The 71,101-nt window shown below is 42.8% G+C and overlaps 3 protein-coding genes and 1 long non-coding RNA gene across 5 annotated transcripts; 1 reads left to right on the top strand and 3 right to left on the bottom strand.

The window, feature by feature from the left end:
• Positions 1-20,253: 20,253 nt before the first annotated feature.
• RAB7B (RAB7B, member RAS oncogene family) lies at positions 20,254-34,762 on the bottom strand. Of its 2 annotated transcripts, none has more exons than XR_014512944.1 (6): positions 34,419-34,762; positions 26,971-27,032; positions 25,371-25,497; positions 23,679-23,894; positions 21,784-22,337; positions 20,254-21,415 (listed from the first exon to the last, which is right to left on the bottom strand). XR_014512944.1 is itself a non-coding variant. In XM_083447764.1 (6 exons), the coding sequence occupies exons 2-6, from the start codon at positions 27,021-27,023 to the stop codon at positions 20,947-20,949; spliced, it is 603 nt and encodes a 200-aa protein (XP_083303890.1). In that variant the 5' UTR covers positions 27,024-27,032; positions 34,419-34,646; the 3' UTR covers positions 20,254-20,946. The 2 variants fall into 2 exon arrangements, 1 of the variants encoding a protein (XP_083303890.1); XM_083447764.1 differs by having other exon boundaries at positions 20,254-21,027; positions 22,212-22,337; positions 34,419-34,646.
• Positions 34,763-39,778: 5,016 nt separating this feature from the next.
• Positions 39,779-49,904, bottom strand: CTSE (cathepsin E). The gene is made up of 9 exons (XM_083447204.1): positions 49,811-49,904; positions 49,106-49,262; positions 47,944-48,061; positions 46,023-46,141; positions 45,042-45,241; positions 44,692-44,814; positions 43,867-44,008; positions 42,285-42,383; positions 39,779-41,212 (listed from the first exon to the last, which is right to left on the bottom strand). The coding sequence occupies exons 1-9, from the start codon at positions 49,864-49,866 to the stop codon at positions 41,048-41,050; spliced, it is 1,179 nt and encodes a 392-aa protein (XP_083303330.1). The 5' UTR covers positions 49,867-49,904; the 3' UTR covers positions 39,779-41,047.
• Positions 49,905-52,458: 2,554 nt separating this feature from the next.
• On the top strand, positions 52,459-62,301 carry LOC310679464. The gene is made up of 4 exons (XR_014512280.1): positions 52,459-52,592; positions 58,414-58,488; positions 60,327-60,427; positions 62,119-62,301. It is a non-coding gene; the product is annotated as an uncharacterized lncRNA (long non-coding RNA).
• A 4,783-nt stretch (positions 62,302-67,084) lies between these two features.
• AVPR1B (arginine vasopressin receptor 1B) lies at positions 67,085-70,255 on the bottom strand. The gene is made up of 2 exons (XM_083444673.1): positions 69,244-70,255; positions 67,085-67,827 (listed from the first exon to the last, which is right to left on the bottom strand). The coding sequence occupies exons 1-2, from the start codon at positions 70,214-70,216 to the stop codon at positions 67,505-67,507; spliced, it is 1,296 nt and encodes a 431-aa protein (XP_083300799.1). The 5' UTR covers positions 70,217-70,255; the 3' UTR covers positions 67,085-67,504.
• Between the last annotated feature and the right edge of the window lie 846 nt (positions 70,256-71,101).

Genomic DNA, 71,101 nt, shown 5'->3' with positions numbered 1-71,101 from the left:
TAGTCTAGTTAGAGGTATTTTAGCCACATCACGATATACTGTGGCTTATCAGTCATGATGGGAATGAGATTAAACTCCCCCTGCGACTTACCCACTCTCGCTTCCCACCTCCTCCTCTTGGTGGATGTGAGGCGGAGAAGGGAAGCATTTTTGTAAATGTTTCACAAACCACAACAATATAACAATATAAAAAGTCATTAGAATCCTTCTCACAGGGCAGTTGGTGGTAGAATGGCTTTGCCAGGTCGGGGCACAGGAGAAAGGGAGAAGAAGAAGAAGAAGAAGAAGAAGAAGAAGAAGAAGAAGAAGAAGGAGGAGAAGAGTTTGGATTTGATATCCCGCCTTTCACTCCCTTTAAGGAGTCTCAAAGCGGCTAACATTCTCCTTTCCCTTCCTCCCCCACAACAAACACTCTGTGAGGTGAGTGGGGCTGAGAGACTTCAAGGAAGTGTGACTGGCCCAAGGTCACCCAGCAGCTGCATGTGGAGGAGCGGAGACACGAACCTGGTTCCCCAGATTACAAGACTACCGCTCTCAACCACTACACCACACTGGTGAGGGGTAGCCCAGTCCAGAGATATGTTTGGAGGTGATGTCCACCTGATTCCTTCTCTCTCTCTCCTGGTATCTCCCGTATTACAGCACACTTTTGCTCTTTCTCTTTTAATATGGCATTTGCAAACAATTGTCTTGTTGGGGCAATAGATGCATTTACCTAGAATTCATTTCAAGCATTTGTCTTAGCATAAGGAAATTGTACTTTCTCAGCACTCAGACTGCAAACGATCGATCAATCTTTATTACACTCAAAGACCAGACAACATTTGAACTGCAAACCGATTCTCACTGTAAAAATGTGCTGGGGTTACATGGAGACTCTCTGTGCTATTTAGAAGTCTCCCTACTGCAGAAGTTCCTCTTCAGCACATAAGAGGTGCGTAAAACTGAGGACACACCGTACATTTAAGGCACACTTAAAGAACACCCCACCCCCCAAGAATCTTGGGAAGTGTAGCTTGTTAAAGGTGTTGGGAGTTGCATCCCTGTGAGGGGTAAACCCCAGTTCCCAGGATTACTGAGGGGAAAGCAAGGTGCTCTGAATATAGTGTGTGTACACAGGAGACAAGTCCAAAAAGTGTAGCCTTGCTCTTCCCCCTCACAACACTGTAACTGTGTGTATGTGTGTATGGAATGCCTAAATACAGCTCTTTTCTATCTAAAATGCAGCGAACAGACTAGCCTTTCTCCCCTCTGCAACAGGACAAGCCCCTTTCAACATTGTACATTATATCATAAAACTAAGCTTCACCCCTTAACCCTCCTACCTTGTTTTTGTTAGCAACCCAAGACACCACAAAAAATGAAGCTTGTTTTGACCTGTCAAGAAATCATAGGAAAAGCTTCACATATTAAATTTCTGTGTTGTCAAGCTGCTATGCTAATAGACAAGGCTGGGCTAAGACTTTTTTTCCCCCCACCTGAGGCAAAAGACAAGATGGCACCCCTCCTCCCCGCCTTGACACTGCGCCCCACCTCCCAGCTTCTGCCTCATTCTGCCTAATGGCAGGGCCAGCCTTGAGCCAGTTTTGAAAAATGGCAACTCTACATTTAGCTCCTTTCATCTGGCTCCCACACCCAGGAGAAGGACAGAGCTGTGTTTATTTCCCTCAGAACAGGAATTAATCTCTGGGCAAAGAAAAGACTTAAGTGGTGATTTTAAAGCAATGTACAGAGAGATACTTATTTCTAGATCTGGGAACAAAAAAAAAAAAACAAAAAAAAAACATGAGAAAGAGGAAATGGGGTTAGCCTGATCTGGACCCACAGTGTTCCCTACATGGGCTTACAATATAACTGTTTTATCTCTTGCCATGATAACACCATGATAACAGAAAGCTTATTTCCAGGCACTTAATATTACCGGATTGATTGCTCTTGACTGGACAATAATTTAGGACGAATTTATTGCCCTGAGGCCATTGAACTGAACCTTGGAGAGCTCCAGATGGCAGCTTGTGTGATCTGAAGTGGTCTTTTGGATCAAGGGCCAAAATGGGCTCTTGGACCAACAGATATGCTCTCTTGGCAGTGGTGGTGGTGCATTTGCTGAGATGGGGATGGAATAGGGCAGAGAGTGGTGAGATTGGGGGAGCTATGGGTTGGCCATAGTGGCCTCCCACAGGTACACACTACTGTCTCACACCACCCTGCCCTGGCAAGTGCAGCACTGGTGGCAGGATGGCACCGCTGCCACTGTCCCCCTGCCCAGACACCACGGCAGTCGGAGACTTGCAGCCCAGTCCTAAGCATGGGCTATTCAGACCATTGGGGTTTGCTTCCTAGTTCTTAGGGTTGCATGCTGATATAAATATTTATCAGTTTACTTACACAATGAGAACAACCAGCTGGAATGATATTCAATTTCAGTTCAGGTTCACTGGCTTTGATCCAATGAAAGAAAAAGCAGAGATTTAAAAGTTGTTGCTGTTCCTGACGTATTTAAATCAATGCTAAGAAAAGCTTTACCTGTTACATTAATACCTTCTATGTTCCTTTTATAGGCACAGAAGCAGTAAATTTTCTGGTTTGTGTGTGTGTTGTTGTTGCAGTTCTAGTGGTTTGTTAAACAAGGTTTAGGGTTGCCAACTTTTTAACTGCTTCCTGTAGCTGTGCCTTAACAGCAGCTTGAATATGGCCTATTTCATGGCAGTCGCCTACTAAGTGCTGCCTGTCGAAGCACCTGTAAAGGATACAGATACAGGCTAGGTGAAAAGTTGACAGCCTTACTTTTTTTCTTGGAAATGTTTGTTGCTACTTTGTGTTTTGGTTATTGTTTGTCTGTTTCCCCAAATGGATTTCTGGAGTTAATACCTAAGATTGCGTCAAGTGAGTGTCAAATGAGTATTTGCAGGATTAAGATGCTCCTCAAGAGAGAAACTACTGCATTTTTTCCCTTTGCAACCTCAGCATTGTCAAAGTTTCAGCCACCAAGTGGCCTCATGTTATATTTTTAGCCCAGATAAATCCCCTTGTGTTCACTCGAATGCCATATGCTTGTCTGAGCTGGCGCAGGAAGGGGGAGCTTTATCCATGCAGGAATGAGGAACCGAAATTAGAGAGAGAAGGGGGGAGTGGGGAGGAAAAGAGAAGGGTTTGGGAGGAGAACTGGAAAAAAAAACAAGCCAGGAAGTTTAAAGAACCAAAGGAAGAAATACAGATTTGGAAGTTTCGCTTGTGTTTCTACTTGCATTACGACAGGGGTGGGAAACTTAATCTAGCCCATAGGCCTAATCAGGCCCCGAACAAGGTACATTTTTTGTTTTCCTGGGCTGTGTTCCCCAACCCATGGCCACCTGCCCACACATCTGAGGTCATATGTGACATCAAATGTGGACAAAAGAGCAATTTAGAGTTTAAAGTGAGCCCTTAATTGCTCAATCGCAAGTGGAGCTCATTGGGAACTCCCTGGTACAGTCAGTGGGACTCACTGTTGCTTGTCAATGAGTTCCATTTACAGTTTGCTGTAACTGCAGAGGGAGACTTTTGGATCCAGCCCAAAATCTGGTTCCCTACCCCTTCTTTATAACATTAGGAAAGTTTTATGAAGGCTATAGCTGGGCTGCCATGTCTTAGCACAAAGTTCAAATGTATATGTTACAAATAAATCTCAGGTGAATCAGGAGAAAAGCTACAGGCATGTCATTAGGGAGGCTGGATTCTAAAGAGAGAATGGCTTTTGCCCTTTTGATTGTTATGTAGAAGAGCATGTGGTGTAGCTTGCCATACACCTTGGGAGAGCATCTGAACAAATACCCTCAGAAATTACTGCAATGTGTTATACATAGGGCAGCTTCTGAAGAAAGTTTGGAAACTGGTGCAGAATTTGGTGCAAGGTAAGGTAAAAAGGTAAAGGACCCCTGGACAGTTAAGTCCAGTCAAAGGTGACTATGGGGTGCGGCGCTCAACTCGCTTTCAGGCTGAGGGAGGCGGCATTTGTCTGCAGACAGCTTTCCGGGTCATGTGGCCAGCATGACTAAACCACTTCTGGTGCAAAGGAACACTGTGACAGAAATCAGAGCGCACGGAAACACTGTTTACCTTCCCGCCACAACAGTACCTATCTATCTACTTGCACTGGCATGCTTTCGAACTGCTAGGTTGGCAGGAGCTGGGACAGAACAACGAGAGCTCACCCCGTCATGGGGGGATTCGAACCACCGACCTTCTGATCGGCAAGCCCAAAAGGCTCAGTGGTTTAGACCACAGCGCCACCCTTTATGTTGCACAAGGACAAGGAGGCCAAGAATGGATCTCACCTTTAGAATTTAGTTCATTGGTTAATTGACAGATCACTTTACAGTGGTACCTCGGGTTACAACGCTTCAGGTTACAGACGCTTCAGGTTACAGACTCCGCTAACCCAGAAATAGTACCTCAGGTTAAGAACTTTGCTTCAGGATGAGAACAGAAATCGTGCTCTGGTGGCGCAGCGGCAGTTGGAGGCCCCATTAGCTAAAGTGGTACCTCAGGTTAAGAACAGTTTCAGGTTAAGAATGGACCTCCAGAACGAATTAAGTTCTTAACCTGAGGTACCACTGTAATCCTATTGAATCTACCCCTAATGGATCGCTCATAATAACCATGTTAACTTAGGAGTAGTTTTACCCAGAACATAAGTGAATGACAGTTTGATTTGTATTGAGACCACAATGGGAGGCAAAGGGCTTTCCTTCCCTCCTCAGAGACTCACACATCATGGTCCTGACCTGGGTTAAAATGAAGGGGACCTTCAGTTATAATCTAGGGCAGGGGTGTCCAAACCTTTTTCAAAGAGGGCCAGATTTGATGAAGTGGACATGCATGAGGGCTGACCAAAGTTGTTGACCTTTTTTTAAGATTGAAGTTATTGAGCTTTTTTTACAAGTCAGAAATGCAGAGTTTATGGAAGCAATCTGCCTTATGCTATTTTGGTTCTTGAATATTTCAGGAAATGCATAATTATATGGCACTAAGAGATGCTTTATGATGTCATTTTTACACACCATGATTAGCCAGCTTCTGTGCAGGCTACAGATAAAAATGTGCTCATGATAAGATAAGGCAGGTTTCAGGCAAAGGGATTTTATACTGCAGAACCTGAGGCTGGTACGAATGGTTTCTCACGCAAATCCCTTTCTCACACATTGCTATTTGTATACATCAACACGAAGTCTTCCCTGTATGTTGCACAAGGACAAGGAGGCCAATAATGAATCTCACATTACAAGGAGATCTGAGAAGCCTGGTGGCCCTTAATTCCTTTGTGGTCAGCTCACCTCCCCAAACACAATACTCCAATGTGATGGCAAACTAGAGATAGAGGGATTTTGATTTTCTCCCCCAGGAATGCTCATGAAGAGGGACTTGCACCATTTAAACTACTGTGTTATATAGTCAGATGTTCTAATGTGACCATTTGAAAAGGCAGATTTTATTAATCTTTACTCTGCTTTTTTTTTAGTAATTCCTTTAGTGCACAAGAGTACATATTCCCTTGATTTCAAATACTTATGGAAAAGCACAATTTACACCAAAAATGTGGTGAAAAATGGCAGTTCTGATTTTCTTATGAATGCTTTGTCCAAAAGGCATTGCATCCCCTCAACATGATGTGGTGTCTTACAGTCATCTCAGACTACAAGCCGGCATCCCTGACTTTTGGCTATGCTGGCTGGGGTTGATGGGACTCATAGTCAAGGGCAGGGAAAGCGGGTTATTAGGTTTATTTACCTTTAAACTGGATTTGGACTTGGCAAATAGAGGACTGTCCTCTGTAAAGTAGGGCACATGGCCACCCTATATTTAGTGCTGGGTGAATTAAGTTTGTCACAGCCTTCAGGGCTAGGTGAGGAAAGGCACGATTTGGTGAGCCCTTGTAGGCACCTTTAAGATGGAGGAGAATTCCTGCATTTTGCCATTCAGGGCCATGGGATGATTCAGAAAGGCACCTAAGCAAGTGCTGCTACCTGGAAAGGAGCTGGGCTAGCAAAGCAAGTTTGAATTGCCATGTGGTTCCCAAGTTTAGTATCAAATCCCCACCCATATTTGTGTTGTGGCTCTTGCTGTATTTCAGATAATATATTCTGTCCCATGTTACCCAACAGTCTTGTGTCTCATCTCATAATTCCGGGGTATATCCACATAAGCAATGAACAAAGGGACTAGCAACAGACTTTGTCCTGTCACAGTCTTGTGTATTGAACAAGCAAGCACCTGACACATGACAATAGAATGTAGGAAATGTACTACAATCTACTCATCTATTCCCTCCAGTATCCCATATAGCAGGCTTCCTCAAACTCGGCCCTCCAGATGTTTTCGGCCTACAACTCCCATGATCCCTAGCTAGCAGAACCAGTGGTCAGGGATGATGGGAATTATAGTTTCAAAAGATCTGAAAGGCCAAGTGTGAGGAAGCCTGCCATATAGGCTAAATACTAGAGTTATGCACTGGCCACAAGACATGACTTGTATCTGTATCTGCGAAGCATCCCAATCTGTTTTGGAGTCACTTTGCCTCTTTCCAATTCTACTTGCTATTTGAGACTGAACAAAGTTTGTTAACAATTAAGCACGGCATGGGAGTCACCTAACTTCAGCCAAAGCCCTGCACATGGGATTCCCCATTCACAATACCGGACAATCTAAAAACAGATATAACTTTTTTCTTTATAATCGAGGTAGATGAAATTTGCAGGGTCACTGGCAGGAGGTAGTCTTCTGTTCCTCTCCCACAGTTTTTTGCGGGGATACAGCATCTTCCCCCTGGCAGAGGCAGATTTCTCTCTCTCTGCATTGGGGAAAAGGTAGGGTGGGGGAAGCTTAGATCGTTTTAAAAACAACAAGCATAGTTTTAATATTTACTTCAGCATTCCTCCCCCAAATCGCTGTGATTGGAGGATCTTGGGGAAATAATTCACTGTGATTAAAATCTAGACCTGTCATTCAAAATGAAAGATCCACGCCCCCAGCCTCTCCATCTCCTCCCCTCTCAAGCTCAAGGTATTTCCCTAATCAACTTGATTTAGCTTTTTTTAAAAAAAAAAACCTGAGATGAGATTATTACTATATATATTATATAAATCACATTAAGAGTGTAGCAGAGTGATTTGGGACTTTAGGAAGTCTTTAAAAAGAACTTTTTAAGAGCTCAGTTTGACTCCAGCATGTTATAGCCCCACCTGAATCATCAACATTTGTCTAATAATTTGGAAAGTGCCCAGAGCCAATGTACACCCATGCTAAATGCTACTCTCATGCAATTAAAAAGCAATAACCATACTTGCCCTTGACCCATGGAGGCTAAAACAAGATTTCATTGGCGGGGGAGGTATTTATGTAAAAGTCAAAGGTGCACTTGAGGCTAGCAGGTACTGCTGACTTCAGCAAATCCCAAGCTTGGCCAGAGGAGCAGCCACAGCCCTGTAATCCTTTTTACATGCTGATTTAAAACAAAAATGAAAACAATGTGTAAATTAGTGGTGTTAGTGCAATCTAGTTCTTTACACATTCCAGGGCTAGAAATGAATCACAATCTGCCTTAAAATCCAGTGTAGAACACAGATATGCCTTGTACCCCCCCAAATGTTTTTGCAATATACAATATTCAGGCTTCAATAAATACAATTTACTCACCATGCTGTTTTATTATTGTGTTTTGTTTTCAAGAAAAATAGGTGCTGGAACTCACCATGATGTTGCTACAATAAGTCGTCAGTCAACTTGGGACAGCCCTGAACAGATTTTGGATTTACAACATCCGCGTTCACCACCCACAGAGGTGCTAAAAACCTTGGCAAGCTGTCTCCTAGTTGGTTTGGGGGTTGCCCCTGTTCTCATGCAGGTCAAATAAATGTGCCCCCACCTCCCTCATTCTCTTAGATTCAGGCAGATGGCTAGGGCAGCTCAGAAAGGCTCTCGCGCAAATGCACACATGTGCAGTGGTAGAGGTCTGGCTGGAAAGCTTAAAGCCCGCTGCTGCTACATGAGAGATGGATTGAAGAATGGGAAATACAAATTGGCCCTGTCCCGTAACTTGACCAATAGCAGCTAGGAACCACCAGGAGCTAGGTGGAGTCATAGATCTAAAAAAAAGTATAGACTCGCACAGGATGTTTTGACTTGAAATGTTTGTTTTGGGCTTCCCAGAAGTACATAAAGGCAAGAAGCAGGTGCAGGGAGTTTTGACCTGCAGTGGTGCCCACCTGAGAGGGTGTGCACCAAACTGTGCTCTGGCCAAAAAAAAGCACAGTGTATGTCCTTAAAAAAACAAAAAACCTCAGAGTGGCCTAGGAATCATCCAGATAATGAGATCAGAGGCAAATTTAAGGGTATGTGACCTTTTCAGTTGCATTGGGTGCCAAGCCTCAGTGGCGCCACAGGTAACACCACAACTATGATTTAGAATGAAGCGCAAGAAGAAGGGGGATGCTGCTGATATTTGAGACTCCAAGGTCCGCCACTGATCAGACCATAAATAATTTGAATGAACAAGAGTGGTTCTTACACATAGTTACCATATTATGAGTCCACCTATCAGAGATAGATGAGGTACGTGACTTCAGGAAACCAGGAGCTTGGAATAATAAGCAATCTACTGTAAGTGATTAATGGATAGAAAATGTTGACCTAGGGAAGTCCTTTGACAGACTTCAAACAGAAAGGACAGGATCGTGAATACCACACGCTCTTGTAATTTAATGCCAATGAGATAAAACCAATTTATTTCCCATTAATCATTAGGTGCTGTGTCCATTCTCCTTGGGCATAGTGACAGGGGAGTGATCATCCCAGCTGGGTGCTTGACTAGAAAAGCCATTGTGGGTCCAACAGATATGGGTCTTAAGTGGAAGCATAAATATTTATTGCAAACAGGAGAATATTTCAATAGGGCACAGTTATGCATGGTATACTTCTATTTGGTTTTAGAAACAAGATGCATGTCCCTAGGATACCAATCCTCTTATGAATTATGTCCAGCTGAGCACCTTGCTTTGTGATGGTAGTTGCACTGGGAGAACACAGAAAAATAAACAAGGGAGGGATCCTGATAATAAAGTCAGCTGGATGTAAGCACCTACATTCAATGCACAGAAGTGGGATGTCCTCACCAGAGCTCCTTATCCACAAGGCACTGAACTAAATAATATTTTCCCCAACTCCTCGAAAGATTCCATCAACAGTGTCTCCGAAAAATTTTTCACATCACTTGGGAAGATAGGTGAACTAATGTCAGGGTATGAGAAGAAGCAAAGATCACCAGTGTCAAAGCAATGATTCTTCAACATTGATTTTGTTGGACTGGTCATGTTGTTCGGATTCCTGACTATTGTCTTCCAAAGCAACTACTCTATTCCCAAGTTAAGAATGGAAAGCGAAATACAGTGGACAACAAAAGATGCTCTCAAGGCAAATATTAAAAAATGTAGTATAATCACTGATAACTGGGAAACACTGGCCTGCAAGCGCTCCAGTTGGAGAACAGCCTTTACCAAAGGTGTCGTGGACTTTGAAGAAGCACAAACTCAGGGCGAAAGGAGAAATGTGCTAAGAGGAAGGCACGTTTGGCAAACCCTCACCATGATCAACTCCTGCCTGGAAACCTATGTCCCCACTGTGGAAGGACTTGTGGATCCAGAATTGGCCTCCACAGTCACTCACAGACTCACTGTTAAGACCGTTTTCATGGAAGACAATATTACACAACTACAAGTGATCACCAAAGATTTTCTTGTGTCTATTGGTGTTTTCTGTATGGCTAGCTATCCCAATACTCTATGGAAGGGGAGCAAAATGTGTGTTTGATCTCCAGCTAGCTAGGTGGAGAGCAGACTTCCATTTATTGCATGCAATTTGGAATCGTAAGAACTTGAATCCTTTAATCATGACTGTAGAGTCTTAGCATTGGATTTTTATGGAGCCAAGGGGGAGGAGCTGTCTCCCTCCTCTAAAGCTGCATTTCGGTAATATTGATTTATTTATAAGATGTCTTACCAGTCCTTCACCAAAATGTCCACAAGGTAATACAGTTTGAAGAGCTTTAAACATTAGAGCGGGATTATTATAGGCCTTCATGCTACCCTAAAAGTTCCATTTACAAATTGTTTTGACAGGATTTAAGAGGTTTGAAGTTTAGTTTCATGAACATGGTTATGCCCTTCTGTAACATCCATCAAAACAGTTAAAAACCTTGGCTATAAAGAGACAACATCTACTTTGTGGATAGGATTGCAAAATGCAAAACTTTCCCCAGCATCAGAGAGAACGGAGCACTTCCTGTGAAAGTTTGTGAGCATCAGAGCCCCATGAAAGTCAGGATGGTGAAACATGTAAGGTGTAGGAGTCTGTGTAAAAAAAATTGTAAGTGGATTAACAAATTAGTGAGGCATCTGGCAAACACATGTTAATCCTTTATAAGCCCCTTACACATTAATGGAACCATTCCAGGTGTGTCTGTTCTGTTTGCCTTTTTCATTCTTTTGAGATGACTGTTCCCTTCTTCTTCCCTTCAATTTTGAATGTTTTCTTTCCACATAAAATCCAAACTATCGTAATTCATCACCCCCCCTCCTTTCCTCCTTTTCTTTTTTGTTATGGGAGAAAAATAAAGAAAAACATTCTATTTGCGTTCAAATCCTAAACAAGCAGTAGCAGAGTTTTGTGGAGTATTTGTGGAGTCCCAGCCAGAAAGGCAAGTCTGCTGCTGGCCTCTGGGTCTCACGTTAGCCAGTCCAAGGATCACTCAAAGGATCAAGCCTTCCATGCACTTGTGGGAAGACATGGGTTCTCCAAGGCAAACTGGCTTTGACAACCAAGCCCACCCGGCATCTTAGGACAGGGCAGCCAAGGACTGCTGTGGAGAAACATTATTGGGTTTCTTCCAAGAAATCCAGGGAGAGATGTCCTGTGACTGTCAGAGGATGTATAGGGAACACTGAGTGGGATTGTGACTGTCCTTCAAGCAGCTCTTTGATGCATTGATTGCTGCCTACAGGTGACAAGGCTTCTCTATGCTTCACAGTCATTACCCTCTTCACCAAGCTAACTGTGATGGAGATGCTGGTGGGATCAGTTGTAAGGAGAGTGACAGATATTAAGATCAGCATCACTCCAGTGCTGGCCACTGCACACTCTATGCCTGTCCACCGCAACCCTGGAGCAAGTGGGAGTGATGCGGCAATGACAAGAGAAAGAGCCCCCAAACTCGCACATGGCTGGTATTTAACACCTAGACATCTAGCCTGTATAAAACCCAACAGCTCCCTTATGTGTTGGAGAGAGTGTCCCACTATTGGGACATACAGACATATGTGGTGGGTGTGTTCAAAAATAGAAAAATTCTGGCAAAGTGTCTTTGCAGAGATATCTTTGATTACAAGGCAGACAACTCTTATGTCCCCAGGACTGGCATTGCTTAATTTGTATAGTCAGGACTCACCAAGAATTAGAAATAAAGGTGTTGTAACCCATTTATGGACCGTAGTCAAAACATGGAAAACGTTGCAACTGTTGACCATGGATAAGTGGTATGAAGTGGTCTGGCAGACAGCTTTGTTGGAAAAGCTAATATGGAAACTACAGGTAGCAAGAGGCCAAAAGAAAAATGATAGCTTCTGCACAGTATGGGGCGATTTTATTGAACACATAGGTGGTGAGGCACATGGGAGAGTAGTGTTTGGGCTGGGTAACATAGTTTGGAATACAGTGGTACCTCAGGTTACATACACTTCAGGTTACACACGCTTCAGGTTACAGACTCCGCTAACCCAGAAATAGTACCTTTGCTTCTGAAAGAACTTTGCTTCAGGAAGAGAACAGAAATCGTGCTCCGGCAGCAGTGGGAGGCCCCATTAGCTAAAGTGGTGCTTCAGGTTAAGAACAGTTTCAGGTGAAGAACAGACCTCCGGAACGAATTAAGTACTTAATCCGAGGTACCACTGTACTTGAAGTATACATTTTAACCTTTCAAATTGTTGCAGGTATAATGTATTCCTTCCTTTTAATGAGATTGGAGAACATGATGTGTTATTTTATGGTTTTTAAGATTATGAGAATGTTTGAAATATATGCTGTGACAAATAAACTATTTTTAAATGGAAAAAAATGCTGCTGTTTTGTTGCTATTTGTTTTACACACACACACACACACACACACACACACACACTTATAGAACATTTATATATGTCTTATTCATATTAGGTGCGGAGGTATGCAGTGATAAGGTTTTTGTTAGCTGGTTGAATGAAGCCTTCCTGTCTGGATTCCCCCCTCCTTCTTTCAACCATTTTTAGCCTATGAGTTCACCACCTGTTTCTAGGCTGACAAAAGGCATGCTGCCCCAGGCCTTTTTTTTTTTTTTTTTTGCATTGCAAAAATTATGTTTCTTTTCTATCTCAGCAGTGTTTTTGGTAGCATGATCTGCATTGCAAAAATTATGTTCCTTTTCCATCTCGCCAGCATTTTTGGTAGCTAGCATGATCTGGATTGCAAATATTATGCACCTTTTCTATCTCGGCAGTGTTTTGAGCCGCATGTGTAAATTTCATGCGACTGCACTTTATGATTGGTGCTCGTGTTGGTGTCATACGTGCGAAGTGCCTCCTTTTATTTATTTATTGCTGTTACCAATAGGTAGAATAAAGAAACAAATTATTTTTCACAGGGTATTACTTGTTCCGGCCACTTATTTGGCAGGTGGGAGGGGAGAGAGAAATCAGTTGGGGCAGGGGGTATGTGGTTGGCAGATCCATCATTCTCTGCTCCAGTTTTGTTGTCCCTGCAGGAAGGCAGAATAGTCTTGGTACCAGAGATGTTCTCAATCACATCACAGTTCCTAGCTCACAATAACATGGGAAGAGGAAAATGTAGACCAGGCATAAGCAAACTCCAGCCCTCCAGATGTTTGGGACTACAATTCCCATCATCCCTAGCTAACAGGACCAGTGGTCAGGGATGATGGGAATTGTAGTCCCAAACATCTGGAGGGCCGGAGTTTGCCTATGCCTGATGTAGACTTTTAAAATTAATAGAAAAGAAATGGTAGCAGTGGGTGGACAATGAATACATTTTTTGAGTAAGTGTGTGTTTCATGCCAGAAGAGAGAGTCTGGAAAGAATGTTTGAGGGCATGAGAGTGGAAGCACTTTTGATAGCTGCCTTTTGGTCCTGTGTGACACAGTTGGGGACAACCAGCAGCATTGCTCTGTATCATGTTGGCAACCATCTTTTGGCCCTTATGATCAGGGCCAGCCCAAGACATTTTGGCTCCTGAGGCAGACCACAAAATAGGGTTCCACTCCCCAACAGGGAAAAAGGGGTGAGGGAAGATCTACATTAAGGTGGGGAGGAAGAAAAATCAACATCGGGATCTGCTGCCCTGTTGGGTCATTAGTGGCAGAGTCCCAGGCAGGGCAGCTGCAGGTAAACAGACAGAAACCAGGTGCACAAACAGAAACTGACGAAGCACAGGTGATTCCCAGTAATGCCTTGCTGCATGGAAAGCAGCATGCAAAGCATGTCACCATAAACAACAATGCAAAACCTGACAACATCTTTCTCCCTTAATGCCCCCCATCTGTTTTTAGGACTGTAATTGGTGGGGATGCTCCAGGGCATATGTTCTCAATCCTGGGTTCTCATAGGTTGTTGGACTACAACTCCCATTATCCCTAGCTAGCAGGACTAGTGGTCAGGGATGATGGAAGCTGAAGTTCAACAATATCTGGGGAGCCAAGGCTGCTCCAGAGGAAGGATTCTCAAGGGCTGAGACAATTGCCCAGCCTTACAGGGAGGACACAAAAGTCTTATATGCCAAGCTGCTCCATGAGGAGGGAAACCCAGCAAAAGACAGAAGCCCTTGCAGGTTTTCTGTGGAGGACACAGGCTTTTGCAACAAGTGCAATAAAGGCAAGACCTTCCTCTGGAATTCTTGGAGCTCAGGGTTAAATCTCCCATCCCTGGATCATTCAGGGACCTTGTGTATGGAACAATCTAGCAACCAGCAGTTGAAATGCATAATAAGAAAACAGGTGAGAAAGGACTAATTGGAATGTATGACACAGCCCTTGGAATATCCTCTGTAGGTCATGTGGGGCAGCCAGTCCTGCTATGCAAGTTAATGAAAGTTTTGATGGCTGCAAAATGTAGAGTAGCATTGATATAGCTGCTGTCATGGTGGCTAAAGTGGCTTATGCATGATGCCATGGAGATGAGCTGTCCTTATCACCCCATATCTGTCTCCACCCATCAGGCAGATGCTATGACGTCTTGGCTGTGTGGCAACTGCTGCTATGCCAGTGTGATGACCACAGTGCCAGACATTATGATTTTGGACAGAGGCTTTGTCCATCTTATTTGCCAGGCTGGTGTTGTAATAGAGATTTAGAGATGTTCCCTGCCTTCCATCAAGAACAGCCACAGCTTCTTATGATAATACTATTTTAGAATAGAAACACAATTCAGATGGACGTCACAAGATCAGGCCATAAGTAATGTCCTATACCATAAGACTCATCAGAGATTCAACAGGTTCAATGGAACGGGTTTGGTCTTTGTCAATTATTTCACTTCAGCAGAGAACAAAAACTAGAGAATGGAGCTAACCTATGGTGCCATCTGCAGTCAACCCATAGTGCTAACAACCTGATCAAATAAGAAGAGGTGCTTGTGATGATTCCCTGCTAAATTGCCTGCTCAACCCCTTAAAGTGGCTGTTTGTTTAGCTTTTGGAGCTACCTGGCGTTCAGCAGGCAGTGACAGTGACAGCATCCAGCATCTCACAGACATTTGGGACTAGACTTCACAAGCAAATACATTATGTCATACTTGGTGCTGTATAAAAGAACCAAAAGATAAACAATAACAAAGACTTTGAAAACAAAAGAACAAAATGAAAGAAACCAGGGGAAACTGGAGATATGCTGGAAGAAGGTCCAGGCATCTGAGATTAAATTTATAAAACAATACAAGAGCTCGATTCTGCCAAAAAGCAAACTTATCTCATCCAGATGCCCTTTCCTTAATGCCAGATAAGTTGGAGCTTGTTAGTTACTCAGTGATGAAGGGAAAGGACTCTGCACATGATCAGAGGCAGCTCTTTCTTTCTTATTACTAGAATTGGGGGCAAAGTTCTTAGGAATAGCCCTGCTCAGGCATGGGCAATCAATGAAAAATGGTTTCCAGAAAACATAAATGGGATATTTCAGAATCATATCCTGAACTGCAGGCCGCTAATATCAAACAACTTGATTGCCTGAGGATCAGGCATGAAAGGAGCATCATGTAACCTTCCCCAGTGTGGTGTCCTCCAGATGTTCTCCAATCAATCCAAGCTGGCTGGGGCTGATGGGATCTGGAGTTCAAGACATACGACGTGCAGCAGGTTGGAGAAGGCTGATATTGCTGTATGATTAATTTTTGGAGCGAGTGCAACTTTTGCACCATGGGCTCACCCCGCCTTCGCTATCCAAGCCATTGTGTTGAAAGAGGGAGGGGGAGAGAGGCATTGCGCTCTCATCTGAGCCTTCTTCATGGATGCAATTAGCGGAGATTCCCAATAAAAGGAGAAAGTTGGTGGTGATGAATAGCCTAGGAACTACTGACCTAATTTGCACTTCACTTATCATTTGCCTCTTACTTTTGGGGGTGGAGGAGTGGGGTGTTCTTCCTTATTACTGCACAGCTAGAATTCCCTGGCCCTTTCCTGTTAGGAATGACACAAGACACTTGTGAAACTGATGCTTGACTGAGCACTCAAGATCCATTGTAATCGCTCATCCTTTCCTTGTTGCAACAGAATAGGAGCCCCAAATAGGAAAGGGCGGGAGGTTTAAAGGATTCATTCCAAAACTGTGACACAGGCATTCTGTAGGGAAAGCCCTTGCTTATTTAAATCAGATAGAGAGAAAATAACCCATTATTTCAATGGTCTGCATGAGTCGTCATCAGAATTTGAGGCCATGTTTACTAGGCAGCTGCTTTGTCTCATTAACTCATCTCAGGAATAAGCCCACTGGTGATGACTGTCTATGCAAATCTGGAAATAATTAACTAGAATTTACATGTCACAGAAGATGAGCCAGTTCATTTCCCACCCAGATCACCCCCAAATAAATTAAAATGTTGCAGCCCAGATTGGTTCCTCTTCAGTTAACCCCCAAATTCTGTTTCTAATTAATTGTCCTTCGATTAATTGCCTTCCTCCTCATTGTCTCCATGCATAGCGCTATCTCTTTATCCCATCAGAATTAGGAGAGGCTGTGCCAGGGTTGGATTGGTGTCTGGAAGCAGTGATTGGCTGGACGGTGGCCAATAAACCGAGGCTCAGTTCTGAGAAGACTGCTGGTGGGCGGATGGTTCCCATGGCCAAGAATTAGGTAGACAATCTGTTCTGGGCAGGGCTGCACTTTGTCTGAAGGAAAAAGTTCATTGTTGGCGAGAACTCCTGGATTCCAATGGGACACTAGAGTCTGAAGTGGCTTCTGTGGCTTGGATAGTGTATGCCCAGCTTAGGCTGGTTCACCAGCTATGACTGCTCCAGCACTGGGATAGTCTGGCCTCAGCTGATCACGCTCTGGTGACTACCTGCCTGGACTACTGTAATGCAATGCATGAGGGGCTGCCCATAATTACTGCAGAATGTGGTTTGCTAGGTCTATGCAAATGTTTGGCATTAGTACAGCTCAAGGTTACATCTTATCTTGTTTTTGAAATAATTTTTTTTACTTGTTTTGATTTAGACCACAGAACACTTTTCTAATTGGTATGTTTTATTACTGATACATGGTATGTTTTATTCTTGGTATTATTTCTTATTTCACAGCTGTATCCAATATCTATTTGCAATTGTGACAACTTATTTTTAATGACTTTTCTCCTTTCATTTCTTTTTTTCTGTAACCTGACCACTATTATTAAAAATAAAATTTAAAAAATGGGGGGGTGGAGGAGAATGTGGATGGTAGGTTGATAAGTGTAGCAGCCTGATGGGACCATGGGTTACTGGTCCTGAAAGTGCTGCTGACCACTTTAAGGTTGACTTAAGTCAGTACTGAAGACCTGGCCTGGGAGGGAAGGGCCCCTGACTGACTCCAACTACAAAAGCTGATGTTGTTGAACAGACTCTTCAGCTGGGATATTGGGGGGGTTTTTTGCAGGGGGTGTGTTGCTGCTATTAGTATTTTCTGTATATTTAATTTATAACTTAACAATTTATGCGGAAATTGTTCAATTTGGTTGTGAATTTTTTTGGTGTTTTATTTATTCTTTATGACTACTTTGGTTATGCTGCAATTGTGAATTTTTTTCATGTTCTAAGCCACCTTGACCATGGCTTTAACTATGGATAAGCAGCATACAAATGAAATCGTTTGTAAGCCTAGAGGACTTGCCCTGTGAATGTAGTTAAAAGTCTGGAGTGGTGCTGGTGGTAAAGTGGCAAAACCTGATTATGGGACACCCCCTATAGTGGTTACAATGAGTTTTGCATCGGGGTGAAGGGGTTTGCCTACACTTTCTGAGGACTCCACTTTTCCTAAGGTCAGGGAAGAACGGTGGTTTCTAGGAAAGGGAGGCCATAAAGAATGGCGGTTTCTAGGAAGATCTTGTACTTAATTGCTCTGACCCCGATTAGCTCATTAAGGGAATTAGGAGTTGTAGTGCCAATTTCTGAATTACAATTGGTTTATAGACCTCTTTTCCACATACTGTAGAGCCTCCAAAGGCTGAGCCTGGACACTTTCCAGAAGTGATGCAAGGTGTTTAAATTTAAGCAGGCATTTAGTGGTTCGGGTTAAGTGCTGGGTTATTTTAGTTGTATATGTATTTTAGCAATATCCGTTCAGGATGTGTGCTGTTTTCAGCTTGCCGTTGCCTAGATTGACCCTGATCAATAGGGTGGGATAAAAACCCAGCAAATCGCTGTTGAAAATGCTATTCTAAATGTCCAGCATTCTGCTACCAAATTTCTAAGAATCCTGCTCAAATATGTAAGCGCTGAAAATACATCTTATGTCAGCCCAACACTGATGCAGCATCCAGCCAACCAGAGGCATTACTGTGTACATGCCCGGCCTTTGCCATAACACTAGTGTACCATACAAGGCCACTTTTGCAGTTTCAACACACACAACCACCACAAATGGGACTTGTTTTGAGCTGGATCACCAGACCAAAAGGCACTCATTTTTTTATGTCATGCTCCAGCGCAAATCAGCCAGCACCTGCGAGAACGCATGACTAAAAAAACTGAAGAGTCCCAGTTTGGATCAGCTGGATGTTGGAGGGTACACTATAAATACATGAAGCTTCTTAGTACAAATGTTCATGTTGAAAATGTGGGCATCACAGGGCAAGACCTGGCTCTCTGCTCTCAAGCTGATTGATTGGAAAAGCTTCATTTCTGAGTATGGTTTCTGCTATCATGTATGAAAAGAATTCACAAGTACAGTGGTACCTTGGGTTAGGAACTTAATTCGTTCTGGAGGTCCGTTCTTAACCTGAAACTGTTCTTAACCTGAGGTACCACTTTAGCTAATGGGGCCTCCTGCTGCCGCCGCGCCTCCAAAGCACGATTTCTGTTCTCATCCTGAAGCAAAGTTCTTAATCTGAGGTATTATTTATGGGTTAGTTTATCTGTAACCTGAAGCATCTGTAACCTGAGGTACCACTGTAACTCATTTCAGCTCAGAACTATGTTCTTTGAGCATGTTCATGAGGACAAAATAGATAAGAACTGAAAACCAGCACTGTTTCCAACAGTGCCCAGATATAGTCAGAAAGCCAGCCAAGCATGATGTGTGGGAAGCAGCCTTACATCACTGTTTGGCTTTAGTACCTACTATATATTGAGAAGTAAACTGTCTCTATAAACATGCTGGTCCCTTCATTTCCCTACCATGGTAATTAATGGCCATGGATGGAGCTACCTTCCATTCATTTGCTTAACCCATTTTATATGCCTCCAAGTGAGTAGTCATCATTATACCACGAGGTGACTTCCTTGTTGATTACACGTTACGTGGAATTAGTAACTTCCCATTATCAGACTTGCTGTCAGTTAATGCTATTAGATGACAATGACTTCTAGAATTGCGAGACAGCGTGAAAAATAAATCCACAACTTCCTACCATTCATATTGTTCATAAATCTCTTTATCATGTCCTGCCCCCTCCCCGGTCATATTTTTTCCCTGAAGTCCCAAGCATTTTTGACTTTCTTCATATACTATATAAGATAATGTGGAAAAGAAATTGAATGCACATTCTAGCCATGGCAAAGTTTACATTCACAGAACAGACATATTCAGGCACAAATCGATCCATGCTTCTCATGTTGCAATAGCTCTTAATTTCAGTCACTAAGCCTGCCTTGTGGCTTACTCTCTTTCTTCTTCGCAATGTGTTCATTCCTCATGTTAAGCCATATTCTTCCATGATAAAACACGTCCTGGCCAGGATTCCCTAAGGCTACAGAACAACGTTAAGGGGGAAAAGGCCAACTAATCAATGTACAGTCGTACCTTGGATCCCGAACGCCTTGGTACTCAGACATTTTGGCTCCCGAACACTGCAAACCTGAAAGTGAGTGTACTGGTTTGCAAACGTTCTTTGGAACCTGTACATCCGATGGGGCTTCTGCGGCTTCCAATTGGCTGCAGGAGCTTCCTGCAGCCAATCAGAAGTGGTGCTTTGGTTTCCGAATGTTTGAAAGTCGAATGGACTTCTGAAAAGGATTCTGTTTGACTTCCAAGGTACGACTATATATCCTTGCGTGCCAACCATGACTGTATTATCTTCCAATTCTCTGCTACATTTCCATGTCCAAACCAATTCTCTCTTATTCTTTCATTAAAAACAACAAAACGAAAACAAACCCATCAGTAATATTCCCTGTTGTCTTACTTTGCAGACTTCTCCTCCAAGGCAGACATTGTCCGCATTTCACAGGGGAAATGTAAATCCCTGTAACATGGGAAGTCAGTTGTTCAGCTATATTTTTTCTCTTACCATGTATAAAACATCCCATTCCAAATGTGTGTATATCAGGAAAATCTCTACTATTTCTGCTAGCACTTGAAGAAATGTATTGGAAAACCCCAGTGGGGACGCTTCAGCAGCACGGCGAGACTAATTTCCCTGGGGGAAACTGAGGGGTTAAAGTGAATTTGCAAATCCAACCTTACTTTCTGAGGAAGTAAATGGAAAAATGGAAAAAAGGGGGGGACCCAAAGGCTTTTATTTGGGTGTATTCTGGCAAATACAAAAAGTCTATGTTCTGAAAATTACATTTTAAAAAAAGCTCTGTACCTATAGTAACACCTTCACACAGCTGTTGCTATAGCACATTGGGTGAACAAACATGAATGTTTTGCATTTCTGATGTAAATTCAATCTATACATACTAAGAGGGCACTGAGATCTGTGCTTTGGCTCATATTGTGCTATGTTGAGCTCTCGTTCAGGAATGTGCTGTATTTGCAGGTAAGATACCAAAGGCTGAAAATCGAGAGACTGACTGCTGCCTACCTGCCTTAACTAACAGACCACGATAAAACATGGTAGGCAGCATTAAATTGAGAACAGACAAATCAAGTTATTTCCTGGAGGTACTTTGAAGAACAAGTCCGAGCACCACAGTGGCATCTTAGAAATTTGTGAATAAAGGGATCCAGAACCACAGTTCGATTTTGCTGGGCTAATGTAACCCTGATGCTTCAGGCTGATTTCCATCTGCATGCTCAGTAATGGCCAGTAATGCCCATCTTTGCTGGAAAATGGGGGGGGGGGGGTCCCTTCAGTTCTTCCTCCAACCCTGATGGGCAAGACTCAAGAGAGACTTCAGCGGTTCTTCCACACATCAAGCCTTGGACTTGGACGAAGTAGAAAAGTCATCACTTTCTAAATGAAATTTCAGCAACATTTTGTCCTGGGCTGGTCTTCAGGAGTGAGCTTTATAGAATCGGTTAGGTAGTTCTCGATGATCCCGTTGTACTAAAAGAAAAACATAACCCAGTATGAGTTTATGAAAACAAGGCAAAACAAAAGATAATAAAATAGCCGAGTTGCTATATGGCAAGGGTCATCCCTAGTCAGAAAGGTACAGTACTTGGGAACCAAAAATATTGGCATAAAAAAAATCCTTTTGTTCTCCTTTCTCTGTGTCTTAACCTGAACAAGTGGCAACACCTTGTGGTCAGAGGCAGCAATCTCATCCCACATGCTTCAAGATTAACGACACCCAGAGAACTCTTTGATGCACAACTGTCTTATGGGCAGAAATTGGTTTTGATGTAAGGTTTTCAGTTTGTCATAGTTCTGTGGTTGGAAATCTCTATATTTATTGTCATAAAAATCTCATCCCTTTTGCAACATCATATTACTGTGGTGCCTCGCAAGACGAAAAGAATCCGTTCCGCGAGTCTTTTCGTCTTGCAGTTTTTTCGTCTTGCGAAGCAAGCCCTTTAGCGGATTAGCGCTATTAGCGCTATTAGCAGTTTAAGGGCTATTAACGGCTATTAAAGGTTTAAGGGATTATAGCGGATTAGCTGCTAAAAGGCTATTAGCAGCTTAGTGCTTTAGAAAAAGGGGTTGGGGAGCGGAAAAAAACCCTCAAAAATCGCAAGACATTTTCGTCTTGCGAAGCAAGCCCATAGAGAAATTCGTCCTGCGAAGCACCTCTGAAAACGGAAAACCCTTTCGTCTTGCGGGTTTTCCGTCTTGCGAGGCATTCGTCTTGCGGGGCACCACTGTATATATATGATGAGAGTACTGTACCTATAATCCACAATCACATACAATTCCTATTCTCCCCAAAAATCAGATTTTTAAGAGGTATTGTGGTTTCTCTTTTGCAAACTGTAGCATTCTAAAAAATAAATAAAACACATCCCTTTACTTTTATACTATATTGCTCTCACTGCACCTGTTTTGGTTTCAGTGCAGAATCAGACACTCTGGAAGGGGGAAGCTGAACTGAACTGCACTTGGGAGAAGACCTGCAAGTGAAAATATGTGAGCCCAAAACTTTAAAAATCACATATTAGCCAGACCCAAAACTTTGCTCCTCCTTTGATTTCATGGAAATGATCACAAGAGGGTGCTGTTTGCTTCACATGCAACATGTTTGATGTCGATGAAAAACTCAGCTATTTCTTAAGGACAAGGCTGCTACTCACCCTCGATAGTGCTTGCCTTGCCAGGGTCTCAAAAGCCTGAACTACATTGATATCATTCTTGGCGCTTACTTCAAAATACGTAATGTCCTTTTCTTTGCACCAGGATAAAGCTGCCTCCTTGGACACCTGCAAGACAAAATTGGAAGGGATTCGATTAGGTGATCTCAGGTTGCTTCCAAACAACCAGCGTCTTGAACATTCATCCTGATTTGTTTACAGGGAGGTTAGATCGTGTTGTGTGTCACACAATCATTATGCAAGCAATGTCAAGCAATGTGCAGGACATTTCTCAATCACTCCATCTTTATTATGAAAATTCAACTTTTGCAAGGAAGTGGGGTTGATCCACAAGACTGCCACTTGGCTCGGAAGTGTTAGCATTTCTGTTGGCTTCTCACATTATGATGTGGAACAAGGTGTGGAAACTCCCCTGCCCTCATGATTCACCAACGTGCAACTGGCTGAGCTCTTGATAAGTCTCAATCTCCAAAGGGTTCTTACTCGCAAGAATTAGGCTTTAGTGGTGACTCATATTTAGCTGCCCCAATTCATAGCCCTAATCATGTCATCAACATGAATCCTTGTTCCTGGACAGCTGGCAAATGAGTACATAAATACTAGCAGCTTTATAAACAAAAACAAAAACAACAACAACACTAATATGGATGCTGACACTTATTGACAGTGATGATCTGTAAATATACTGAAAATGCATTGATAATGGGGGCTAAAAGAAAATGCTCTGTAGTGTTCTCCAGCCATGAAAGTTACAGCCTAAAGGCTTGCATGCGTGCATATATATTTATTTCTGGCAAAAGGTTTGGGTAGTAAGCGCACATACCCCTACTACTTGTTAATTTCTCTCTCCTCCCCATATAATAAAAATATTTACGGTATGTAGCTTGCTTTCCTTTTTTTCTGAATTCGAGGAAATGTTACGCTTCTCTATACTTTCATGTAACTGATCACGCCAATATATTTTTAAAAATATATATTTACATGGCTTTAAAAAAAAAAAACATTTTCAATTTTTTAAAATAAAAAACATGGGAACTTCCCTCATGGCTAGTGTAGCACTGCAGTGCTGTGCAAGAAATGTGTTGAGTTTCAGGTGTGCATGTGGAGTACCATTAGGGAAGAAATTCTGTAAGGGTCACTCCCAAGAGATTATGTTCCATGCTATTAGATCCTCCTGTTTCCTAGTCTGCCAACAGGAGTCGCACAGAACAACATGAGGATCACTGAATCATAGAATGGTCTTCACAATTAAATTCCACTGGAATCAATGGGTCAGGTTACAGAAATCTAAAGCAATGCAAATGCTGGATCAACCTCTCACTGACTGGGCATTATTTTCACGCCATTCTCTAGCATAAGGAATTCTCCTCTCCAGTCTTGATACAAAGAGTTTTAAAATACATTGAGAGCTCTAGCTTAGCCCTTCTCCCTCACAATTCCTTATCCTACCTGTCGGTCCTTCAGATCAATTTTATTCCCCAGCACAACCATAGGGAAGCCTTGCTCCATAGGGATGACCCTCTGTAGGAAGTCTTCCCTCCAGTCATCCAAGGACTGGAAGGAATCCATGTCCGTGACGTCAAAGGCCAGCATGCAGCCATCGGAGCCTTTGTAGAATGTGGATACCATGGACCGGAATCGTTCCTGCCCTCCAGTATCCCAAATCTGAAAGGAGGACGAACATACAGGCATTAGCGTTAGCAACCTCTGAGCCGCTACAGATACTTTCATGCACAATGACAGGATCTTCCAGCTCAGTGTTTCCCAAACTTTCCCCCGCTGTGGACTACTGCAATTTTAAAAGACATAAAACTGTTACAAAATGGAACACAGCAATACTGGCATTATCAAGCCCTAAATGGCTTGGGCCCCAAATATCTGACAGAGCGCTCCCTCCTGCATAGATCTGGCACTTCCACCACTCTGTAAAGTTCATAGTCTGTCTGTGACAGAGCCATTTCTGTGGTGGCCCCCAGATTATGGAATACTCTGTCCTCCAAGGGGCATCTGGTCTTGTCACTGTATACAGTGGTACCTCGGGTTAAGTACTTAATTCATTCCAGAGGTCTGTTCTTAACCTGAAGCACCACTTTAGCTAATGGGGCCTCCTGCTGCCGCTGGGCCGCCGGAGCATGATTTCTGTTCTCATCCTGAAGCAAAGTTCTTAACCAGAGGTACTATTTCTGGGTTAGCGGAGTCTGTAACCTGAAGCGTATGTAACCTGAAGTGTATGTAACCCAAGGTACCACTGTACATTTTGGCATCACACTGTATACATTTTTTTTTTCCACAGGCCATTGGGTGTGTAAGATGATATCCCTCCCATTTAAATCCAATGTATTATATGGCTTAATTCTATGACACTACATATAATGTCACTCCCACCCCATGAAGGATGAATTGTTAAGTATCTACAAAATCAATCCTTGTGAAGTACTTACAGGTGGTGACCTGAGAGTGCGCTGGTGCCCTGTTTGTGGAATTCCTCCTGCAGAAAGGCCTGCCTTGCACCAGGTGAAGACATTTTTAATTCCCCGGGCTTTTTATGTATTCTTGGATATTTTAATTTGTTATTTGTATTTTATTTGTGTATAATCTTCTTTGTAAACTACCCTGGAAGCTCTGCTGAAATGCGGTATAGGAATCTTTTTAATCAATCAATCAATTAATTAATCAATCAATCAATCAATCAAAAGGATCACACAGCACCTGCCATTTCTGAGCACTACTAAAGTAAAGGGTAAAGGGACCCCTGACCATTAGGTCCAGTCGCGAACGACTCTGGGGTTGTGGCTCTCATCTCGCTTTATTGGCCGAGGGAGCCGGTGTACAGCTTCCGTGTCATGTGGCCAGCATGACTAAGCTGCTTCTGGTAAACCAGAGCAGAGCAACGGAAATGCCATTTAACTTCCCGCCAGAGTGGTACCTACTTATCTACTTGCACTTTGACGTGCTTTCAAACTGCTAGGTGGGCAGGAGCAGGGACCGAGCAACGGGAGCTCACCCTGTCGTGGGGATTCGAACCGCTGACCTTCTGATCGGCAAGTCCTAGGCTGTGGTTTAACCCACAACACCACTCGCGTCTCTAGCACTGCTAGATGTGTGTAAAACCAAGCACTTCTACTTCAAGGTATCTCTCACCTGCAATTTCAGCGGGCTGCTGTCCACAACTACCATTTTAGTCAGGATACTAGCTCCCAGAGTGGTTCGGTAGTCTTCGTAAAACTTCTTGTGAACATACCGGTGGAGGAGAGAGGTCTTCCCTACACTAGGGTGAAGTAAGAAACACATGCGATGAATTAATTCTGATGACTACTTTCTAATAGTTTCCTGATTTTTATGCTAAAAGTTTGATTTAACATTTGGTTGAATTGTAGATTGTTCTATGTTTACTACTTGTGTGCTTGAATGCTGGCTGCCTTGAATCTCTCCTGTAAAATACTTGGGATAAAAGTCTTTTTAAAAAACAAAAGAAGCAAAGTATTATTTCTTTGGAGTGTGGGCTGCAGGCCAGAACTAGGTGAAGATGGCCATTGATGGTCTGCCTCACCTGAATAGATGAAACTGGAGGGAGTCGCTAATATATCCCCTGTTCAAACCAAAGACTTATGACTACTAGATATAATAAAACACTGTTCAATTAGTCTTTGTGCTCAATGCTGGCATTGTGTCATTGTCTCAGTGCTGCATCTATTGATTTTTGTAGTCTGTCCTGCAGGCTGATCTTAACTCTCCAGAGTATAATTTTCTTTAGCCTGCATTTCCCCCCATTCTCTTCTTTTTCTGGACTTAACTATCTAAAAATATGACTGTCTAGGGGAAGACTGTTGGAACCTGTGACCCTCCAGATGTTGCTGGACTGTAACTCCCATCATCCCTATTATTGGCCTATGTGTAGAGGAAAGTATGGGAGCCCTGATGTTTCATATGGTAAACAGTTAAAAAAATTCATCTGTAAAATTAAGAAAATTAGCTTGTCTTGATCTTTGTCCTGTTGACACTCCCTCATACTGTATCATCATCAGTACATTTCTAGTGCAATTATACCAGAACAATAGCGAAGATGGACACTTGTGGTGCTATTTCTCTTAAAACCAGCAAGTAGAAATTCAATTTTCTGCTCTGTGAGGGGCTGAGCCGTGTGCTTTGATCTGATATTTTCTCCAACAGGACAACTACAGTGCATATACCTTTTTCCTAAACTTGATATCCATTGTAAAGACTCTTCTGATAAGATTTCTGAGAGGTATTTCTCACAACAATATAACACGGCATGATTGCTGTTATGGTATGGTTATGATAGTTATCTCCCAGAACTTAGTGAGCTCCACTGTTGAAAGCCAGGAGATCACTGTCATTGTCAAATTGGTAGAGGTCTCTAATGATAGGGATTAAAAATGCCACGAAGCATTGTAACATTTCTAGCTGGGAAAGCCAACACAGGACTTCCAAATTCAAATCCACACTTAGTAATGGGTGGCCTGGACCAGTTGCCAACTCTCAGCCTAGCCCACCTCCCTGAGTCATTGGGAGGATAAAATGGGAGTGGGAGAACCAAATGCTCTCCTTGGCTTCTTGGAGGGTGAAAAAATATAACTAAAATCAACATAACAAAATGAACAGTATTATCATCCACCCAAGGTGTTAAAAAACAACAACACTATTCTAGTGCTTATGTGGAGAAGTAGGACATCTCTTCAAACTGCCTTTTCAAATTCCAAAAGCAAAGAATGCTGCTTACCCTAAAGTGCCAATAATTATTAGTTTCAAATCCACTCTCTTAGTTGAATTCATAAATGGAGCCTAAAGGGAAGGAAGAAAAAAGACATTCGTCAACATCTTGTATCGTGAATCAGCACAATGCTCTATATGCGCCATACGCAGGATAGCAGAAGCCAGCAAAGAACTCCAGGCATCCGACTGGTCAACTGCCTTTTGTGTCACTGTAAATGAAGCATCCTTGCTTCTCCTTGGATGAGACTCTTCGACTGAGACTGTCCCTTGAGACTTGGGTCCATTTTTAAAATAAAATAAAAATATGCCTAACAGGTTTTCTAGATTCACAAACCCCAGTAAATTATCCTAGTGTCCCCAACCAAGTGAGGTGTGGAGCTTTTTCCAAGGTGGCATCCCAGCTGTAGAATGCTCTCCCTTGGGAGACTCACCTGGCTCCGACTTGATGCCTGTTCTAGTCCCTGCTCATTTTTCCAGGCCTTCTGGCATCTATTATAAAATCTGTATAATTTTTTTTTAAAAAAAGTTTTGCTGAGTTTATTTGCTGCTGTTTTATCTTTTTAGTTTTATGGAGAATTATATTTTGCAGTTTTTTAAATCTGTATTTTAATTTTTTATATTTGTGTTGTAAGCCACCCATGAGGGGAGCATAAGTACTGTGCATTTGTGTCTTTGTTCCCATCTGCCCTCCTCCTCCCTCCAATAATTCCCACATTTATGCAGTACTTTCTGCAGCAGTGAAAGGAGAAGGGACCGGGAGCATCCTTCACATACAGTTGACAAGGAGACTATTGACACGAAAATGGCTCTGAACAAGCCTATTAGTGTTGGTGCTGCAGGCAAGAGACACCCCACTCAGCATCACTGAGCAAAGCCTTTCTCTCTGGGTGCATCACTGCTGCTGTCAAAAACTGCACAGTCTTCTATCCATGGCATGAACTTCTATTTGTCTGCCTGATGCCCAAGGCTCTATTTTGTGTTTTCTCTGAAACAAGGGAGGAAATTTAAAGCCCTAACAAAGAGGCATTAGAGATAACAAGTGAGTGCAGTATTTTCACTGTGTGGAAGGGTTTGGGAACAACGGCTTGTATGCAATGTTGAGCTAAGTAACCATCTGCTTGCATAGTACTACAGTGGTACCTCGGTTTTTGAACAGCTTAGTTCATGAACAACTTGGAACCCGAATGCTGCAAAATCGGAAGTAGGTGTTCCAGTTTTCGAACCTCTTTTCGGAAGCCGAAGATGCTCCGCTTTGAGTCCCCCTGTGTTTCCTGTTGCGCTGCTAATTTGCATCCCCCCCCCCCACTGTAATTCAAGCCTTCCGTTTCCAACTGCAGTGTTCTGAGGTGATATTTGGAGCTTATATTTGGTGCTTTTGTTTTTGCTATTTATTTTGTGTTTTCTGTTTTGAGGCTTTTTCAGTTAATTTGTTTTTGTGACTGTGTGGATCCCAGTTAAGCTATTGATTGATTGATTGATTGATTGTATGACTGAGGAAATGAATAAAAGCTCCCATTCAAACAATGACTATCATCTGTGCAGGTAATATTTTTTTTAATTTTACTTTTTATCATCTACAATACTGTTTTATTTATTTTATAGCACAGTACATTGTTTATTGCTTTCATTTTATGGATCAATAATACTATCTCGTAAGATAGTAAAATTCATGTTAAATTGCTGTTTTAGGGGTTGTTTTTAAAAGACTCGGAACAGATTAATCCGTTTTGCATTACTTTCTATGGGAAAGCACACCTTGGTTTTGGAATGCTTTGGTTTTGGAACAGATTTTCGGAATGGATTAAGTTTGAGAACCAAGGTACCACTGTACTACTGCTGCTACTACTAATTTATTCATATCCCTCCCATCTGGGTGGGTTTCCCCAGCCACTCTGGGCAGCTCCCAACAGAATATTAAAAACACAATAAAACATCAAACTTTAAAAACTTCCCTAAACAGGGCTGCCTTCAGATGTCTTCTAAAAGTCAGATAGTTGTTTATTTCCTTGACATCTGATGGGAGGGCGTTCCACAGGGCGGATGACCGAGAAGACCCTCTGCCTGGTTCTTGCCCTCTTCTCCCCCTACCCCACATGCCCCAGGCCCATACCCTTCACAAATCTGCTCCAGAGGTTTGGGGAGAACAGATTTGGAGGCATGCAGGGGGAGGAGAGTGAGGGAAAGTCCTGTTGTACAAGTATAAATCCTTGCACAGGCATGACTGTTACTGAGCACTACATTGGATACAGGCCCTTTCAAGCATGTAGGAATGGGAGAAATGACCTAAAAGTTTCTGACTTGCCTGCACTAATTCTCAGATTTTCTTTTTCACAAAAAGACCTTCAGGGCATCCAGCTGTTTTCTCAATGCAGCAACCGCACCCCTCTCTCAGGCACCTTCTCCACCACTAAATTAGTGCAGTAAAAGCCTGCAAAGACAATTGTGGCTGACGGTGACTCACTTGGAACTTCTGTGTTTTCTTAAACAACAACCAACAACCACCATGTCATATCATGCTCTCCCTGCCCTTCCCACTAATTCATTGGGTTCTGCTTGTAAAGGGTTGGGTGTGATGTCATGTCACTCGTTTCCCTTCCAATTTTACACCGTAGATTGTAGGGAAAATCAAATGCAGGCCGGTAGCAGCATGATTGGAAGGACAGATCGTGAAGCTGAGACTCCAATACTTTGGCCACCTCATAAGAAGAGAAAACTCCCTGGAAAAGACCCTGATGTTGGGAAAGATGGAGGGCACAAGGAGAAGGGGACAAGAGGGCGAGATGGTTGGACAGTGTTTTTGAAGCTACAAACATGAGTTTGACCAAACTGCGGGAGGCAGTGGAAGACAGGAGTGCCTGGCGTGCTCTGGTCCATGGGGTCACGAAGAGTCGGACACGACTAAACAACAACAGCAGCAGCAGCAGCATGATGGCTCTAGGTTGACATTTAGCTAGGCCCTGAGAGCGCCAGCTAGCAGCAACAATATCACAGTGCTAATGATCTAGCGGGCTGCAAGAAGGAAGCGCTGGAGCAAGCAAGGGCATAGGTAACCCCACGCATCCAGGATTTGCAGTGAATGTCACATGGACTTAAAGTGAAACTCTGTTAGCCATTTACCCTAGTTCAGGAGGGGGAAACCTGTGACCTCCACATATTGCTGCCTACAACTTCCAATCCAGCTGACTGTCGGCCACTTCTGGGACAGATGGAAGCCCAGTAACGACTGGAGGGACACAGGTTCTCCAGCCCTGCCTTAGACCATAATAAGCACAACACAGGCTTAGGAGTCCACAGATTAAAGAACCAAATTGCCAATCTTATGATGAGTGAGATCTTCCAAGCACAAGCAGCTGACTCACTTTGGATTTCAAAAGAAGACCCATAATGACAGCAGGGAACTGTGCTGTTATTTCATTATGAAGAAATCATCATCCCCGTCACCACCTCACAGGGCTATTTTTCCAAATATAACTGCTGCAGCAACCCATGACATTGCTCAAATTTCACCCACCACTTCTGCTCCAGACAATGTTTGGCAATGACAACCCAGTCATTTGTTACGTGGGTAGATTCAGCCTTCCCACAAGGTCACAATTGTTACCAATGGGATTTACACAGAACTGGATACAAACTCCTTTTGTATATGGCATGCTTCTCCCTTTCATTTAGGCCAGTTCCATGTAGGGATACTATCTCTCTCCCCCAGCTTTAATAGTAATAATAATAGTTATGCAGTTACAATTTGTTGGCAGATCTATTTATAAAACAGACAACCTTGTTTACTAAAAAAATAAAAATAAAATGGAAAAGAAAGAAACTGGCATTTGGTGGGGGGAGGATAATATAACATATATTCATGACAATATAGTGTCATGGATAGATTAAAAGGAAATAGATCACCCTTTATTCCAGATATGTTAAACCAAAACCCATTTCTCAATAAGTTTGTTTTCTTGATTATTATGAATTGCATTTTTCATCATTACTATAGTTTGTCAGGTTTTCATTAGCCGGTTATGGCAGAGGGATCTTTATTTTTCCATTTTTGTGCAACACAGTTTTGCTGTCGTTAGCAGTGAAGTAATAAGCTGTAAGTATTAATGCCCTCAGAGCACACTACCAGAAGAAGAGTTGTTTTAGAGTTACTTGGGAGAGCACAACCTGTACTTATTCATATAATGTTCTGTACTTCCATCCCAAAAGATTTTTTTTTGCAAGTTCTGACAATATATATTACATCTGCCATAATTCCATTGCACCTGCAGCTGTGCACGTTTTGACTGAAAAAAGTTACAAATTCTGTGTTTAGTGCAATGATGAGTACCTGTGGCTCTCCAGATGTTGTTAGACTTCAGCCCAGTTACAGAACTTTGCATTCAGTGTGTAATTAGATCCTAGCAACGTCAAAATGAAGTTCTGAAGAGCCCGTGTGGTATAGTGGTTACAGTGTTGGACTAAGACCTGGAGACCAGGTTTTGAATCCCACTGCTTCTCAGCCTAACTTACCTCACAGGGCTGTTGTGGGGATTAAAGGAGGGGGGAAGAGAACCATGTACATCACCTTGAGCTCCTTGGAGAAGAAACAGGATATAAATGCAATTTAAAAACTTGCAGAAGTACAATAGGTGAAGGTTTCACCAGTGCTGCATTGCCATGCTAGGAAAAGCTGCACCTGTTATTATCTGTTTCCAGAAGGGAAACAGATGGGGTGGGGGATGAAATACAAAGAATGAAAGAAACGAAAGCCATCTCTGTATGTTTATGTTGTGCAGGTGTCAGCTGAGAAGGGTCCTATCTGTTAAGATCTTCATACCTGCATGAGAGATGCCAAAGCTAGAGATTTTATCTATAGTCTTTTTTCCTTTGTGTGCTTATACACACATGAGCGTGTTTATATGACCAGCTTTTTGTGTATGCCCAAACACCTGCACAACAGGCAGAAATGCAAGAGACCTGGCTTTCGCTGATATGGCTACACAGTGATCTGATCATGTATCATTATGTGTTGTGTCAGAGGAAGGCTGTAGCTTAGTGGTAGAGCCCTGGCTCTGCATTCAGAAGGTCCCAGGTTGAATCACCGGCGTTTCGAGGTAGGCCTGGGAATGTCCCCTTGGCTGAAATCATGGAGTACTGCTCTCAGGAATACTGCTGAGCAAGATGGACGAATGATCCGACTCTTTATAAGGCAGCTTCCCGTGTTTCTATTACAGTGGTACCTCGGGTTACATACGCTTCAGGTTACAGACTCTGCTAACCCAGTAATAGTGCTTCAGGTTAAGAATTTTGCTTCAGGATGAGAACAGAAATTGTGCTCTGCTGGCGTGGTAGCAGCAGGAGGCCCCATTAGCTAAAGTGGTGCTTCAGGTTAAGAACAGTTTCAGGTTAAGTACGGACCTCCGTAACGAATTAAGTACTTAACCCAAGGTACCACTGTATATATGCTGTTATAAAAGGAACAGCAGCCTTGCCAGGAAAAACATGGGATTCTAATTTCAGCAGTCATATGCAGTACTGTTTATGATTATGCTGTGCTGGCTGCATATACAGTGGTACCTCGGGTTACATACGCTTCAGGTTAAACACTCCGCTAACCCAGAAATAGTGCTTCAGGATAAGGACTTTGCTTCAGGATGAGAACAGAAATTGGGCTCTGACGGCGTGGCAGCAGCAGGAGGCTCCATTAGGTAAAGTGGTGCTTCAGGTTAAGAACAGTATCAGGTTAAGTATGGACCTCCGGAATGAATTAAGTACTTAACCTGAGGTACCGCTGTACAGACCAACCTTCCCCTTGGGCTGAGTGACATACAGAAGTTATTAGTGGGGTGGGGGGCTCTGTAGCAGCAGACAGAATAGGCTTCCACTTTCCAGCAGTCCATTTGTACCTGTGCTTCTTCATTAGGCTTCTCATCCCAAGAAATATCTTGCCATTAGGATGGAAAAGAGGACGGGGCTCTTGCACCTTTAATAACTATAGAGAAGATGGATTTATCAAAGGTGCAGGTGCTCCATGCTCTTTTGCAATCTGGAACCCTGTCTTTCCTTCTTTCCTGTGCAGCCAGCACAGCATAATCTCTCCCTAATTTCACAGCTATGGCTTCCTGGGCAACAAATTTCCACTAACTTTTTTAAGTTTCCGCATCTGTAAAATGGGGATAAATGCCACTGTTCATGCACAGTGTTTGTTTCAAAGAAAGCAATAAACAATGCTAGTTTCTCTTTCTTTCTTTTTTCCTTTTGCACTGACTGCCTTTAACACAGCCACATGACACACAGGTATGAATCAGGCAATTGGTTTCCCTGGCACAGAGGTGTGGTTGGAAAAGCTTAACTTGCCTATGGCGCAATCCAAGACATGCCTTGTCAGAAGCACCATGAAATTTAATTAGCCTTGACACCTCAGTTTAATTAGTCTTTTAGCCTCAGTTGTTATGCAGCTTCGGTGAAAGTCGCAGAAACAGCAAAACGAAACCTGGCAACCCAAAATCACTTCTTTTTCTGAAAGCAAATGCCTAAACTATGCCACTGAGAAGAATCTTATTTTTCCTTTTTTTAATCATTTCAATGTGTGTGTATGTGGGGGGTGACAATAAGTTTTCCGCCCCGGGCACCACCTGACCTTGCTACGCCACTGCCCATGTCCCTTATTAAATGGAACAATGATCACTTGCTCTTGCAGCCCGCACTTTCTCAGCATAAGTCCCGGGGCAGATTATGCGTGCCACCCTCCTGTGGCTTTATTTGTGACTCCATATGCACCCAGACAGTGCCTGGAAATAGCCTTGGGCCTATTCAGCCCATTGTGCTGCACCCGCTGAGAAGCAGCCCAGCTCCTGCCCAGAACGCCAGATGCCAACGTTGATCGCTGGGCTCAGATCCCTACATTTCCCCCTAGTGTTGTTCCGCCACCCCCGCCTTAAAACTATCCTTTGTTGTTAAGATGCAGCTCGCATGAGCAGCAGGCCCAGCCCTGTTCAATTCCCCTTTATTCGGTGAGTCACAAAGAATGAGATCTTCCAAAAGCAATTGTCCCGGGCACGAAGGAGTGCTTCAGTGGAACCTAATACTTCCCCCTCTGCTCCACGTCTAAATATTTTTCTGCTATGAGCGGTGGAGAAACGGGAGAAGAGGCAGCCGCTCTTTCTTCCACCGATCACCTATTCCACATGCTGGGGTAGATCTCCCCATGCAACCTCCCTAGATCTCCGCCGTCAACTTCTTAGAGAAATTCACCCAGCTCTGAGCCGGTTCTCTCTCTGCCTACTCAGGCACGAATCTCGCTCGCTCTTTGTGCTTCAAGTTCGGCGTTGCAAATGAATCGCCTGCGCAGCAACTAGGGACTTAACTTGTGGATCCCAGTGGATCTCCTGCCATCTGCCACACGCTTGCTCCGTTTGCAGGCGAACCGTTTCGAAAGGAGGCTTACATAACTAGAGGACAACAAGAAAGGGGACTTACTGGTCTTCCTCCTCTGGCGTGACCCGGCTTTTTTGCAGAGCTGCGAAGTCTGCTGCCCGTGCAAACTCCTCGCGGCTCCTCCCGAGAGCGCGCAGAAGAAACGCCTTTGGGGAGGGGGGGGGTTGAAGAAAGGACGGAAGGAGTGCCGAGCAGGATCCCTTCCCGCCGCAGATCCCTCGAGCGTGGGTCTTCTTTTTCTCTCGTTTCTCTTCCCTCCCAGCCCCCACCCCAGTGGGAGGGTTGAGGCAGAGAGAGGCCGTCCAAACAGGACAAGAGTTTGCAAGAGGGTTGAGAGTTTTAGACGCGCACAAAACAAGTTTGCTCGGAAGTTTTCCCCACTCTCTGGAGCCTTCTTGGTATTAAGTATGGTTAAGGATCCAGCTTGGAAATTGCCCAGCGGTGACTGCATAAGCTAGAATGCAGTAAGAAAAGTTAGGTGGGGGAGATGCCGCAAAAGAACAGTAGCGTTACTTTCTGGTGTAAATGGATTTGAGCGTGGAGTGGTTCAGTCCACACACAGGCTAGGTTCGCTTCTCCTGGGTGTTAGTCCTTTTAATACTTCATATTTTTTTTACAAACAGTAGACCTTGGAGTGAACGATCCTTTATCATTCTTGGGGTGCTTCCAGATTTATTGTAGAATAGCCATCGTTCATTCATTCACATTTATTGGAGCTGAGACAGGGGTGTCCAGATGCCATCACCTTCCTTTTGTAATCCTCCCATGTTTCTTCTGGGTTTTCCCCACTGTATTGTGGAAAAGCTGTCTTTTAAAAATAAAAATGTGATACAAGCGCCACAGCTCTTTTGAGCGGTGTGTGTCTGACTCCTGCCCTGACACTCTAGCGTTGCATTTCCTAATTTTCAGAAGAGATCCCATTTACAGTTTCCACCATTGCCAGACCTGCTTTTTTTGTTTTGCTTTAATAAGTAGCTGATAACCCCAATGGCCACAGGACCATAGGATGCTAACTGTTCTGCTTAGTTCATCCTCGCCCCCACACTGACTGGCAGCCTGGATCTATCCTGTCTGTATGTGACAGGAACTCAACTGGGACTTTATGAATGCAAAGCATGAGCTTTGCCACTGAGCTATGGCTCTTCCCCCTGAAGGTGGCACCAGGAGGCACTGGATCGGCTTGACATTTGGGAAGAGGAGAAATCTCTTTCACTCTGTTTTTGCCGCTGTTACTCCCTTTCTCCCAAAATACTGCTCTCTTGCAGTGTACATTTTGTTCCAGTCCTGTTAATTCTGCATAACTTAAGAAGAACAGGAGCATTCTCAGAGGTCTGATACTGAGGTATTAGCCCATATGAGAACCTACATCACTCTTCAGTGATGTAGGAAACGGACTAAGCAACAAGATGTTTAGCTCCGTGCCACAAAAAGCTCCATCTGCTGATTTCTGCACATTTTTTGGTTGGTTGGCAGCCATAAATACAGATTCTAACAACAGTAGATAACAAACAAGTTCTGCAGGTATCTACTTCAGTGCTTAATGAAAAGGGACTGGCTTCATGCCAGAGGCACATGATTACTAACAGATTCCTTTACACCTGAGAAGTTCCTACCATGTTCCAACACCCCTCACCCATAGTTGTGAACCTTGGGAAACTGTCTTTTATTTACATACGTATTTTGCCAACTTCCTTTACCTGGAAATTGATTCCAGGACAGAAACATTGAACACATGACCTCTGAGGATTGGGTGATGAATACCTGAAGTGTTGCTATAAAATTGTAGGAAGAAAGATTCTTCCCATTCTTCAATAAGCAATGCAAATAATCTTTTCTACAGATCTTCCAGTTAGCAGGCTGGGGGAATATCTCTGTCACACACAGCTGTCAATAAATTTGCTTCTTGTTGAATCCTTCAACTTCCTGATTACATTTGCTTTTATAGCTGTCTTGCTCAATCAGCATGGGCCTGCAGAAATTTTCCTGATTATGAATTACAATGACACAATCTTTGGGAGACACAGCAAAGTAGATTTGCTTGTTTATTGACTTTCAGCTTCTGGGGAAATAAAGAGTAAAGTAAGCATAGTGCTGGCATGTGACTCTCATACCAAGAAACCCCGGCAGTAAAAGCAAAGCAATTTATGAGTCAGAACTGCAAAATCATAAGATTGTCCTAAAATTCACAAGACTTCTAAAACAAATATTTCTATCTATAAGCTCATCTGGCTTTTTAATGATACTGCTTCTGGGAACCTAATTTGGATTGTATTTGTCCTTAAAATACCTGAGACAAGGCTGAGGTTTGGTTTCCATTTTATTGATGATGAACTCAATATATGTTAAAAGATGAAAGTAGTATACTGGATGTTGATCAGGAACTGATTTCCTATGGCTCTCCAGGTGTTGTGGACTAAAGCTCCCATCCTCCCTGACCATTCACCCTGACCATTCACCCTGTTGGCTAGGGCTGATGGGAGTTAGAGTCCAATGCAGGAATTACAACTAAATTTCATTTGTTATTTGAACACGTGGGAACAGGAAACTCCCTTATATTGAGTCAGATAATTGGCATGGCCGGATCATTATTGTCTGCATCAGCTTTCCTTACCCTGGACTCCAGCTCCCCTCAGACCATGTCAGCATGGCCAATAGCCAGGGATGATGGGAGCTGTAGTGTGACAACATCTGGAGCAGGTTAGGAAAGACTGGTTTACACTGATTGGCAGCCGCTCTCCAAGATTTCAGAGAGACATGGTGAACAAATCAGTCACTTTCAGTTTTCCCTCAGTTTTCCAGTCTTACGTTCAGCTCACCCCATTTCTATATCTGTTGCATTGTAGTTATATTTTTAAAAGGGAGAGCAGTATAAAAATAATTATATATATACTGCATCTGCATTGATAACTTGCAGGCAGGTAAACATGTAGATTTCTTCCTTTGAAAAGTATTATGCTGAAGGAGATATCAGTGGTATTATGTATATGGGTTATGAGCTGATACAAACATGCAGAAGAAACATGTTACAGACCGTCCTTGACTGTACCACTTCAGAATGTAGGTGGGGGACATTGCTTGTTAAACTTCCTAGTGTATCAGACAGTTGGAATCTGGCCTAGCACCCAAGTTCCCTGTAGAGAGTTTTTGAAATAAAGTGTTGAAACGAAGAAAAAACTGAAACAAAACCCATCACCTCTTTACCATTGTTATCTAGGAGTGTGGTTTTTTAAAAAACTTCTGAATTGGCTCTTTGACTATGAAATCACATGTTCTGCTATAGGTTGCTGAAGAGGCAGATTGCAGCTGTGAATCACAGTAGTTATATGTTTTGATGTGAGGATTACTGAAGAGTCATGAAAGCCTTCAATCTCACTTCCTCTTTGAGCTTCTGATTCTCTTAAGGACAGAACCAGAAGTGATTTGCAATAAACTCACTTCTGTTTCCCAGTGAAATTCAGCTTCACTTCCCAGTGAAGGCAGTGAATGTCCTGTGTGTCTAGAGGCAGTGGAAGGATGGATGGCGGCTAATGGATTGAGGTCGAATCCTGACAAGATAGAAGTTATTGTTTCTGGGGGACAGAGGACGGGCAGCTGTGGGGGACTCCCTGTTCCCAAATGGTGTAACTGTGCCACTAAAGGACCAGGTGCGCAGCCTGGGAGTCATTTTGGACTCACAGCTGTCCATGGAGGTACAGGTTAATTCTGTGTCCAGGGCAGCTTTCTACCAGCTCCATCTGGTACGCAGGCTGAGACCCCACAGGGCTGCAGACTGTCTCACTAGAGTGGTACATGCCCTGGTTATCTCCTGCTTGGACTACTGCAATGTACTCTGTGTGGGGCTATCTCTGTAATAACTGTTCTTCCTCTCATATGTTGTTAGGGACAGATGACCTGCTCCCACTCCCAGGAGCATGGCTGAGCCAAGACGCTTTGCTCTCTCAAGTGCTGGCACTGCCTTTACTGGAGAGGTACACTCCAAAATTCTATGTAGCATAGAAGGGCCCCAGCTGCTCCTCTCTTGTGTATTTAACTGCTCATGTGAGCACACAGTGTACCTGTCCATTGGAGCAGAACTCACAGAAGGTTGCAGTTCAGTTTGCTTAAGGATGATTTTTCAAGTACACCCAGAAACTGAACTGCAGTCTTTAAAGGGGTAGACCATGTGCGAGCAGGTATCTGCACAAAACATTTGGTGAAGATAACAAAGAGAAGATGAGTACAGTGCCTGCCAGTACACTGATGGGGGTGAGGGTGGAAGTGCTATACTGATAGTATTTCAGTTGAAGCCTGGACATGTGGTCCTTGAAAGTATTGAGCTCTGAGCCTTATGTTGATCCATTTCTGGAAAAGGAATCCTTTGGGGAAATTAAATATAGCCTCATAATGATGTGCAACAATAAAAGGATAGCAGTCAGTTAAGTTTTACTCATAGCAGACCTTGAAACTAATGGGCCTAACTTAATCATGTTAATTTCAATAGGTCTGCTCTGAATAAAATTTAGTCAAATGCCACCCAAAATCTCTTTAAATAAGGATTGGTGTTCCAAGCCTGTCATGTCATGAACAGAAGCTTTCTGTATACCTCATTGTCATGGGAGTCAGTGAGGTGGATTTTCAACCTGATAGGGTTATCAGGGGAACAATAAGCCTGCCTTTCCTCTGGTCCCAATTTCAAAGGAAAGGAAATGCCTGTAGTTAAATAGAATCAAAGGCAAAAGTGCAGGCTACACATTCAGCTTCATATCTATCGGGCCTTAGTTCCTTATCTGCTGCCTTCTGTGATATTCCCAAGATGTGTCCTGCTTTTGTGTTGTGTACACTTTCTTAACACAAGAGTAATCCTTGACTTTAGCATCAGACCAAACTCTTAGGAGTTGTATAAATCAGGGATGCGCACACTAGTAAATATATTAACGCCCTCAAAGTCCACCTGCTAGAGTCAGATGCAAAGTAGTAGATCAGCATTTAGAACTGAGCTAGAAGTCCTCATTCACAAGCTTTCTTCATTTTAAGTGCCTAAATTTTTTTTTAAAGCCCATTTGTTGTTCCTATTGTTAAGCAATTAGGTGTCAAAACTCTTACATCTTATACCTTTCCTGCATATCATCCTGCAATATAACAGTAAATTCCCATCTTATCTTTCTTCTGCCTTTGAAATGTGAGAAATAGCATTCTTCAATCCTGGGTGCTAGTTAACCCCTTGAAGAACATTAGCATTTTTAAACATATTTTTTTGTAAACCACTTGGAATTTTAATTTAAGATCAAGTGGTGTAGAAATGTTATGAAGTAAATAATCAAGCAAGCAATTCTTTTATATTTAGGCCAACATACCTTGCTGTCATCAGATGTTTTAAAGATGTGCTAAGACGCAAGTTAAATTACAATAAAACTGCTACAAAATTCTTCTTGGCAATTTTATTCATTTATTTGTTAAGCTCATTTGCAGAGCAAATACGGTGGCCCCATACCAAATTCAATAATGATAAAAACACAGTATTGTAACCAAAACATTAAAGTCATTATAATCATATCAGAATCTGAAGCAGCAACACCAGTAACTGGTCTGGGCCTGACATGTTACTTCCAAATAAGGAGATGGTCTGTATCTGAATGGGTGACTGCCCATGAACCACATGAATGCCACCTTGGGTCCCATGAGAGAAGATAGGCAGGATATCAATGTATGTATGTATGTATGTATGTATGTATGTATGTATGTATATAAAATGTTTATAGAAGCCAAAGTATTTCTCAAAAGTCCAAGTTAGCAACACCGATGTTAACCAGTTGTTCCTTGCCATGTAGCAAAATTAAAACCATCTGTTGGTATTCAACTACATTTTTTCCAGCAGTGCAAATATTAGTGCTAGCACAGCAGGACTTTGCCCCATCTTCTCCCCCTTCAGCCCAGAACACACCACCCCCAAATCTGCTTTGGGGGAATTGGGGGAATTCCCAAAATAACTTTAGAAGGTGCAGATTAAGAGGGAGAAGAGGGGGAGAACATTCCACTGCCCAAGAAGAAATCTTTGAACATTGAATGTTCTCCTTAGCGCTACAGTGAATGCAACCCATTTAAATTAGGTGTTGAATTGTGATACTTCATCTAGCCCTGTATTATTCTTCCTTTCCAGAAAAACACCTAGATAACATCAGCATTGCAGGAACCAAGTATTATTTCAGGAAGACAGAAAGCACTTTATAAGGGGACTCCGTTGATTAAAGAATTGTTAATTAATCCCCTGTCTTTTGTTTATCTATATAAATTTAAAAACAGTTGCATATTGTGAAAACTTTACCATAAGGTGCCTTTTGAAATATTGAAAAAAGTGATATGAACAGTTCAAGAACTTACAATGTAATGAACAAAATGCTGCCAGTTAAAAATTAACTACCTACCTCCACATTTTCTTTTACAGTAACAAATCCGAAGAACAACAGCAAAGCAAAAAGGCATGCCAATTTAAGTAATTAAGGGCACAGTCTCATTTTCTCTTTGTTGCATGAGAAGGAAGGGAACGGGAATCTCATGCGAACAGGTCAATCAGTGATTGTGACACTAGAATCTGAATCTAGTATTGATCAAAGTGTTTGTTCAAAAATAGAAAAGAAAACCTTCAAGTGACATAATAGAGCCTGGTGCGTTGACTCCCATACTTCCCAAGTGTCTTACAGGACAGCAGGAGCCAACCCCACTCTGTTATTTCCACGGTCAAAGACAGAGTAGTATTGACCAATGAAAACATCGCCCAGAATCCAGAGCGGTCCAGCTGGGGGTTGCATGTCTAAGCCCTGGAATCCGCTGGTGCAGAGTGCCATCCCATCGCTATTCTCCTAATGGGGAAAGAAACAATTATAGATGTGAGGGCAAACAATATTAATTTATCAGGGAGCAAATCATTCCCAATCCAGGATGCCAACATTCTGTACACAGAAAAGGAGTTTCATCCATTGAACTGAAAATGCTTTGCTACAGGCTGTTTTTACCATTTTATATTTTCAAAAGGCAAATAAAGTGGAAGCACTGAGAGCACCACAAGGCAAGGACAAATCCTGATGGCCAGTTTGAAACCCCACTGGTAGTTTCTGGTTCCTATCTGCAACACAACCCACAAGGTCCTCTTGCTCATGGGTTGGGAGTTAGACAGGATAAAGGAAAGTAAGTTGCCTGGAGCTTTCTTTCCTTCAGTTTGGGTTCTACTTGTTTTGCTGTATTTCATTCACCTAAGCTAGAGAGAAGTGAGGCAACTGGACTCAGAGAATGCATGCTGTGTCCTCTGACACCCTTCACGCCAATCACGCTCCTCCTGGTATCCTTTCAGTAGGAAGGAAGTTTCCCTATCACTGATAAAAGGATCCAAAGGGAGCTAGGGTTGCCTTCCAAACTCAATCTTCCTTATGCATCCTTTCAATGGCAAGGGCGCCTTGCCACAAACACACACTCTTAATTGTGTGTGCACATGCCCACACCTTGTGAATTATTATGTATCATCATTTACTTGTACAGATTAAAATTCCCCCTTGACATATAAGTAACAAGCATGCATGGAAGCTGTGGCCCTTTCGTCCCTTCTTAAACTGTTTTGATTGTAGAGTTCAATTAAAGAGGGTTAATAGGTAACCAATTGTCATTACACAATCCAAGCTATGCAGCTCTAGGAGTTCTGCCACAGTTCTGTTTTGTTTTGACCTATTTGACGCATGATCCCTGTACAGACTTTTCTGAATCTGAGTTCATGGAAAAGTTTCTTAACGAGGAAACTATTATTCCGAAAGAAGAACTGTTCTCGTGCCTCTTTCCTCAATGTGGAGCTAAAGAAAGATCTCACAAAACTAGCCCATACTTCCTCACAAACGTCAGTCATTCTTGTCTTGCAGAAGAGGACCCAAGAGAGAGAGGACTTACCTGGAGGGTGTAGGCCCCTGGGGAAAGAGTGTAAGGGATCCCATTGATTGTGAAAGTAACGGTAGGCATTACGTTCAGGTTGCTGCATTCCATGGCATACTGCAAAACAACGGAGATGCTTGCTATGGTCCAAATACAGATTTTTGAAGTAAAACCAACCAATAAAAGAACCTACCTATGCAATTTGGGGAAGGGAAGTCTACCTACAGGAGAAGAAACAATTGGATGCATTCTTTCGTGGACTGGGTCATTTAAAGTTATGTGCATGTAAAGGCATTGCCTCATAAATATGCATTTCAAATTGCATAAGGGGGGAAAAAGCTTGGAAGTAACAAGTTATAGCAGAAAAAAAACAGCTGTCAGTGAAAAGGTTACACATCCCCCTTTCTCCCTATCTGTATTTCAGCAGCATGTGGCAGTGGAGGAATGAGGCTCATGAAGTGATCCTCAATATGAGAATTAGGGGGTTACAAGCATATCCCTCTTTTCAGCTGTGAAATATTAGAGCAAGCTGCATGATTCCCTGGGTTTTGGCCATTTTCAATTTCAAGCATCTGACTGATTTTCATGACAGCTTTCTCCCAAAGAACTTCCTAAATTCATCTGGGCTGTCATTTCAGAGAACTCACCCGCAAAAACCATCTCCTTCCTCCAAAAAAAAGACCCTCACTTGAAAACTGTATTTAGCAGACACTTATGAATACTTAAAGTGGCATGTCAAATGCAGTACAAAGTAAACAACAACCAAAAACACCCCAAACCTAGATAGGTATTAATACGGATGGGCAAATTAGTCAATTTCAGTTTCTCTCAGTTTGCAAACAAACAACAACCAATTAATTAGCCTTCATGAAAAGCCATCAAGATTTTAGTGAAGATTTCCCCCAACACACATATTTTTCTATGTAATTTGTTTAAGATATATATTTTTGCAAAGCAGTTTCCCCCAATATCATGCATCTTTGCATTTTATTTTCACTAATAGATGCATTTATATGCACACTTTATACTAGTATGTGCATTTTCATACACATTACAGTGGTACCTCTGGTTATGAACTTAATCCGTTCCGGAGGTCCATTTGTAACCTGAAACTGCTCGTAACATGAGGCGCACTTTCGGTAATGGAGCCTCCCGCTGCCGCCACGGTGCCAGCGCATGATTTCTGCTCGCATCCTGGGGCAAAGGTCACAACTGGGAGCATCTACTTTTGGGTTAGCAGAGTTCATAACCAGCAGCGTTCTCAAGGGAGATGGTACATAACACGAGGTTCCACTGTACATGGCTGCAAAACAGCATTGCAAAATTCAGAGAAGTGCAAATTCAAAAAAGGATGCCTGTGTTTCTCATTCGTGCTCTTTTGGAAGGTGCAAATCAGGTAAATTCACCGTTAAATGTGAATTGGGACAAATCCCACCCCCCAATTCCTAATGATGGAGAAAAGGCAAAGGAGGACCAGGAAGCCCTAAAACCTGCAAAAAGTAAAACAGAAGTGCAAGGAGAAAAGTATAGAGCTTGCCCTAGATGTGTGCCACTCCATCTGAGATGCTCCAGTGAGTTTCTTTTCCAAATCAGAACCTACCTCCCCATCCATAGGTACTGCTCCAATTAATGTCTGCATTCGCTTTATATCTTCAGAAGGACCTGTGATGAGAGACGTCCCTGTGTCCACTATAGCTTGGCATCCTTCTGCACAAAATTCAATTGTTCCACCCACCTGGATACTGAAAAGAAGGACAATGAAATCAGCCCTGAATAAAGGGTGTGGATCAGGGGTAGTCAATCTTTTTCAGCAGGGGGCTGGTCCACTGTCCCTCAGATCTTGTAGGAGGCCGGACTATATTTTGAAGGGGGGGGGGGATGAATTCCTATGCCCCACAAATAACCCTGAAATGCATTTTAAATAAAAGAACACATTATACTCATGTAAAAACACGCTGATTCCCGGACCGTCCCCAGGCCGGATTTAGAAGGTGATTGGGCCAGATCTGCTAAGCTTCAAAACTACAGGCAGCATCTGCCTCCTTTACATAACTGGGGAAGGTAGCCTGAAATTTCTGCACCCGAGGCAATTGTCTAATAACGCTTTCCATCAGTGCAAGGATATCTGCTTGTACAACAGAACTTCCCCCCTCCCCCCACCTGTTCTGGGGAGCAGATTTGGGAAGGGCACAAGGCACCCAGGGGGAGAAAAGTGGGAAATGTCCATTGCACAAGCAGATATCCTTGTGTGATGACAGAGCATGCTAGTTGGATGCTGCCTTCAGTTCCCTGGATTTTGGCCTTTGTTGATGTCAGGAAAGCATATTACTGATTTTCATTGCAGCATTCTCTCTACAAACTTTCCCATCTTTTTCTGTGCTGTCATTTCAGAGAATTCCAACACCGAGAAATAAGAGGCACTTACTTATCCAGTTGAATCTGCCAGTATCCCTGTTTAGTGACTGGAATCCAGTTGAGCCTTCCACTAAAATGGGAAGGATCAAACCCACCAAAGATCAGCTCTCCTCCTATAGAGGAATCTGGGTTCCTGGAAAAGAATTGGGATTTCTTTTGATGTGGGACTTTCCATCAGTGTAATTCCACTTTACTCCACTGATATTTCACATGAATTCCCTGCGTCTTTTAAATCTCTGCATGTTTAAATAGTCACCATCTGCTTGCCTTTTGGTCTCAGTTTTCATTTATTTTATTTAATGCAGATGCTGGCCTTGAAAGACAAGCCAGTGACTGGCATTGTTGGTCATGTTCTCATACCTGTTCAGGTAAACAGAGAATATTGGCAAGTTCACCAAGTTTTGAGCCATCATATTATCAAAGACGGGGGTGACTCCATCCACCGCCAGGGAGGGGTAGGCCAGACCAAGGATCCCATCAAATTCTGAATCCAGAAAGGTGCTGCCAGGCTCATTGACACTCTCTGCAAACTGCTGATTGGCTACAGTGATTCCTTCAACCTGGAGGGCAGAAGTCCTACACATTATTTCTCATCCTATGGTCACGTAAGAAACCAGTTATGGTGAAACCCACAAGGTAAAGTTCAGAGAGAACGAAACATTTGGGATATTAGTATTATTATTAAAATTTATTACCTGTCATTCATCTTAATGTTTTAGGGCTAGTTACAACAATTAAAACACAATGTTAATATCAAAACACAATAGTAAAAAAAAGTTTAAAGCCAAACTTAAAATTACAGAAATTATGTACAATGAAAGATATAACAAGGAAACATGAGAAAAGACTGGAGTTGATGCCTGACTACACAGACTCAGCCAAGGCCTTGGACTAATAATAATAATAATAATAATAATAATAATAATAATTGTACCCTGCCTATCTGACTGTGTTGCCCCAGCCACTCTGGGCTGGTGCCAGTTTAAAGTATATCATATTGGGATGTAAAGACTAATAGTCTCAATCAATGTGAGGCAGTTTCATATGTTCAAGGTGCAGTAAATATTACAGGAGAATCTCTTACAGCCCAAGACATTGTAGTCATTTTCTTTGAACATCCTGATTTATATGAACTAGGAGTGCTGAGCATCTTCTAAGATCAGGTCCTTTGGAGCTAGGAAGAGTTCTAGACTTGAAACCCTGAGAAAAACAAGGATGCCCTCTGCCCCTCAAAGGTGTTCATGTGTGGCCCTGTCTTGTCCAGGTAACACTCAAAAGAGAACAGGATATGATAAGAAGGCTTTGAGAAGCATAAAAGAAAGAAGTGGGTCTTTTACTCACAGTCACTTGATCCATTCCAATTATTCCCGTCAAGCTACCTGTGCCATATTGAATGGAAAAAGCAGTCCCCACTTCGCTGTAGGTGCTGGATTGTGATGGCTGATACCTGGAGTGTGTAGCTGTGGGGGGTTTTAAAGGGGGGGGAATTGTGAGAACACTGCAGGAGTAAAATATGGCACTCCATAACAGGCATATGACGAACAATATGGAACTATAGCGGCATGAACCCTCATTGCCCAGCCCAGCACATACTTACCCTCAGAAGTGCCATTGTGTTCAATCGGTCTTTCTTTCAAGCAAGAATCTAGTGCAATGATGCAGATAGATTCCAGTGAAAAGTACTGCATATGTTTTGGGGTGAATCAGGTGATATTTGTTACTGCCTTTTCAGGATGACAATACACAGCCAGTAATTACATCTTAGAGTAACACCTGAGTTATTGGGGCCTGTATTAATCAGTGTGGATTGGTGACATTTGATAACAAGAAACCTGAGGAATGCCCTAGAAATACCCAGAGATATTGTATTAATTATCCAACAAGTATTAATTATCCAACAAGTAGTACCCCCCCAAAAAAATCTGTCCATATTAAATCGAGGGGGGATATGAGACGCAATTCTGATGTGGATGACATCATGTGGGTACTTTTATCCAGCACCATTTCCCCCCAAAATTGCTGTGTGGAAACAACCTTGGTCTCACTGAACACAGCAAGACTTACTCCTGAGTTAACATGCAGAAGACTACAGTCAATTATTTTGCATTCACTATTTGACAATTCTTCCAGCGCCTCGCTTATTTACACAATAATTTTTTACTTAGAAAAATCACCCCAAGCTGCTTTTTCCTATCACCATTCCTCAGGAAATCTGTCTGAATGTATTCTTTTTTTTCATCATTTATCATAGTAAATGCGCCTCCCTGTGGTGAAATCATGATCACACCCTGACAAGCAAGAAGAAGTAAGACTTAACACAAAGATTTCCATGGCTAATCATTTCCCCTCCAGACTGTTCCTCTTTTTTCCCTTCTTTACAACAGATTCTTCCTGTGCTCATATTCATTTTATAGCAAACACTTTCCAATCACAAGAGAGTAACTTGCAACACAATCAGCAGGGGAGGAAGATAATTTGACTCCCATTTTACAGATGGGATAAAGTACAGTTTACATACCGCAGCCACCAGATGGAGCCCACTTTAATTTGTATCACACAGAAGCCATGATGTGATGTGATCTATATCCAAGTATCAAGCTACTACAAACAGCCATATGGAAAGATCGGTGGGAGGTGTAGGGGGAATTGCCTGACCCTATGATGAAAGGCCTAAGTGTGTGTGCTTTTCAAATAAGGTTTTATTAAAGCTTTCCATCAAACACAACTTGCCCTGAGGGCCACATTTCCTCATGAGCAATCTTTCAGGGGCCATATGCCAGTGGCAGGTGAGCAGAGGTGAAGAAGCAGGTGGAGAAACAAGGGAGTCAGCTCCATGCAAAGCAGAGGCTTACACACATATCCCTCCATCCAGGCAAGCAAGAGGCCCGATCACAATTCAGAAACAAGTTCTGGCTGGGCAAAGCACTCGAGGATGGGTGTGGAGCAGAGGTGTCTCCTGAGGGCGAGATAAGAGAGCTCTGGAAGGCCTGAGGTTCACCACCTCTGAACTGCATGGTAACAGTTTGCACAGAGCACAATTTAAAGTGGGTTCTTCATGGGTCTCCATGATATGTAAAATCAAGATGTGATTTGTACATCAGGATACAAAGCGATTTGTAACCAAGGAACCTGACCACTGCCTTCGCCTCAGGGAGTTGACCCTTACATATCACTTTTTTTTGCAGCTTATAGTGAATTTACTCTTTAAACACAACCAAAGTCCACCCGCACCCCATTCCTCTCCTCCCACCCCCATCCATACCGCAAGCTTTGCTGACACAGTAAACGGATGGCACCCAGAGGTTGGAGGAACCTGTGTCAAAGAGCACAGTGAAATTCTGAGGAGGATTCCCGATGGAGATCCGTCCAAAATATTCTACCTAGCAGAAAGGAAAAAAACAACATTTCTTTTCCAGATATTGTGATGGGGAAATACTCAGCGCAGCCACAGAAAAGCAGAAACCTTTCCCAACCGTTGCCCATTCGGCGTTTGCAATATGCCCCTTTGCACAGACATGTGGAATTAGGGACTTCGAAAAAGAGACCTGAACTTTAGCTTTGTATCTTGACCTAGAAGTACACAGCTAATGTGATATACCATCCCAACTTTCTAACTAGAACATCTTATTGGTGGAAAGAATGGGATTCTTTCCCCACGATGCCCCTTCAGATAGCAATAATGCAACAACATTGGGGAAGCATCACAGAATAGCTAACAAAGCAAAACAATGCATAGACAATCCAGTATAAATCCATCACTAATGCACTATTATTGCACCAGGGACATGTTGCAGAATATACTAGAGGAGCGGCGAGATAAACACCAGTCTGGCGGGACTGAAAGAGAGGCAGAGAATTAGATGGTATCCTGGTGGGGATTGTGATCTGATATGCAGCAGTGGATTTCCTGCTTGTAGGTGTGCTTTGCTGCCTGCTTCCACCCGTGCTGAACTTGTAAATTTGTAAATGCCTTAAGTCTCCAGTGAGCTCTCCTCCAAAGGAAACCAAAGCTGGGTTAAGTGCTGCCCTTGGAACTTCTCGTTGCTTGGAGGAAGTGGGGAGCACATAAAATTATAATTATGTTCTTCCCCACATAAGGGAAGTAAAATGTAGAAATAATTGGATTCATTACATATATGCATATACTGAATGGAACCTTTTGTCTGAGACCAGAGCTGCTTTTCAAAGTGACCCATCAAAAAGAAAAGGAATAAGCCAACAGCTTGCAGAGCAGATATATGGCAAGGTGCCATATATTATCTAATTTCTGAATTTGAATAGATTCGGTTGAAGGGGGGAGACAGGGAGCTTGTCTAAAGGTCCTTCATGCAAAAACCACACACAACAACAACAATGCAACATCTGTCTCCTTTGTCGCTGCTATATTGCTGCTTCTCATGGTTCCGCTCCAGCTCTTAACTTACATCAAAATAATTGAGGAGTGGCTCATTGGCTTCCTGGATAGCCGAGCAGTCCTGGGTGTACTGGATCATATCCAACTTGTGGGCCTTCCAGAACTGAGACAGCTGCCCACGTTCCCTCAAAGTCTTCCTCAAAGATTTATGTCTTCTCAGGGGAACTCTGAGGGGAAGCAGAAGAGGGCGAAAAATACGCTAAGTAATGCTGCAGTGTAAAAACTAAGAAAAGCATTCTTATGAGGAACAACTATACAGTAGTTGCCACCAACTCTATGGTTTTTATTGCTCATATCTTTAGAACTCTGTCCATGGCGTATTTCTTATGAGTTCACCTCTGGCTTTGTTGTTGTTACCATGAGATAGTTATTGCCTGATATCAATAGAAAGCCAACCTAGATGAAGTGGCAAATATGTTTTCTGCAGTTGGCCATTATTTGCCATGTATTGTTATGCACTCTGTGGATCCCATTAGCAACGCTCCACACAGTGTGAGATTTGATCCCCACGCGCCTTTGCTTTGGAGCATCATTCACCACACATTCTTGGTGCATTTGTGTGCCAATGTTGGAAGTCTGTGTGCTGTAACAAATTTGGGACGCTAGTTTTAAGTGTCCTGCAGTTTGCAGGATTGAGCCTCACAGCTAAGCCTTGTGACTGGGCAACGTCTACTGCTTGAAAGAAGAAAAAATAAAGCCATGGAAATGTGCTTACCTGTGAAATCCACTGGCCAGCCAAATGCAAAACATGAAAAGGATCAACGGCTTCATCCTGGCAGTACAGGTCTTATGCTTTCCTTGACTTGTAACAACTGAACAAAGGCTTTGTACTTATACCCACATGCCCAGCCCAGCCCAGCCCCTGTGATAAAGCTGAAGAAAAAATATACAGCAAAAAGGCCACACCACTTAATGTCAATATAACACCTTGGAAGAGAAATGAGTCATTGTACCTGTGTGCCATTCCAGCGACAAAAGATTAGGTGATTTCTGGACACAGTCAGGAAAGGGGAGGAATAATGGCACCCACTGGTTATAGGTGTGTATAAATAAAGGCACCAATGTCCCATCTGTGTGTATAGAGTTTCTGAGATTGAATATGGTATATATGAAGTAGCCCGTAGTCATTATGGTGCCACTGCACTTTTTATTACTTTTGTACATGTGTGCAATAGGCAAAATTGTGTGCAAAAATATGCATACTTTTGTACATTGAAATGCTGATGAATTTTCACAATGACTTTTTTTAAAGTACATATGTAGAAATGCAGAAACTGAATTTAAGATTGGAAAAATGAGAAACCAAGAGAAGTCAAAATTGGCAGATTTCCCCACCCATATCTCAAACACATTTTATCTGTCCTGACAGATACAAATAATGTCTGTGCAAAGTTGAAGTACAAGACCTGCCCTACAGCCTCAAATTCAAAGCCTCAAATGTCAAAATGCAGTTGGCCCTATAGTGCGGTTCTCTTTCATATGACTATTTTTGGAATGCTGATGTTTGATATAATGATTCTTTAATGGGTTTGTAGTTCAAGCATAGTTTTTGCTTATAAAATGTGTCTTGAAGACCTACTCTGTGATCTTATTCACAACATCCTTTGTAGTTCATCTCATCTGAAAATAGCCTTCCGCTGGCATCCAAGTTTCATCAGTATCAGGAAACAAAATACCAAAGGAAGTCATGAGGCTACGCAGGAAAAAGAACAGTTCTGATAGCAAAGCATCAGATTACGAACACTCTGGTGCAATGTGGCCTTCATTGCCGTCACTGTCAAGCAAATATACTGCCTCTTGCATTACAGGATCTTAGAGAGGTAGATGAACTGAAAAATCACCCAATCTAACATCAAGCAATCAAAGAGCATCATCTATTCAATATTCCCTTACAGATGCAGCAGGCTCCTCACTTGCAAAGCACTCTCCTCTCCCTATGCAGGCAAGGAGGAGGCAGGCCCTTTGCTACCCAAACAATGAGCTATCCATTGGGTGCCCAACATTCATGGATGGTGAAATGTGTGTCTATGTGCATTTTGCTGAATATTTTCCAGGGAAAGGCTGAAATTGCAACTGTTGCGATTTAAAGCAGCTTTATATATTCCTGTGGTGTGCTGTGCTGTTCTTTTAACATTGCTGCTTTCTTGTGGCAAATGGACCCACCTGACCTGCAGCACATCTTCCTCACATGTATGTTTACTGCTGCCATCCCACTGTCTACCCAATATGTTGAGTGGTGATGGTAGTGGAGGCTCCAAGATTTGTACATTTTTACCTGGGAGAGCAATCACCAGCTAAATCTGTCTAGGTAATACCATCCCAGCCCCAGCCCAGCCTGTTTCCCCATTGCCTCCCAGAGCACACAGCATGAACAAGTGATCTACCACACAGGGGAGCACCAAGCCCACATTCCAAACTAATATGCTTCATTACGAAAGCTTAAGCATCAGGGAGAATTAGAAAGAGAGCATAAAAAGAAAAGAAAACATTTTATCTTCTAAGTAACCTACACTATGCAGTCTTAAAGAAAGAGAATCCAGAACTTGCTTATAGTAAGGACCACTCATAGCATTCCTGGTTGTCACACAGACAATGAAAATGGTTGATAGACAGATGCTAGCTATAGAGAAAGCCCTGAAGACCCACATATTTGCACCCTTGACACTGTTACCCTAATCTTCCGAACAGGATGATTTATGCATGCTTCTCTCCCCCCCCCGCCCCCCGCCTGACTTTTATTCTCCCAACAACCCTGTGAGGTCTGTCAGGCTGAGAAAAGGTAACTGTGAGCTTCATAGCGGAGTGGGGATTTGAACCCAGATCTCCCCAGCCCTGGTCCGACACTCAAACACAAGGGTTGCCAACAAGGCACCCCATGGACCTGCAGAGGCCTTCCTTGGTGCCCAAAGTGTCCCCTCCCTTCCCCTTCTGAAATTAGCATTCTGTTGCAACTAATAGAACAGTGTGTGTGTGTGTGTGTGTGTGTGGTGCCCACAGCAATTTCTCTGGTTGGTAAATGTGTCCATAGGCTCAGAAAGGTTGGCCACCCCTGCTCTCACTCCTACAATCATAGCATAGCATCCAAACCCTGAAGTGCTAAAGTGCTCTGAGAATAGGGAAGAAAAACTGAAGCCTCTTCCTCAAGGCAAGACAACTTCTGAGAACTCGGTGGGCAGATTTCATATCTCCTTATATGACTAGCGGTCCCGTCCCCCCCAATCTCATTTTGTAATCTAACGTTAAGCAGCTATGCAAAGCTGCCTGTGACTGATTTTTGGATAGGGGGTCTTTGTAATTTCCTCTTGCACATTTCCACATTTCTGCGATCGCTATCAGTCAGAGTAGTAGCTTTCACGCTGCAGTAGGAAATGAATCAATTGCAGATGACTGCCACTGCCGAAGGATCCTTGTGGGAAGGAATCACTACAAAATGGAATTATTCATGATACAGCTAGCAGGGAATGGTATTCTAGAGTGAAGATTGCCTAACTCAGTGGGTAAGTAGAATCCGAATGAGTCTAAAAGGAAAGGAAATGGATTTCTATGTGAATGCTTCTCTGCAACAGCTTTGGGTACAATATTTTCCATTTTTATATGAAGTGTAATCAGTTTCATTGCATATCTGTTTATTTATCTATGTACTGATCCATCTCCACACAACGTATGTGGGAAGCTACTTTATATCAAATTGGACCATTAGTCCATCTCATTCAGTACTGACTGTACCAGGGCTGCGGAGCCCATGCCTCTCTAAATGTTGCTGAACTACAACTCCCATCATCCTCTGACCATGCTGACTGGGGCTGGAGCCCAACGACATGGGGAGGACGGCTGGTTCCTCATCCCCTGCCTATACTGGCTGGCAGCACCTCTCAAGGTGCTGTTTCAAACAGAGGTTTTTCCTATCTCTAATAAAGAATGAACCTGGGAAGTTTTGCATTACCCCAAATAATCCTCCACATCAGATTTGTTCATCACAAAGATGTAATGCGCAACGAATCACAAAATGCAGCTGAAATCCAGGCGATAGCACAAGTTGAAAACAAACCTCCTATTGGAAGTGGCTTATGCAGAAATGATGTTTGGTTCATTGTGCTTTGCACTTTCAGTGCAGTGAAATTTGTGGACGAAAGGCAACATTTGCTATTATGCCAACATTTGCAATTATTCTCTTGTCCAAGACTGATCATATGCACGTCCTTCAACGTTTCCTCCTATACTTTGCTTTTCACACCCCTGATCACCTTTCTTGCTCTCCTCTGAACTGATTCCAGTTAGATGTGGTGCTCCGGATGTGGTCTGAATAGCACAGAATAAAGAAGTAGTTATCATTTTGCATTTGAAACCCTGATGCAGTTGAACAGGAAGTGAGGCTTTTGAGAAACAAAATTCTGGATAATAATTACAATTAGCACTAAAGCATTTGAGGAGCCAAGATGGAAAATGTACACTGAGACGAGGATCCCCTAAAATTCTAATTTAAGGCAAGAACTAATGGCAAGAGTGCCACAGAGGACCTGCATGGTGCTCAACAGTTAAACTCCCAGAGAAAAATGTAATTGTTGGGAAAGTTGCAATGAGCATTGAATACAAAATGTTGAAATCGAATCAAATAAAACAAAACCTCCCTTTCCATCAGCAGCAAGATTCTTTCAGTGTGATAAATGGAAGACTCTCTGTTCTGTAGAGATCTTGAGATAGTCACTGATAAATGGAAGCAAATGCCATGGTAAAATTACATTATAATTAATAGCAGCATATAAATTGTGATGAGCCATCAGGCATTAAAGAAGCTCTTCGTTTTCTTCAGGAAACAATTTTTTTTGCTGTCATGACAAATATTAAGGGGGAAAAATTATGCGTCCATTCCCTCATCTTCATCTTCATTCTGAGTTGCCTAAGATCCTTTATCATTCTCACTAGGGGAGAACATCAGAACCCAAGAGCAGTCAAAGCTGAATTTTTGGTTCAGAAGTCAAAGGCCAAACTCAAGAAAGAACCAGTTATGCATAGCAGTGGGCACTATTCACAAAAAAATTATCTCTCATTAGCTTCAAAGCCCAGTATACTTCCGCAGAAAGCAGTAACATGCATAAGGCCAATGGATTAGGTTCCTGATTAGGTTCCTGATGGCTGAAAGTGTCAGTTGAGAGTAGCACCTCATCTACAAGATGCTTTCTGCTAATCCTGGCTGAATTGGGATGTAACATTCCCAAGCAAGAACAAATGAACCTTAAGATCTTCAGTAATACCTTACTGACTATGCCATCACTGGTAGATTATTGTTTAATCCTTTCTTAGTAGCAGGGCACTGACCGTCATAAATATTCTCCCACTTTGGTTTAGCTTTTGTAAAACTCCTAGAGAATATTTTGGTATTAAGTGGTTAATAAATTGTTGTTGTTGTTGTTGTTTAGCCGTTCAGTCGTGTCCGACTCTTCGTGACCCCATGGACCAGAGCACGCCAGGCACTTCTGTCTTCCACTGCAACCCGCAGCCTGGTCAGACTCATGTTCGTAGCTCCGAGAACACTGTCCAACCATCTCGTCCTCTGTCGTCCTCTTCTCCTTGTGCCCTCCATCTTTCCCAACATCAGGGCCTTTTCCAGTGAGTCTTCTCTTCTCATGAGGTGGCCAAAGTATTGGAGCCTCAGCTTCACGATCTGTCCTTCCAGTGAGCACTCAGGGCTGATTTCCTTAAGAATGGATGCGTTTGATCTTCTTGCAGTCCATGGGACTCTCAAGAGTCTCCCCCAGCACCATAATTCAAAAGCGTCAATTCTTCGGCGATCAGCCTTCTTTATGGTCCAGCTCTCACTTCCATACATCACTACTGGGAAAACCATAGCTTTTACTATACGGACCTTTGTTGGCAAGGTGATGTCTCTACTTTTTAAAATGCTATCTAGGTCTGCCATTGCTTTTCTCCCAAGAGGCAGGCGTCTCTTAATTTCGTGGCTGCTGTCACCATCTGCAGTGATCATGGAGCCCAAGAAAGTAAAATCTCTCACTGCCTCCATTTCCTCCCCTTCTATTTGCCAGGAGGTGATGGGACCAGTGGCCATGATCTTCGTTTTTTTGATGTTGAGCTTCAGACCATATTTTGTGCTCTCCTCTTTCACCCTCAATAAAAGGTTTTTTTAATTCCTCCTCACTTTCTGCCTTCAAGGTTGTGTCATCTGCATATCTGAGGTTGTTGATATTTCTTCCAGCAATCTTAATTCCGGCTAGGGATTCATCCAGCCCAGCCTTTCGCATGATGAATTCTGCATATAAGTTAAATAAGCAGGGAGACAAAATACAGCCTTGTCGTACTCCTTTCCCAATTTTGAACCAATCAGTTGTTCCATATCCAGTTCCAACTGTAGCTTCTTGTCCCACATAGAGATTTCTCAGGAGGCAGATGAGGTGATCAGGCACTCCCATTTCTTTAAGAACTTGCCATAGTTTGCTGTGATCGACACAGTCAAAGGCTTTTGCATAGTCAATGAAGCAGAAGTAGATGTCTTTCTGGAACTCTCTAGCTTTCTCCATAATCCAGCGCATGTTTGCAATTTGGTCTCTGGTTCCCCTGCCTCTTCTAAATCCAGCTTGCACTTCTGGGAGTTCTCGGTCCACATACTGCTTGAGCCTTCCTTGAAGAATTTTAAGCATAACCTTGCTAGCGTGTGAAATGAGTGCAATTGTGCGGTAGTTGGAGCATTCTTTAGCACTGCCCTTCTTTGGGATTGGGATGTAGACTGACCTTCTCCAATCTTCTGGCCACTGCTGAGTTTTCCAAACTTGCTGGCATATTGAGTGTAGCACCTTAACAGCATCATCTTTTAAAATTTTAAATAGTTCAGCTGGAATACCATCACTTCCACTGGCCTTGTTATTTGCAATGCTTTCTAAGGCCCATTTGACTTCACTCTCCAGGATGTCTGGCTCAAGGTCAGCAACCACACTACTTGGGGTGTACGAGACATCCATATCTTTCTGGTATAGTTCCTCTGTGTATTCTTGCCACCTCTTCTTGATGTCTTCTGCTTCTGTTAGGTCCTTACCACTTTTGTCCTTTATTATGGTACTCTTTGAACGAAATGTTCCTTTCATATCTCCAATTTTCTTGAACAGATCTCTGGTTCTTCCCATTCTGTTGTTTTCCTCTATTTCTTTGCATTGCTCATTTAAGAAGGCCTTCTTGTCTCTCCTTGCTATTTTTTGGAATTCTGCATTCAATTTCCTGTATCTTTCTCTATCTCCCTCGCATTTTGCTTGCCTTCTCTCCTCCGCTATTTGTAAGGCCTCATTGGACAGCCACTTTGCTTTCTTGCATTTCATTTTCATTGGGATGGTTTTCGTTGCTGCCTCCTGTATAATGTTTCGAGCCTCCATCCATAGTTCTTCAGGCACTCTGTCCAGCAATTCTAAATCCTTAAACCTGTTCCTCACTTCCACTGTGTATTCATAAGGGATTTGGTTTAGATTGTATCTTACCGGCCCAGTGTTCTTTCCTACTTTCTTCAGTTTAAGCTTGAATTTTGCTATAAGAAGCTGATGATCTGAGCCACAGTCAGCTCCAGGTCTTGTTTTTGCTGACTGTATAGAGCTTCTCCATCTTTGGCTGCAGAGAATATAATCAATCTGATTTCGATGCTGCCCATCTGGTGATGTCCATGTGTAGAGTCGTCTCTTGTGTTGTTGGAAAAGAGTGTTTGTGATGACCAGCTTGTTCTCTTGACAGATTAATAAATATATTTATTAAAACAGTTACATTAAAATTAGAGATTGGGAGTACAAATACCACAATAAGTTAGATAACTAACCTTTTCCTTTCCTTTCATGGAACGCAACTCCAACTGCCTCACATGGTCCAATATTACTGCTGTTCACACATATAATTTCATCCTGAACAAGCCAAATTGTTGGTGCACAGTCTCCGTGCTTTGGGTTTGGAAAGAAGAGTAATAATAATAATAATAATAATTTTATTATTTATACCCCGCCCATCTGGCTGGGTTTCCCCAGCCACTCTGTTTGATGTCCTGATTCACTAATTCTAACATTTAGGATTTGTAAGTCCACACATCAAACAGCAACCCTTCTTTCACATATCATTTTTAATTGTTTTTATTTATTAAAAGTATCATATTGGTCTCATGGCGGGGTACAATAATTCCATCTAAAACACAATTTTAACAAAAAAGATAAAATTCTTAGGTAACATCAGCAATCTTAAAATTACCAGACTATGTTGAACAATTAAAAATCCCTAATGACTGTCAAAGCAACCAGGTCTTAATCTGGAATCAAAAGAAAATCAGGGTTGGTGCCAGTAATATCTCAGAAGTGAGGGTATTCTGCAGTGGAGAAAGCCCTCTAATATTACAGGTGGCTGTGAACAGATGGATTGGCTCAATCAGGGTGAAAACATAGGAAGGCCCAGTCCAATAAACACTGAATTTAGACAGGTTGAAAAATTCCACGTTCTATGTGTGTCAGCCTTTTCTATAAATGAAGCATGAATGAAGATGCATTAGCTAGCCACTGTATCCATCACTATAGCTTGAAAAAGGAAGCAAATTTTCTGTTAACTGAGGATCACTTAAAATAATTTAAGTTCAAATTGATTTCCCTCGTGAGTCTCTCAGAAGTTTCAAAATGTTATCTCAGTACATGAATATTCAGTTTTGATGAATGTGTTTGGCAATTATTATATGCTCCTTAAAATGCAATTATCTATTTTGTCTTCTCAAAGGCTGGGAGCCAACAAAGCAGAATGGGAGAATGTAAAGGAACGTTTAGTGCTAATTTCCACCAGTGCTATCTCATGCATGTAATGCCTGAGTGTTCACAGAGTTACAACACCCTTAACAAACCAATGGCAAGAAGATGGGGGCTATCAAAATCTTAATTACCATATTTTTCTGTGTATAAGATGCCCCCATGTATAAGACAGCCCCTATTTTGGGGGACTCCAGATTAAGAAAACACCCCTCAGCACTACCCCTATAAGACAGCCCCAATTTTAAGCCTTTATATTTTTTGGTAAAAAACCCTAGTCTTATACACAGAAAAATACGGTACTCTCAAAGTGGTCCCTGCTAGGCCATGAGCATTCCTTAGCTTGTGTATCTAGACATGGCCAGGCTGGGGGAGTGAGAAAAGTCACCTCTCCACTTAGACATGATGGAGGCCCAGTGGATATTCTTAAAGGAACAAACAAGGGCAGGGCACATCAGTGGGACAATGTGTAACAGTTTGAATTAGTTCAATCAATTTCAGAGCTAACTACAAGCACGTATGTTGTTTTGATGCATCTTCTTTTTCTTTCTAGGACTCTGAGCAACTCAGCAGTTGCAGGAGGAGCTGTGGGCTTGTCCAGACACTTTGCCAAAAGAATGATTGAGGAGTAAGTTAGTTTGTGTCAAGGAGTTATTGCACAGATCGTCACAGAAATCCTCTTGGATAACTCTTGCTATTTGGTAGAATTCAGTGTGGCACTGCTATGATCGTTCTGTCAGCACAGACATCACCACACATTATGATCTCTGCTCTTCTCCCCCCTATGTGCTTCTCCTAAGCCCCAAGAACCAATTTGGGTGGGTGGGTGGAATCCCCATTGTGCTAGTGCAGGGCAGTTCAACTTTTCATACCAAGTGGGCCAGAGAGTTTGACACAGAGCCCACAGGCCACACCCTGCCTTGTCACGCAGGGGGGAGCAAAGCCCAAATGTGACTCCCCACCCCCCATTCCTTCTGTTGCCTTCCCAAAGTTGGGTAAATGCTCTTGTTTTAATCATGTTTTTTGTGCTTTATCATGTATTTTTACGTTGTGTTTTGCTCATCAAAAGAGTTAAAAAGCTGGGGTAACCTCCATTAACCAAACCTGGCCATCTCTTTGCCTGCCTCCTGTACCACCATTAACTTGAAGGCATCCATTCAGGAGTTTGAATAGACTTTGCTAGCGACTTGATTGGCATGTGTTGACTTTTACAAGGTGTGAAGTATTTCCTAAGAGGAGGCTGGTATCAGGCTTGTACCAAGGTCAAGCAAGGTTCAAGATGGAGAATCCCATGTTGTGTTTAAGTTATGTCAGTCTTATGCTTACACCATGATCAACAGTGATAAACCATTTCATAAGTTCAGATTTAAACAAGCCTTTAAAACAGAGTTTGATTTACAGCACCTTTTAGGCCAGGGGGAAATCCTCCAGGTTGCCAGGTCACATGGCTGAGCTGAAAGAGGTTTGCAGTAGGTGTAAGCTGTGGAGGCTGGCCAACTGGGGTTAATGGGGTACTGCCCCACCACCCTCAACCCACCCTTAGCCAGCCCCCACCTGCCCTGACTTTTTACTTACAACCAGTCCAGGGGTTGGCACTGTGTATCATCTTCCTCCTCCTTAATCTCAGTGTTGCCCTGCCTGTCACTAACTCTGGCGCCACCTACTGTCAACCTCCTTGCTTTCTACCCTACCAGTCCCAATGAATATGCTACACTCCTGGAACGCTCCCTTTTGCGGACTTTTGCTCGTGTAAATTCTGCCAGCTCATGTTCCATTGGCTGAGTCCCAGCTGAGCCATCATAGCTCCAGTTCTGCTGGATTGTGTAGTCAATACCAGTGTATCCCCAGAACAGCTCAAGATCTGCCTAGTTTGAACTTGTTTATCCCAGCGGATCTTGGGTTCGGAATGCACTGTAAGTCTAATATAAGTCTAATATATAATTGTATAGATGTGAATATTATTCCAAAGTAGTTCAAAACAATCCTTTTTTTTGTCATTAGAATGATAATGTATGGCACCTTCCTCACTGTTTCTATGAAACAGGAGAGGGGAACCGGTAGCCCTCCAGATGGTGTTGGACTCCAATTCCCATCAGCCCCAGCCAGGATGGCCAGGTTTAGGGATGATAGGAGTTGTAGTTCAGTAGCATCTGGAGGACCACAGCTTCCCCACTCCTACTGTAAAACTTAGTGGGGCCAGCATTGCACTGTATAGAAAGACAGCTTTTCTCAAAGACAGGGATCTTGCTTCTAAAAATGTGGATAATTGTTAAATTATAGGATCTTCATAGAGAAATATGGTGCAGGGCTTCTGTCTAATACATGGAGATGCCAGTTCATGGAACTCTATGCCTGGTGTGCATTGGAACTTTGGATCAGGCACAAAAAACAATGTTCTTGCTGCAATTATGTACCAACCACCCTGCCTTGTGAGCCTTAACAATATCAATCTGTTCTTCTTCTTAGATGTACCAAGCTGTGGGAAAGCATTGTCATATCTACCGTAACCTCCATAGTCTGTGTTGCTGTGGTTGTACTAGTCTATGCCAAACTCTGCAGGAAAATAGGTAACACTGTCCTGTACAAGTTTTAATTTATATGAGCTCAGCCTTGGTCCGTTCTATTCCATTCCTGGGCTTTCTTCTTTTGATGCAGCTGTCCTGCTTAGCATAATAACAACCCTTCACTAGTTTTCTGTAATTTGTCCATTTGCTACTTTACTGCACCCTATGTAGCAGTTCTCTAGGATCATCATCATCCCATTCATATATGGAAGATTTGTACCATGAATGAACAGAGGAAACCTGATGATCCTACATTAGGTGTGGAGCACCTGAAGCCCATGGGCAATATGTGGTCCTGGACACGACCCACAACAGGCCCAGTTGCCCTCAACTGCTTTTTCTGGGCTGGAAGGTCTCCTTGAACATCTCTTGCTCACCTCAACAAAGAGCTGTGTGGATGTCAAACTCTTTTAAATTATTTTTACACTTTTTTGTTTTTTTATACTTGTATATTTTATGGAGACCTTATGGTAATGGAGGGACGTGGGTGGCACTGTGGGTTAAACCACAGAGCCTAGGACTTGCCAATCAGAAGGTCGGCGGTTCGAATCCCCGCAACGGGGTGAGCTCCCATTGCTCGGTCCCTGCTCCTGCCAACCTAGCAGTTCAAAAGCACATCAAAGTGCAAGTAGATAAATATGTATCACTCCAGCGGGAAGGTAAACGGCTTTTCCGTGCACTACTCTGGTTCGCCAGAAGCGGCTTAGTCATGCTGGCCACATGACCTGGAAGCTATACGCTAGCTCCCTTGGCCTATACAGTGAGATGAGCGTCACAACCCCAGAGTCGGCCACAACTGGACCTAATGGTCAGGGGTACCTTTACCTTTACTATGGTAATGGGAGCAGGTAAGGAATCTTAAGAATGGGAGGATGGATGAACAGAAAACTCTGATTTGTGTGGAATGTAGTCTAGTGTGCAGAGGAAACAGTCCCCATCCACTTCTGCCTCTGACCCAACCCACCACTGGCATCCTGCCCTTGATATCTCTTTTAGAAGTCCTTGTACAGGTTCACCTATACAGGTTCACCTGAGGCAGGTGGTTACCAGGGAGAGGGTCCCACTTAGGAACGCTTTCCCCAAAGAAGTTTGCCTGGCACCCACACTGTGATATTTTAGGCACCAGGTGAAGACCACCTCGTTCTCCCATGCCTTTCTGTTGCAGCCCACCAGGTGCTTTAGTCTTTGCACCAAATTCTCCCTGGCACGATTTTATGCTGGTCTGAACTTGTTTAAATTGTTGTAGCTGATTTGTTTTATGCTGATCACCTTGAACTGTGCACAGTGCTGATCCCATATGCACAACAGACTAGAGTTGGTTTGGGGCCATAAGGCCTTATATGCTGGATCCAGATTTGAGTTCTGTTCAGAGTAGCTCCACTGAAAGCAATGGGACTTGGGTGAGATGCCCTTAGTGAGGTTTCATTCAACAGTTCTCACTAGTAGCACTGCTTCCCATTGTCCTGACCTGGTCTAGCAGAGGAGACCATATGTCCCCCATTGCTTGTAACTGCAAGAAGGGGCCTGGGGGCAAACTCATGAGATCAGTGGTGGGTCTGATGCTGACCCTGACCATGTGTGTGCCATGGTGAGATGGGAGCAGAAGCCTCTGAGGAGTGTAGAGCACTGATGAGGGGGACTTCTAGTTTCTTACTGGAGAATTATCCTAACTAGAACTGCACTCTCTGTTTCAGAGCAACATGCCTATAAACACCATGGAAGAAGACAGCCTGGGTTCAGAGCAAAGAAGCCCAACAATGCCTTAGCTGGGAATATGCCATCCTCTCAGCTGGAGTTGCCCTCTCTGTGGCCGAGAAACCCAAGCCAAGCCCAGCAGGGACAAGGACCACATTTTCAAATAGACAGTTGCATGGCAGGCAAGTCCTCAGCTTGGAAAAGAATCTTCCAGTATGACAATCAACAGTTGTCCCCTTGTCTGAAATGGCAAAATGTATGCACACTGACCAAAAAGCATTTCCTTCTCTAACATGTTATTTTTTTCAGCTAAAGCTTGCTCTGCCAGACCCATCCCTTTCCAAGAACTCACAGATACCACCAACATACGTTGGCAGGTGTGCCAGGTGCTAAAATACAAGATCAGTTAATATCTCTAGCCACAGTCAGATGCTGGTAGCTGTAGATAGTTCCTATGGTCCTTCAGACGAAAGCTGAATTGCTTAATAAACTTTGGGATGGGATCCAAAGGTTATAAGATCCCTTGGGGCCAGGGTGATCTGATTTGCTAGGAACCACAAAAACCCTTTCTCTGGTCAGAAGGTACTAGAAGTAGGGATCTCTGAAACTGTACCTTGGACAAAGCTTGGTAAGCAGCCTAGGATCTTACAGATCCTAAGTACATTCATCAGGAAGTATATTGCATTTATTTAAAATCTCTAAAACCACCCTTCATTCACCTGTGGATGGAGGGAGTTGGTTGTTCCTCATTTGCCCCATATCTATGCATGAAATTCACTCTCATCTTGTTTCACATTATGCAAGTCAAACACCTCCCCTATAAATGTTGAATCCCACCCATAGCTGTTTCTGTCTCTGCTTTCAAATCCAATCTCCCTTCTGCCTATCTCAAATACTTAAACTGTTATGGCAATAATGTTTTTTCTTCGTCATAGGTAGCAGCTCAGAAAGCTCACTGTGCTCTCTTGCCAGAAAGGTAATGGCGTTTCCTTCAGCAGCATCTCACCTGAATTGCAACAATTGCTATGCTGATGCTAATCTTACATTAGTATATCAGGACTTAGAGGCTTTTTGTGCAAATTGCAAGGATATTTCGCAACGAATCATTCCTTTATTCTTAAAAATAATGGTTAAGATGTTATTTATCTTTCAGAGATGTAGTAAAACGAAACAATATACAGTATTAGAGGACATCCCAAAATATTCATATAAACAAGACTATTGATTACATCAGATGGTACAGGCTCTGATGTATACTGTGAATATACAATCAGGAGATCAAGGTAGTCAAAGTGCAGATAGTCAAAATGTTATTGCATTTATTTAATGCACTTCACTAGCTGGCGGAATAAATAACAAAGTTGTCTGAAAAGATTGAAAGAGAGAGTCATTGTGGGCCTGTGTCTCTCTCAGTCCAAGAAGCTAGATTCATCCAAGGAAGCTACATGTTAGATGATTCAGAAGAGACAAAAGACAGTACTTCTTTGCCATGATGTCTTGTGCTACTAACATCTTACATTCTTAATCCTTACAGTTCTCTAACTGTCTAGTCATCACTATGCTATACCAGCTCTTGCATAATACAGGGAATGGCATAATCACACAGTGGTACAGAGTGACTGTATGTTGGTATTCTTGAACCGCAATTGACTATTACCCTGTATGTTTGAATTTCAGCATGCTTTACCTGTACTTCAGCATTCTGGGTCAGATGAAATCAATTATACAACCATTGTGTTCCAAGATCCCATGAATGGCACCAGCTCGGGAAGAAGCAATGAAGATCTAAGCGATCACAGACACTATGAGAATGTGTCTCCCTAGGAAAGAAAAGCTGGTTTCTGGTCATGCTCTTGCCCCCTTGCTTCTCGTTCGGACCTAAGTAGGACTAGCTGTTCATGCATTGCCTTCTTCAGTACAGATGAAGGCATAAGCTTTTGTGAACTCAAGCCCATTTCATCAGATGCACGAAGTGAGATCTTTTCTGGCAGATATATAAAAGAGAAAATTGTAAAGTAGACGTCAAATAAAAAGTGACATTTTTATTTATTTAAAATGAGTAAAAATAATGTCCAAAACTCCCTATTTTTATATCTTTAATTCTGCCTGTAAACAACACAGAGGATCTGTGTGTATTGTAGTATTGTAGTTTCATATTTTAGTTTAGGAAATCGAAAGCTTGACCCTTTGCTATTTGTGTTGTATTCCTACGGGGAGTCTTGCTCTCTGCAGAAATGTAATTCCACCTTCATTTTCTTTGGTGCTTAAGCTGTTCCCCAAATACAAGCCAGGCCTTTCCAAATAATTTTGGCTGTGTACACACCATACACACTTCCCCAAAGAATCTCAGTAACTGTAATATTCCCTTCACAGGGTTACGATTTTGAGGGAAGTCATGTGCTTGAAATGTATGTTGTTCATGCTTTTTGCAATGTCAGTGAGGAAGTTCACTCCAAAATACAATATTTTGTTTGAAACCGAATGGGTCAGCACTATCCTTCAGACCTCTTGCATCTCCGTCTTTTACTTTGGGAGTGATACCCATGGCAGGGCAAAGGAATTGTCTGTGATGGCTAGCCTAAAAATAATGCTAAAAAATCTCATTCCAGCCTGCTGAAGCTGGCTTCAGAGTCAGAAACCTTAGCCTTCATTTAAGGTTGAATTGTCATGTCATGTATGCTATCTGGCAAAAAGGATACCATTAAGTTTCTTGCTTGGAGAGGCACAGTATAAATGACTATTTAGATGGCATCTGCCACCCACAAAGCTTAGTGAGATGTTTTCAGAAACATATTGCAAATATTGGGAGTGCAATGTCCTTTTGCAGATCTGCTCCATATGCTTCATGGCAGGGCTGATGGATAGCTTATACTTATTGGATGCTACATTGTTATAACTGTGTGAGGAAAAGTGAAACTTGAATTGGACTTAAATCCACGATTAATTTTATTTCATCTTTTTAATCTGATTTAATTGAATAGATTCCAAACAGCTGCAATTTATTAATAATGAATTTAATAATCTCTGAAAAGACAGTCCAGGGCAGATAGTGTAAAAACCTGCAGCTTACATTCATTTCCTCAATCCTAAAATGTAGCCAAGATTGAAAAGCTAGTCAATGCAATGTACAGAAGGAGTGACACCTCCGCAATTGCCCCCCCCAAATAAAAATGCATTGCCAAAAAATGACCTTTCTTCATAAACTATTATAACATGACATATAAAGCTTGATAGAAATATATTGTCATAAAGTAAAAAGCTTTGGTCTCTCTTGCATTGTATCCCCCTCTCCTTTTTCTGAAAAAAATAAAATAAAATAAACCATGTATGCTAGGGTAAAGTAGTATTTCATTACACACCAAAGGCTGGGGAAGGGGAATAGTTTTGTATACGGTAGTATTTAAAGCCAATCCTTATAGTATTGCTTTGTGCTTGAGGCAGTGAAGCCATTGACACAAATTGACTGAGAAGCTGTAATAGCTGGAATGTCCATAAACACTTCTGATTGTTCTGTGAGAAAATACTGTTAGAATGTGTTAAGTTCTTATTTATTTAATATAAGTCAAGTTAGTAAGCCCAGAACAAGAGGTTGTTTATTGATGAACAGGTCAACACAACAACAACATAGGAAAATAAAAGTAACCACAATAGCAAGCTACAGGACGGAGTCTTAGCTCCAACCCAAAATAACCGGATGCAATATTTAACGCCATAACCATGAATTATTACATTAAGGCTTAGTTTGAATTCTTCTAGGGGAGCTCAAAACCTTGCTTTGTCCCCGCTTAGAAAGAACATGAATTTTTCTACCACATGATTCTGACTGATGGTGAGGCTGATGTAGCATTCAAAGTATGGCTGTCACTTTCACCTCACTTTTCCGTCTTCCAATTATATAGGGGTGGTGGAAGAAAGGGAGACCAGGGAAGGAAACTAGGGCATAAGCAAACCCTCCTGCACTTGGTAATAACTTGCCTCCTGCTATCATGGTGGAGCATGAAGGTAAGGAATCTTCTTCAGCTTGAGGGTTGCCTTCTCTCATAGGCATCCTTCTGCCAATGGTGGCTGGGGCCAGAGGCAGAAGTGGGGAAGACAAGATGACAGGTGTGGGTGTGGCCAGAGGGGAATGTGGGCGGAGCAGCAGTTCAAGAGCAATGCCACCTCTCTAGCGGTCAAGCATTTTTATTTTTATTTCTGCCTACTCTTTTCTCCTGCTGTTGTGGCGTGCAATAAGAGTCATGCTTGTTGTTACTAGGGAGGTGGGGGAGAAAGCAGCAGTGGAGTGAGGGACTGGGACTGGGACTGGGAGGTGTTACAACTGGATTTGTGTCCTGTACAAAACCATTTGTTATGCCGGTGGGTACTTTGCACACATCTATTTGTTTTTTCCCCCAAATAATATTTATTATTTTCAGTAAATAAGCATAATACAAAAGAATTAACAGTAACAAAAACAAAAGATAAAACAAAAAAAGACAGAAGAAAGGAAAAAAAATAAGAACATACAGTACAACATAATGCCACTTAATTAATTACAATTAAGTACCATCCATCTTCATAAACATAGTATTTGACTTCCCCGAGTCTCTTCCATCTGAATTTCTTAGTAATTATCTGTAGCAGTTTCCAATATCAATATTTCAAAAAACCAAATCACAGTCATAATCATATTACATCACTTTCCTTATTGTGCATTTTCTTATTTATAAATTTAATCCCAATTGAATCCTAGGTCTAATTGATTCTTTCAAATGATTATATATCTTTAATATTACAATATTTATTCAAATAGTCTTTAAATTTCTTCCAGCTTTGCACAAATCTAGGCTGAGCACCTTTAGCCTAAAGCACATTCGAAACATATTTCCTTCCTCACAGAATTCTGGCCACTGTAGGATTGCTTGGGATTGTAACTTTGTGAGGGGTAAACTACAGCGCTCATAATTCTTTAAGGGGGGGAAATGTGTTTCAAATGTGCTATACTGTGTATGCAGCCATAGCCGGAGCACAAAAAGGTATCAGCTTACCACTGAGCAGCTTGTTTGCAACCAGCATTCTTGAGAAAGAAATGGTTCAGGTCTGATAGAAAAGCCATAGTGACAGGTAAGAACATAAGGAGATCCTTGCTGGATCTGACCAGAGATCTATCTGGCTCAGAACTGTGTTCTCCCAGGGACTACCTAGAAGTCCACAATATATTACACATAAGTATAAATGGGATGCAGGTATTCTTTGCCAACTCTCAAGTTTCTGCATAACAAAGCTCTTGCAGAAAGATAGACTTAAATCCCATACATGATAAGACCATCAAGTTCCCCTGCTCTCCATTACCATTCAGAGCTCCTGGCCCAGAGTAACTACCATACAGTGGCCCAAGCTTATACTCTAGAGCTCCCTTGATTCAGTCACTGTGTCCTCCTCATAGGGCTGGTAGAAATCTTTCAAGCTCTCCAGTTGCATCTGAACACCGGCACCAGCCGCAATCAGGGTGCTCTGTGGGCTGTGAGTCAAGATAGTGGTTTTCCGGCTGCAGAGGCTGCCATTGGAGAATTGCCTCTTGAGGTTGGAGTGAAGGTTCCCACAGCAGGAGAAAAAGTGCATGAGATCATGAACAAGATGTCCGCTGAAGAACATGTAAATCCAGGGGTTGCAGCAGCTGCTGAGGCTGGCGAGTAACATGGTGATGGTGTAAGTTGCATTGCTGGACTCTGAAATGGAGAGGGAAACAATGGCAGTTAATTTACCCCCCACCAACTCCATGCAAATAAATAATGTGTGGTATGTCTCTGGCAGATGTAGACATGTAAAATACAATTGCGTGGAATAACGGTGTCCTTAAATGTGAAAGATGCCTCTTACTTGCCTGTGTAGAGGATAGAGAGGGGTGTGCGAGTGTGGCTTGAAACTGAGTAAGTCCTATTCAGAAATCACCGTGCCTGCATAGGGAAGGATTATACTGAAGGTGTGGATGTGACATTTGTCACACGGCTAGTATTCTACAGGTAGTATGCGACAGGTAGTTGGAACTGGCTTTGATTCTCAACACAGTTATACATAGAAGCCAACATGAAATGTGTAAAATAGGATAGTCTGTGCCTGAAGGAGGATTAGAACTCATGTCTTTGAGAGTCTAAACCCAGCACTCTAATGACTCCACTATCTACCAACCCTCAGCTATTGGTTAGTTGACCACACTGTTTGGGTTTAATTTTAAATCCTCCAGGCAAGGGATGATGCTCTCGTGCTCAGTTCTTTTAATGATTCTCTCTCTTGCTTGCTTTTTTTTAAAAAAAAATATTTGAACATCTATATAATCTTTCTCTAGGTAACAAATCCAAGCATAATTTGATTCTATGTTCTGTAAAGAACTCAAAATAGGGAAATTAAACACCATGAGGGTATATCCTACAATCATGATGGCTTATTAGTTCACACATTTGCATTTCTGTTTCAGCAACCAATTTTTCAACAGTGTGTGATGTTATTATTTTACTTCAAAACCATAATTGTAGGCGTATTTTGTAACCATAGTGAAAATAATAATGTACAGGCAAAACCACCCCCTCTCCCCCACCACACACAAATCTTTTAGAAAACAGTCGTTTCCGTTTTGCCTTGATGAAAGCTAGATGGAGATGCAGAGCAATGCAGTTGCTACTAGAATACGGTACAAGTTGTAAATGTGTGTTTGTGACAGAGATCAGCCTAGACATTGCATCTTACTATGCTGGTGGGTGAGATGTAGGTAGGTGTGTGTCGGGGAAAACATTTCTTGCCTGATGTGAGTGAGTAAATGAATGATAGATTTCCTTCTCCCAGGTTGCATGTGCAAATCAGGAGCTGGTGTGCATTTGCTGCGAGAGACAGGGAGTCACTGAAGTGTGTGCGTACTGTATACCTATTTGTGAGTGTTGCATTAAATCTGTTTTCTTCTGGGTGGTTTTACTCATCTAATCAGAAGGGCGCTTCCCCACCCTCCGTGGGATGGATATGAAAGAAAAAGCTATACTTGGTCACCACATGGAGGCCTGACTATGGTCCAGAGCTTGCACTGGCTGTGATGGAGGAAGCAGGGTGAGTCTTTGAATCCTGACCCTCTCTCTCTCCTCCTCAAAGACACTCACCGTCATTCGGGGCATTCCTGTCCCACACCGACCACATCTGCATGCTGAAGAAGGGAGCCCAGCAAGCGACGTAGGCCAGCACTATGACAAAGGTCATCTTCACAGTGCGGATCTTTGCCCTCGAGATGGTGCGCACGCTGCTGACCCGGGAGCCAGACTGGCACTCTGCTCCCTTCGGAACTGTGGCTGTATAAGAAATAGCAGCAGCCGCAGTCGTAGGGGCAGGACAAGGACCGCAGCTCTGCGTCTTCCCTCGAAGGTTCTTGCAGATCTTGTGGCAAATGAGGCTGTAGCAGACGGTGAGGATGGCCACCGGCAGCACGAAGACGCACAAGGTCATCCACGTAATGTAGGCTTTAGCCCCCCAGGGATACTTGAATTCCGCCCAGCAGTCCAGCACGCCAGAGCCTTGCTGCACCTCTCTGAGAGAGAAGATGAAGATCTGAGGCAAGCTGAGCAGGCAGCTGAGCAGCCAAGTGACCCCGATCATCTGGTAAGCCTGGCAGCTGGGCTGCTGCAGGGTGCGCAGCGGGTGGCACACCGCCATATAGCGGTCCAGCGTCATAGCAATGAGCATGTAGGTGGAGGCAAACATGCTGAGCACCTGCAGGTACTTGACAGCCTTGCAAAGAGGATCCGGCCCCTGGAAGCGATAGGTCACCTCCCAGATCATTTGCGGGAGGACCTGGAAGAGCGCCACCCCGAGGTCGGTCAGGCCCAGGTGCAGGATGAAAAGGTGCATGCGGCTCATCTTCTTCCTTAGCCGGTACATGGCCAGAAGGACGCCCAGGTTCCCCACCAGGGTCACCACCAGGATGGCTGCCAGGACCCCAATCTCAGCCTTGGCGAGTTCTTCGTCTCGGGTGTGGAGGATAGTCTGGTTGCCGTCTCCATCCTTTGGCTCAAAGAGTCTGGTGCTCTCCAGAAAAGATCTGTTCACAAAGCTGCTACGGTCAGTGCTATTCTTCCCCATTGACTAGGATTCAAAGAAGTGCGGTGATTTCCCAAAAGTAAGTTCTGCAATATGAGACTCTCTGAGAGATCAGGTAGTTAGATTAATAGCACCCTCCTCATGACTGTAGATCTGTAGAAGCCAGATTAATTTTCCATCTTTCTTTTAACTGTTCCCTCTCCCCTTAATATTTGGCCCGGCTATTTATCATCACGAGGTGAGTCAGATTCAGCTAACAATATAATTTGTCTTAAATCCCCTTTTCTAATTTGCCTGGAAAGCTGCAAATCTTTTTTATGAATATGAATTGTTTACAATATATCTTGTTCAGTTTTCATTTCCCTCTTCTGCGCCCATCAACACCCCTGCTTTGCTTTGGGATCCGATAGCTCGTTGAATTTTATGGTCTCTCTTTTCTCACTCCCCTCATTTCTTTCCTAGTTCCTTACTCTCTCGGGATCCATTAGATCTTTTCCCCCTTTCCTCTCTGCACTGACCGGCTCAGACAGCACTACTATTAATTTTCAGAGTCTTTTATAGAAGTCTCAGGAAAAAACAACAACAATTAAAATAACTAAAATCCCACCATCAGGCACAGATTTTTTGCCTACGCAGTAAATTGAATGAAGATAAGCATTTGCAAATCAATCAAAATGCCAAGGTCCTGGATCTCGTTTTGAGTGCCGGTGGTAGGTGCTAAATCTGAACGCAGCTGATTCCCCAGGCTGTGTGAACTGCCTGCTGCTTCGATCTGGGTTTTATAGACAGGGAGCTGCCCTCTCTGGTTGGTCCTTGCCATCTGGCTCTATTGTCTCCTCTGTTGCTGAGCTAGAATCTGAAGAGAGTCTCCTGCTTAATACAACATGCATACATACAAACACACACACACATACACAGAGGTGAGTG

This window comes from Podarcis tiliguerta, assembly GCF_965153285.1.
Source record: "Podarcis tiliguerta genome assembly, chromosome: 6".
Classification (NCBI taxonomy): domain Eukaryota; kingdom Metazoa; phylum Chordata; class Lepidosauria; order Squamata; family Lacertidae; genus Podarcis; species Podarcis tiliguerta.
Note: the sequence above shows the minus strand (reverse complement) of the source record. Positions and strands in the feature narration are given on the sequence as shown.

What these genes read in the sequence shown, in the direction of transcription:
- CTSE (XM_083447204.1), bottom strand. Translation starts at nt 49,866, where the DNA reads ATGAAGCCGTTGATCCTTTTCATGTTTTGCATTTGGCTGGCCAGTGGA. An exon ending in CACTCCTCAATTATTTTGAT is followed by an intron (nt 48,062 to 49,105) that starts GTAAGTTAAGAG and finishes CCTTTCTGCTAG; the next exon opens with GTAGAATATTTTGGACGGAT. An exon ending in CAGGGGCCTACACCCTCCAG is followed by an intron (nt 41,213 to 42,284) that starts GTAAGTCCTCTC and finishes TTTCCCCATTAG; the next exon opens with GAGAATAGCGATGGGATGGC.
- AVPR1B (XM_083444673.1), bottom strand. Translation starts at nt 70,216, where the DNA reads ATGGGGAAGAATAGCACTGACCGTAGCAGCTTTGTGAACAGATCTTTT. An exon ending in CAGGAATGCCCCGAATGACG is followed by an intron (nt 67,828 to 69,243) that starts GTGAGTGTCTTT and finishes TCTCCATTTCAG; the next exon opens with AGTCCAGCAATGCAACTTAC.
- RAB7B (XM_083447764.1), bottom strand. Translation starts at nt 27,023, where the DNA reads ATGAATTCAACTAAGAGAGTGGATTTGAAACTAATAATTATTGGCACT. An exon ending in ATAATTATTGGCACTTTAGG is followed by an intron (nt 25,498 to 26,970) that starts GTAAGCAGCATT and finishes ACTTCACCCTAG; the next exon opens with TGTAGGGAAGACCTCTCTCC. An exon ending in CAAGGCAAGCACTATCGAGG is followed by an intron (nt 21,028 to 22,211) that starts GTGAGTAGCAGC and finishes TTTTTCTTTTAG; the next exon opens with TACAACGGGATCATCGAGAA.